Genomic DNA, 60,948 nt, shown 5'->3' on the forward strand with positions numbered 1-60,948 from the left:
CTGCACGTTCTCCCCCAAAACAACAACAACAACAACAACAACACACATTATTTCTCTTTCACAACTGGACAGATTCTCACCCACACTAGTAGCACCTTAAACTTAAAGACAGATTGACAGGGCCAGGCGGACACCCAGGAAGGACGACAGATCAAGAGAAGGACACCCCTGGTGGTCACCTACAGCCCCCAATTGAAACCACTGCAACGGATCGTCAGTGAACTCCAACCCATCATCAGCACAGACACTTCTCCCTCGCAAGCCTTGGGAGGCAGAGCAGTCCTGGCCTACCGACAACAGCTCAACCAGCAATAGTACACAGGACAGAGACAGAAAGAAGGACCAGAACATGCAATAGACCCAAGTGCTGACTCTGCCCCCATATCTATTCAGGCAACACTGTCACAAGTCCCAACAACATCAGTCACACCATCACGGGCTCTTTCACCTGGGGGTAATCCGCACATCGTTCTGAGATCGCTTCTAAGTGACCCCAGAGCGGCGTGAAAGCGAGCGTGTAACTTGCCTTTTGAAGAGCCGACGAAGAGACGTCCTTCGCACCGCCGCCACCACCACCCAACTCCCTCCTCTCCGGCTGGGACGGAAAGCTCGGGGGAAGAAGGTGGGGTGGAGAGCTTCTTCCGCTCTCAACCCTGCCTTCTTTAGCCGAGCTCTCCTTGCTGCTCGGCGAGGAGGTCTGCGGGGGGCGGGGGTGGGAAGGACGTCTCTTCGTCGGCTCTTCCAAAGGCAAGTTACACGCTCGCTTTCACGCTGCTCTGGGGTCGCTTAGAAGCGATCTCGGAACGACGTGCGGATTCCCCCCTGCATCCTTATATAATTTGTGTCACGTGCCATCCCTGGCTTTGTCTATTGATAAGTTCTTAATAAACACATACACATAACACATGTCTTATTTTTTTCACCACTTTTTTCAAGTGCACATTATCAGATTTCCAACTGCACACTTTGTGTCCAACTGCACACTAAAAAAAAAAAACCCTGGTCCTGGGAGTAGCTCCCACTGCGTTTGGACTGTGTATATTCGTGAGGCGGAGAGAGGATGGTGCGTGGTTCTGCCCTGTTGCAGGGATGGAGGTGAGCTGTGGAGGAGAAGGCCCCGTGGGCCGCCTGCAACCCGGAGCGGCGCTCCCTCACCATCTGCTGTGCCGAGTGCGAAGCGCTTCCCAAACAGATCGCTCCAGCGTGTGATTAAAAGCTCGCGGCCAGAAAGGCAGCTTGTGAGGCCGTGCTACACGGGGACGGTTTTAATGCAATTAAGACGCCGAAGAGCCCTCGCCCCAGGAAGAAGCGGAGGAGGAGGAGGAGGAGGCTGGAGGGAAGACGGGTCCTCCTTGAACGTCAGAGGGCGTTGTAAGGCTAAGGACGCCTTCCTTGCTCCAGCTGCGACCCAGAATTGAGCTGGTGTTTTGGACCTGGAACAAAGCTGACCGCGCCAATTCACGATTAGTCTGCTCCAGAGCAGTTGCGGCGCAACAGCGCCACGGGCTCAATCCGTGAAACCCTGAGGGTGGAGGGGGGGGGGCCGCCGCCGCGTCTTTTGCTCCCATCCTGCCAGCTTGTTAGCAAAACAGCCGTGCAGGCTGTGCGCAGCGGATTCAATCCAAAGAGAATCTGTCTGGGAAAACGTATGAAACATTTATGCAGGTATTAAAAAGGACGCAGAGGTGCGGGGGTGGAGAGAGAAGGGGGAAAGTTACAGTACTGCTGCTGGCACTTTCCCTTTTTGCAGACCGAGGTCCCGCTTCGGCGCAAATGAGAAAGACTCCAGAGTGCATTTGCACTTTGCTGGCTCTCGGGGCTACCGGAGCCGTCTCTGCAAGGATGCGTCATCGTGTTTGCATCAGTGGCTTCTGAAAAATACGTCGCCTCGTCAGTGTCTTCGGCACACGCCTCCCCCTCCTCCCCGCCACCAATCTGGTAGCTTTGCTTGCCTAGTAATCAAATTAATTAGCTACGGATGGCTTGGCCTAGCCCGGTGCATTTAGTTTAATAAGTATCCTCCGTTTTTCTATTAAAAAATAATCAAAGTGCCGTGTCTCCTGTGTAAGTGTGCAAGTGGCCATGTAATGACCACAGCAATGGTGCTGGGCCTCCGGGCAGAAAGAAGAGAGCCATGTCCCACCGCTTCCATGCCCCATTGCCTCTTCTGCTCAAACCGCTTGCACAAAACGTCCAAATCGGATGGCGAGCGTAGACCAGGCTGCAGTCAGAATGAACGAAGATGCGTGACGTTCCTACTTTTGCATCAAGGCATTGGTTCGCAGCTTGCAGAGTTCCCATTCTGGCAAGGGGGAAAAGGAACCATTTGGTGCAGAGATGGGATATGGAGTCTTTTTTGTTGCTTCTCCTTTGTGCCTGACTTCACACACACTCCTATAGTTTCCCTCCAGGTGTTAGTTTGTGGAGGTTTTTTTTTGAGTCAAGGCAGAGAAGTCACCTTGCTCTCTTTACCCAGGAACAGACTGTGGTACCCAGATGGTGGCGTATTCAGAATGCTGTTCTGGATCGCTTTGCTTGGGCCTCTTCGGACCACTGGGATCTTTCAAGTCAGCGTAGACGAGCTCTTTATCACCTGAGGTCTGAAATAAACACATTGTGAGCTCCTTGCGGGGTCATTAAAGCCCGGGTGGTGTGTGCTGTGCAAGAGTGCAGAAAAGCTTCTTTAGGGGGGGAAAGATCAAGTTTCTAACCCTTATGAATGCAGAAATCTGCTTGAAAGTGATGGGCCATTGCCTGAAATCTCAGAAGCCAGGGTGGGGATGAAACTCAGGCCTTAGCTAGATCTACCATAAAGACCGGGGGAGAGGAGGGGAGACCTCACGTTGTGAATAACACGAGATCTCGCCCCTGTTTGTTTATTTATTTATTTATTTAGAATATTTATGTACCGCTCCCCATTGAAAAATTTCGGAGCGGTGTACAAGGTAAAATGAAAATAAAAACAGAATAAAACAGCTAAAGCTTTAAAGGAGGGCTTTCTCCGCTGTGGCACCCCAGTTGTGGAATGAGCTCCCCAGAGAGGTCCGCCTGGCGCCTACACTGTACTGCTTTCGTCGCCAGCTGAAGACCTTTTTATTCTCTCAGGATTTTAACACTTAATTTTAACTTAAATTTAAATTTTATTGTTCTAACTCTGTATTTTAATCTTATATCAATTTCTGCTGCGTGGTTTTATCCTGGTGGTGCTTTTGATACTGTATTTTGTAATTGTGCTTTTAACCTGTCGGTTGTTTTATTGTGGTTTTCATTTTTGTGAACCGCTCAGAGAGCTTCGGCTATTGGGCGGTATAAAAATGTAATAAAGAAATAAATAAAACAAAATTTAAAAAGAAGCAAAAACAGAAATCCAACGCAGCATGTTAAAGAAAGGCTTCTTGGAATAAAGATGTTTTCAGGAGGCGCCGAAAGGAGTACAAGGTTGGTGCCTGCCTGACCTCCAGAGGCAGGGAGTTCCACAGGAGGGAAGCCACCACGCTGAAGGCTCTTCCCCTGGTGGACTCCAATCGGAGGATGGATCTAGGTGGAACCACCAGGAGCAGGCCCTCGGATGACCTCAGTGACCGGGCAGATTGGTAAGGGAGAAGGCGCTCTCTCAGGTATCCTGGTCCCAAGTTGTTTACACGTAAGGTGTGAAGACCTCAGGAAGAGAGGCGTCGCGCCCGCCTTTTTAAAAAAATTAAACGAAGAGGAGTGCACGAACGCTCGTGCGCAAAGGTAGGTGGTTATTTTTTTTTAAGAAAAGAGTCATTTCCCCGCTCCCCGCACCCTACCCCCGATGGCGCAGTGCTCCCTGCTCTGCAGGAGTAATCGCGCAGAGATGGCTCAAGCCACGGCAACGGGCCACATATTCTGCAGTCCCGGACTCAGCCCAGGACCGCGGAAAAAGAAGGCCCAAAGTGTAGGGCTGTATCCCTGGGCCAGGGAGGGATGATCCCTCCCTGATCCCAGGATCCCCTGTGCGCCATGTGGACGCACAGGACGATCCCGGGGTTCGCTCCCGGGATAAAGGCTTGTCTAGCTAAGGCCGTAGATACCTTACCTGCCACCCCGCTGCAGGGCTTCTTCAGGCCAGGTGGGGAAGACGCACATAGAATACACCCACCCCCAAGTCAAAGACTATCAGAACAAAGATTGTGCAAAATATGAAAATGGCAGAATAAATGATGCAGCATAAGAGAAAATGTGGGTAATTATACACACAGCCAAGCTGAGTTTTTGTTGCTGCAGAATGTCGTTGTTTTTCATGTGGAACGTTCAGCCCTCATTACACCAAGGCCCATGCACATGAAGCTTTAATGGTGCAAGAGCCAGGCCCTTCCTGTTTGCAATCCCATAGTACTCTAGGAAAATGTTGATGAAGCGTGCACGGGGAAGCCATCCGCATGGACCTTTCTCACCTGATCGCTGCCCAACTGGGAGGAAACCGTCGGGCAGTTAGACTGAAAATGCAAGCCTTTAAAGCAGTTATCAGTTCCCCGCAACGCAAACAGCATGTCCTTAGAAACTCGTAAGGCTTCTTCAAAAATAGATTTGAGAGTTGAAAGTGCTGTGCGCTTAGCGGTCTGTGATGGCTTGTGGAAGCCACTGGGATTGGTGTCATGCCTCACCTGCTCAACCGTTTGGAAGCTGAACTCACCCCAAGGGTGGGCTGGGGGATGATGATGAGGTCTTGCAACTTATAAGCAAGATGCCCTGGGGGACCGCGAGGGCATTCTGTGTGTGCTTAGAGACACATCGACGTTTCTTTACTGTTCCCTCCTGCTGAACTTGTAGGTTTGCAAACACACCGACATTAGAAAATCACGCCAATGGCTGCAGTTGCTCTTTCTGCACATGTCAGTGATGTTGCGCAAGGCTGCCCCTGTGAGGGAAGGGGAGAGCATCTCCCAGCGGAGGCTGGTGGCTCCGATGTCAGTGGGGCGGTGACATCAGAGGGTGACACAGAGGAGGGTCAGGATCTCTTCTCGATCCTCCCAGAGTGCAGGACAAGGAATAATGGGCTCAAGTTAAAGGAAGCCAGATTCCAGCTGGACGTCAGGAAAAACTACCTGACTGTTAGAGCAGTACGACAATGGAATCAGTTACCTAGGGAGGTTGTGGGCTCTCCCACACTAGAGGCAGCTGGACACCCATCTGTCAGGGATGCTTTAGGGTGGATTCCTGCCTTGAGCAGGGGGTTGGACTCGATGGCCTTGTAGGCCTCTTCCAACTCTGCTATTCTATGATTCTATGATTCTATGAATCCGCTCTGGGTTTCAACAGAACCAGTCAGAACCCTAAAGGAGCTATCCAAGGTGTGAAGCACCAGCATATTTTGCAAATATTTTTAGAGTTCTGACTGAAACCCGGAGCGGATTCACCGTCCCACTGACATCGGAGCCACCAACCTCCACTGGCATCTCCCAGTATTGCTACTCATACCTGATTAGGAGTTCTTGTGTTCACTGGAAGGGACTCTGCAGACCTGGTGGGGAGGAAGCACAGAGAATGCAAATGGAGAAACCCACTGGTGGATACTTGTCTTCTGTCGCCTCTCCAAGTGTTAACAATATTCAGGGTTGTTTATAGGCATCTTGCCCCCACCTCTGCTCTCATCACCACCCCATACCAAAGCCCTATAGGGAGAGACTGAAAGAACTGGGCATGTTTAGCCTTGAGAAGAAAAGGCTGAGGGGAGACATGAGAGCACTCTTCAAATACTTGAAAGGTTGTCACACAGAGGAGGGCCAGGATCTCTTCTCGATCCTCCCAGAGTGCAGGACACGGAATAACGGGCTCAAGTTAAAGGAAGCCAGATTCCAGCTGGACATCAGGAAAAACTTCCTGACTGTTAGAGCAGTACGACAATGGAATCAGTTACCTAGGGAGGTTGTGGGCTCTCCCACCCTAGAGGCCTTCAAGAGGCAGCTGGACAACCCTCTGTCAGGGATGCTTTTGGGTGGATTCCTGCATTGAGTAGGGGGTTGGACTCGATGGCCTTGTAGGCCCCTTCCAACTCTGCTATTCTATGATTCTGTGATGGAGGGGAATGTTGCAAAAAAACAACTAGGCCAGCCTTCCTGATACTGGCTGGGGCTGATGGGAGTCACAGTCCCCATACCTGGTGGCAGAAGGCTGAGCTCAATAAAGAGCAGAATGTATAGAGAAGGAGCCATGGGGTAAATAAAGAATTGGAGGGCATCCATCAAGGGCATAAGATGGGGCAGGCAACGTTGTATAGACCAAAGTGCACCTCTTCCTCAGTGCTGGGGCCCTCTGAGGACGCTGCCCCCAGGTACCTTCACATCTGCATGGTCATGAAACTTCCTTTCTAAACTTAAATCAAGGGTTTCTTAGAACCCAGGTTCCGCATCTGCTACCAGGATCCCTGCACAGGGAACGACGCAAAACACACAGCTTCTGTTCTTGCACATGGCTAAGTCTGCGTCAATACAGTTGCAGGATTCAGCATTTCTTGGCAGGGCAAGCAGCTGCATGGGTCGGCACAGGGGGGAGCACCCACGTAGGGCCCACAGCCCAGCAGGGGCACACCGACAAAAGCCCCCTGGAGTTACTCTTCCTCCTCATCACAGTTACAACTTGCTTCTTCACCCTTGCTGTGGCCCAGGCAGCGGAGGTAGCTAGAAGGAGGAGGCAGTAGCTGCCACTGCTGGGAAAGCCAGCAGGAGGCAGCACTGGTGAGGAGGAGGAGGAGGAGGAGGAGGAGGAGGAGGAGGAGGAGGAGGAGACATTTCTCATAGGAAGGCAAGCCCACCGAGGGAGAGTGTCTTGGATCAAGGCCCTCCACAAGCTGGAGCCGGCACGGTTCCATGGCACGGCAGGCTCCCTCTGCCGAGAACTCTGGTTTTTATTATTATTATTATTTTGCACATGGAGTCTGGGGTCCAAAGAGAAACTTCAGGCTTGGACGTGCCCAGAGGGGGTGTTTGGCTACCCCTCATCTCATCCAAATTCACAGCCGGCTCCAATGCCATGCCACAAATGGGTGGTTCACAAAATGGGTTTGTGAACCGCCCAGAGAGCTTCGGCTATTGGGTGGTATAAAAATGTAATAAATTAAATAAATAAATAAATAATAAACTCCCCCCCAGATTCAAAAGCGATGTGGCACACGGCACGGGCAGCGGCTGATAGAAAAGCTCAAGTGTGTGTGCGTGCGTGCGTGCGTGTGTAACCGGCTTGGTGTGATGTCATTCATTCAATCCAGTCTGGTGTGTGTTTACAGCTCTGATGTTGGCCAAATCTCGGTGCCTCCCCCAAACACCATCTCCCCAGACATGACATGAGAGCTAAGGCTGATATACTAGCTGCACCCTTATCTGGACAGAGATAGCCTAGCTACAGTGATCCATGCTCTGATAACCTCTCGGTTGGATTACTGCAATGCGTTATACGTGGGGCTGCCTTTGAAAACGGTCCGGAAACTTCAACTGGTACAAAACAGGGCAGCCCGTTTACTAACAGGGACTGGCCGACAAGACCACATCACGCCAGTCCTTTTCCAGCTTCATTGGCTGCCAGTCCAGGCCCGGCCCGATTCAAAGTGCTGGTATTAACATTTAAAGCCCTAAACAGCTTGGGGCCAGGCTATCTGAAGGAACGCCTCCTCCCATATGTACCTGCCCAGACCCTAAGGTCATCCTCAGGGGTCCTTCTCTGCGAGCCCCTGCCAAAGGAAGTGAGACAGGTGGCTACCAGGAGGAGGGCCTTCTCTGCTGTGGCACCCCGGCTGTGGAATGAGCTCCCTAGGGAGGTTCGCTTGGCACCTACATTATATGCTTTTAGACGCCAGGTGAAGACCTTTTTATTCTCCCAACATTTTAACAGTCTATAAATAAATTTTAACTTGGCTGTTTTAAATTTGTAATTTTGCATCGCTGCTGTTTTTATCTGGTTGAGCTTTTATATTGTATTTTATATTATGGTTTTATACTGTTGTTTTATACTTTGAATGGTTTTAATTTTTGTGAACCGCCCAGAGAGCTCCGGCTATTGGGCGGTATAGAAATGTAATAAATAAATAAATAAAAATAAGGCAGACTAACCTGGATCTGTGGCACCTTCGACCTAGACACACAGACCAACACAGGAGAAGAGGGGGCGGGATTAATAACGTGGCTTCCCGGATTTAATTTTAATTCATTTATTACATTTGTATCCCTCTTTTCCTCTAAGGAGATCAGGGTGGCGTACATGTTCCTTCTCCTCCCGTGGGGATAAAACAACCCAGGGAGGTAGTTTTGGCCAGAGGCTTCATGACCAAGTGAGGATTCAAACCTGTTTCTCCCAAGGCCGAACCTGATCCTGTGAGGTAGATCAGGCCGAGAAAGTGTGGCCCTTCCTACACTTAACGGCCTTCGGGAAGGGAGGGGGGGACGATCCCAGAATTTCCTGCTTCCGGAATCATCCCTGGGTGTCAAAACGGAAGTGTGATGTCCCGGAAGGGAAGAGGGACGTTGTGCCTGTCATTATTTTTTTTAAAAGAAAGACAGGAGCCAGAGCGCACTTGCGCTCTAGTGAAAAAGTAAGTAAAGAAAAAGCCCAGACCCCCCTCACCTCCCCCTCAATGTCCCTGGAATCCCCCTGGCCTGGCTCCTTCCCTCTGCTGACTCCCGCTACTTGTGGGGAGGAGGGAAGAAGCCAGGACGGGCGCCCATACATCCTGCGGTCCTCGGGATTGTCCCAAGACCGTGGGTAAAACTGGGATAACCGAGGTCTCGTTTATCCTGGGGAAATGGAGGGATTGTTTTTGCCTGCTCCTGGGATCCCCTGTGCGTCATTTGGATGCACAGGGATGATCCCCGGGGGTGGGGGGAGACAGGTGTAGAAACAGCCCTGTAAGCTTCATAGGTGTGAGTGAGGATTTGAACCCAGGGTCTCCTCTGTCCTAGGGCAGCTTTCGAACTCAGCTTTCCCCCAACCTGGTGCCCTCCAGATGTGTGGCACTGCAATCCCCATCATGCCTAGCCACATGGCTGCTGTAACTATTCACCCCGAGCCTTGTGACATGGGGGGGGGGTGTAAGCGTAGGCTCCAGGCCCCACGGTCACTCACCTCTTTTCTTCTTGGCATAGAAGTAAATGGCTATGGAGACGAAGGCAGCAAGGAGGACGCAGGCAGCCCCGGCAGCCGCGGGAATGAGGTACTTGTTTTGGTCACCTGAGGGGGGACCTGACAGTGTAAGCCTTAGAGTTGGTGACTTCTGAAATCCAAAATTCGGGAACCTTCATAAGGCCTTGGAGCCAGAGCCCAGAGCAGGCCGGGGGTGGGAATTCATAGAATCATAGAATAACAGAGTTGGAAGGGTCCTACAAGGCCATCAAGTCCAACCCCCTGCTCAATGCAGGAATCCACCCTAAAGCATCCCCGACAGATGCTTGTCCAGCTGCTTCTTGAAGGACTCTAGTGTGGGAGAGCCCACCACCTCCCTAGGTAATCCCCAAAAATGACGACTCCAAAAACAATAATTTCAAAACCTCAATTTTCAAAAAACTCCCAAAAAATCAATGGATGAACGGATCTGCCCCAAATTCAGTGTGGCCAAAGCTCTACCCAAATCCTATCATGGTACAAAGCTTCAATTGGCGGGGTGTGGGAGGGAAAGCCCAGTGGCTATTGTTGATTTGGGGGAGGGGGGGCAAAGGCCAACAAAAAAAAACCAATTATCTAAGCAGACATGTCATAGGAATGTCAAAGAAGTTTGCAACGGAAACAACTGAGTTCAGATTTTTACAACTCTAACCCATGGATTACACAACAGATCTTGCTTTTCTACTGTGTGTCGCATTCTGTAGACTTGCAGATCATTTTCTAACTTTGGGGAATTTTGCGCAAATTTTGCCAGCAGAAAAGCAATTTATCGAAGAAGACATGTCATAGAGATGTCGAAGAAATCCGCAATGGAACCAAATGAGCTTGGGTTTTTAGGAATCCAACTCACGGATCCTGCAGACCTTGCAGCTCAGTCTGCTACCCAGGTACTAGGGTGACCATATGAAAAGGAGGACCGGGCTCCTGTATCTTTAACAGCTGTATTGAAAAGGGAATTTCAGCAGGTGTCATTTGTATATATGGAGAACCTGGTGAAATTTCCTCTTCACCACACTATTTAAAGCTGCAGGTGCCCTGCCCTCTTTTAAATCTGGTCACTCTAGTATAGCTCCTGCAGCTTTAACTGCTGTGATGAAGAGGGAATTTCACCAGGTTCTCCATATATACAAATTACACCTGCTGAAATTCCCTTTTCCATGCAACTGTTAAAGATACAGGAGCTCTGTCCTCCTTTCCATATGGTCACCCTACCAGGTACCAAATTACGGACGGGCAAGTTCAAGGCCTTGGCCACCCTCCGTTCTTAGGGTCTTTAAAGCAGACTTGGACTGTGCAGCCCTTCAAAAAGAGAGGATACCTTCAAACAGAGGACTGTCCTCTGTAAAAGAGGATACATGGGCACCCAAGGGAAGGGGAGACTAGCAGCGTGGCGCTGTGGGGCCCAAGTGGTGTTAGGTGCTGGGGGTATTGCAGGTACTGGGGGCACAGTCCTACCAGGGGCAGCCTGCCCAGAGCCCCCCAAGAGTTGGGCCTGGTTACAGCACTAACCCAAGGGGTGCCTGAGCCAGTGGAACCAACAAGCAGCTGCAGAGAAATGACACTTCCCCCAGTTTCCACCACTCACCTTCTGTCACAAGCACCTTAGTTCCAGGCCCACATTCCACATCGGTGTCACCATTATGTCCTGCCTTCTGCTTCACGCAGTAATAAGTCCCAGTATCCTCAAGAGAAACGTTACGGATGAGGATGGTGAAATCCGTGCTGGAGCCTTGGTATTCCTTCATCACTCTCTCAAACTTTCCAACACCTGCATAGATGAGCTTCCGACTGGGACCTTCCCCCAAGAACCACTTCACAGGTCCTGGGCGACCTCCAACGGTCACCGTACACTTCAGTCTAAGGGTCCCTCCTGCTGTTACTGAGACATCATCCTCTGGCTGGACCACTTTTACCTCCTGGGGCTCAGCACCTGAAAAGACAAATGCCAACCTGCCGTTACAGCTCCTCCAAGCATCTTCTGTTGCGTTTGATCTCAACAGTGGTCAAAAAACAGCGGTGCATGGTGTGGGCGCAACGCAGCTAGCGTCAAAAGGAAAAGAAAGGGGCAATCGATAGAGGGAGGACCTCTAAGCTTCCTAGGCCATAGTTAGACGGGGCGATATCCCGGGGCGATCCCTGGGATCGTCCCTGTGCATCCACATGACACACAGGGGATCCCGGGAGCAGGGAGGGATGATCCCTCTCTTGCCCCGGGATCTCGCCCTACACTTTAGGCCTGCTTTTTCTGCAGTCTCGGGATGATCCTGAGACCGCAAAACGTGTGGGCAGGCGTTGCGTTTTGTCCTGGCTCCTCGTGGTTACTTGCGAGGAGCCAGGACAAGCACACGGGGCGCAGAGCTCCTGAGCTCTGCATCCATTGGAGGTGGGGTGGGGGGAGCAGAGAAAATTGTAAAAAAAAACCAACAACTTACCTTTTGCGCACGAGCACTCGTGCGCTCCTTCCTCTTTTTAAAACAAAATGGCGGGCGCAACATCCTCTTCCTTCGAGGTCGTCATGCGCCACATAGAAACAGAGGGGGAGATCCCACAATAAAAGTATCGCGAGACCTTCACCCCTCCGTCACGCTGGTCCAGGTAGGTCTAGCTGAGGCCCTAGACTGTCCTCTCATCTGTGCTGCCCTTCCTTCTCTTGCTGACCTCGCTTCCTATTCCCTCCTTCTTCATGTTCTTGAAGACGTCCCTTTGGGTCTGGCTCCATCTTGAGATGGGGGCCCTGTGATCCAACATGTATTTCCTGCAATATTCCTTTGGCCCAGAGTCTCCGGTGGGATTTCCCCAGGGTAAAGCGTGCTCCTTCAGCCAGGATTTCACACAGCTCGGGCTCGTCAGGTTCTTGCTATCCTGCTAACACATTCCTCCCTGAATGAGGCCATGTTGAAAATAATCACGTAAAAGGCTGAAGGCCATTTCCAGAGGAGTGACAAATGTGAAATTAAAGCACCGCTTTCTGCACCTCAATGCACCTGTACTACAGACCCTGAATAATAATGGCTTGATTCAGGAATTCAATAATGTCTTGGTTATATGGGGGATGCCCAAATCTAGCATTGCACACCAGAGTTTAGAAGGAGCTGAGCTTTATTCAGTCCAAATCCGGGCCCGATTCAAAGTGCTAGTATTAACATTCAAAGCCCTAAACGGCTTGGGGCCACGTTATCTGAAGGAACGCCTCCTCCCGTAGGTACCTGCCCGGACCCTAAGGTCATCCTCAGGGGTCCTTCTCCACAAGCCCCTGCCAAAGGGAGTGAGGCAGGTAGCTACCAGGAGCAGGGCCTTCTCTGCTGTGGCACCCTGGCTGTGGAATGAGCTCCCTAAGGAGGTTCGCATGGCACCTACATTATATGCTTTTAGATGCCAGGTGAAGACCTTTTTATTCTCCCAGTATTTTAACAGTCTATAAATACATTTTAACTTGGTGTTTTAAATTTGTAATTTTGCATTGCTGCTGTTTTTATCTGGTTGAGCTTTTATTTTGTATTTTATATGATGGTTTTATACTGTTGTTTTATACTTTGAATGTTTTTAATTTTTGTGAACCGCCCAGAGAGCTCCGGCTATTGGGCGGTATAGAAATGTAATAAATAAAAATAAATAAATAAATAAATTATTCAGAAGCCCTTTTAGTTAGGGTGACTATATATAAAGGAGGACAGGGCTCCTGTATCTTTAACAGTTGCATAGAAAAGGGAATTCCAGCAAGTATCATTGTTATGCATGCAGCACCTGCTGAAATCCCCTCTTCATCACAACTGCTAAAGCTGCAGGAGCCCTGCCTTCTTTTGTATCTGGTCAAGATGAAGAGGGAATTCCACCAGGTGCTGCATGCATACAAATGACACCTGCTGAAATTCCCTTCTCTTTGCAACTGTTAAAGATACAGGAACCCTGTCCTCCTTTCCATAGGGCCACCCTATTTTAGTGGTTTCCCAATTCATGGGGCTTGGGATGTAAGGACACATTTAAGAGTTACTGTGTTGAGTTATGTCTGAACGCTTGCCCCTCCTGCCACAGTCTACAACATTTCCATTTGTCCCTGGTTCTCTCCCTTGGTTCTTATTCCGTAGATATGCACGACAACTCATAATATGTTATGCTCCCACTTTCATTCAGAAATGGCTGTGCCCTCTCCCCTCCTATAGTCTGGTTCAGACTCAACAACAACCCGGGGCCTTGCTAGACCTTAGTGAGAATCCGGGGGAGAGGAGGGGAGACCTCGCGTTATGAATAATGCGAGATCTCACCCTTATTCAGACACGAGCCACGACGAGTTCTGGAGGAGACCTGTCACGGCCACCACTTTTAAAAAAAATTTTAAAGCGGCAGGACGCAGGAAAGTTAATTTTTAATTCTCCTTCCCCCACATGCCCCCTGGCCCTGTTCTCCTTCCCCCACGCCCCCCCCCATCCGCAATCTCTGATCCCCCACCCACCCTCCCAGCCCTGTTCTCCTACCCCTGCCCGCCCCCGCCCACGATCTCCGATCCCCCGCCCAATGTCCCCCCTGCCCACAATTCCCCCTCCCGATGTCCCCTGGACCGCGATTCCCCCCGATCTCCCCGGCCTCCATTTCCTGCCCCCCCCCCATGTCCAAACCATAGCCCTGAGCGCTGCGGCCCGTCTGCCGCTTTTCCTGGCTACTGTCCGGTAGCCAGGAAAAGTGGCGGGCCTGGCTACACGCCCGTGGTCCCGGCTTCAGCCCAACCTGAGGCCGGGACCGCGGGAAGAACCACGCTACAAGCAGTTCCCGTTAGCGCAGTGCCAGGGCGGCTCGAGTCATTTGGACGCACAGGGACGAGCACGGGCCTCGCACCGCACTAACCCCTGGTCTAGCAAGGCCCCCAGTGTTGTTGTTTTAAACCTGGTTTCTTGTGAACAAACGGGAGCAAAGGAGCAACCATGCTGGCTACCTTTGCCCAGCTTTAGCTAAGCAACCCACAGACAGTCTGTCCTTGGGTTGATTAGTGTTGTGTGTGAACCAGGAACTCTGGGTTGTTGGCGGAAAGACAACTGAGCATTGGAAGCTGGGGTTTAATAATGGCTTCCAAGTCTGGCTTGTCCATCCACCAAAGCCTTGAGTTCCCAGTTCACATGTGATGCTGAACAGTCCGGGGTCAAAGCATCCCTGGGTTGTTTAGCTCCTCCCACTTGCCACAGAAGTGATCAGGTGGTGGGAGCCAGCATGCTTGGACACTCCCATTTGTTCATAACAACCCAAATTTTTAATTTTTTATAAAACTAATTGAAATATTTCAGTGGGTTAAAAGATCAAAACGCAGACTACTCCGTTTCGTACAAGCATAGACCCTGTTTGCCTGTCACAACAACCCAGGGCTTTTTCAAACTGCCAGGTGTGTATCTCTCTGGGCATCCTCAGGAACTCATTAGATGTGGGGACAATCCTATAGCGGAGACTCTCCCCACAAGCAGCCCTAGAGCAGAAGATGGAATACTGCAAAACTAAAGTTTGGATGCAAGGTGGAACCTGTCCGTTTCCTAGAGCTGTTCTTTGGCTGTTCTGACAGTTCATAATGATGGATTTTTAAAAATACTTATTTATTTATTTATTTATTACATTTCTATACTGCCCAATAGCCGGGCGGTTCACAAAAATTAAAAACATTCAAAGTATAAAACAATAGTATAAAACCATAGTATAAAATACAATATAAAAGCTCAACCAGATAAAAACAGCGGCAATTACAAATTTAAAACACCAAGTTAAAATTTATTTATAGACTGTTAAAATGCTGGGAGAATAAAAAGGACTTCACCTGGCGTCTAAAAGCATACGATGTAGGTGCCAAGCGAACCTCCTTAGGGAGCTCATTCCACAGCCGGGGTGCCACAGCAGAGAAGGCCCTCCTCCTGATAGCCACCTGCCTCACTTCCTTTGGCAGGGGCTCGTGGAGAAGGACCCCTGAGGATGACCTTAGGGTCCGGGCAGGTACATACAGGAGGAGGCGTTCCTTCAGATAACGTTCAGAATATCTTCCAGAACACGCTTACAATATCTGAGTCTGTCAAGCTCTCGGAGGGTAGAGGCTGCCTTTTTCTTCCCATGGTGCTGCTTTCTTCTTGTTCTTACCAGTAAACAAGGATCCAAAAATGTTGCCCGTCGTGGGTCCCCGTTCCTAGTTTTGCAACATCTCTAAAAAGGAAAGCCCAGCTGCTTGCTCCCTGGGCCACAGAGAAAAGTGCCCCATGCTCAGGCCAGGAGCTTCATGGGGGAGAGGTGGTCTCTGTACAGCACCATGTACATTGATGGTGTTATATAAATAAATAAATAAATAATAATAATAATAATAATAATAATAATAATAATAATAATAATAATACAATGGGTGGGTGTGCATGTGGGTGTTTTAGTGTGTTTGCAAGAACAGATAACCAACAGCAGATACCAGTGACCGTCCTCAGCACCTGGAAGTAACGACACCAAGCTAGCAGTGCAACTCCTTCAAGGGGGCAGTGATGCTTCAACTGTGGTCAATGAAGCCACAACTCTCAATGGTGCACTTTCGCATGAATGTGACCATGTGGAAAATAATCAACAGAAAATGCTCTTCTCCTTCTTTCTTTCTTTCTTTCTTTCTTTCTTTCTTTATTACATTTTTATACCGCCCAATAGCCGAAGCTCCTCTTCTTCTTCTTCTTCTTCTTCTTCTTCTTCTTCTTCTTCTTCTTCTTCTTCTTCTTCTTCGAATCATAGAATCATAGAATAGCAGAGTTGGAAGGGGCCTACAAGGCCATCGAGTCCAACCCCCTGCTCAATGCAGGAATCTACCCTAAAGCATCCCTGACAGATGGCTGTTCAGCTGCCTCTTGAAGGCCTCTAGTGTGGAAGAACCCACAACCTCCCTAGGTAACTGGTTCCATTGTCGTACTGCTCTAACAGTGAGTAAGTTTTTCCTGATGTCCATCTGGAATCTGGCTTCCTTTAACTTGAGCCCGTTATTCCATGTCCTGCACTCTGGAAGGATCGAGAAGAGATCCTGGGCCTCCTCTGTGTGACAACCTTTTAAGTATTTGAAGAGTGCTCTCATGTCTCCTCTCAATCTTCTCTTCTCCAGGCTAAACATGCCCAGCTCTTTCAGTCTCTCTTCATAGGGCTTTGTTTCCAGACCCCTGATCAACCTGGGGGGGGGGGTCTACACTACTGCTTTTAAAGCACTTTGAAAACGTTTTGAAACCTGTATATGCTGTATGTCCTGGGCCCCAACAGTTGTCAAAACTTTTATAAAGCGCTTTAAAGCAGTAGTGTAGATCCGGCCCCTAGTTGCCCTCCTCTGAACACTCTTCTTCTTCTTCTTCTTCTTCTTCTTCTTCTTCTTCTTCTTCTTCTTCTTCTTCTTCTTCTTCTTCTTCTTCTTCTTCTTCTCCTCCTCCTCCTCCTCCTCCTCCTCCTCCTCCTCCTCCTCCTCCTCCTCCGGATTGCCATATTCTGAATCCACAAAACCAGGACAATTTTTTTGAGGGGGGGGTAGGGTTTTCTTTAAAAAAACTGGGCAATATGTAAATGTCTAGGGAAAACAAGCAAGCTATCTAAGCTTTAGTTATCTAACACTGCAATCCTATGTGTGTCTACTCAGAAACAAATCCTATTAAGTTAAATAGGACTTATTCCCAGTTAAGTACGCATAGGATTGCAGCCTAAAGCACTTAAGCACCTGCAAATAAATAATAGGCAAAGAACAGTTTAAGCAAACAAACAGAAAAAAAAAATGACACTAAATTACATTTCTCCACTAGTTCTCAAAAGCTAGAGGAGACTTCACTATGGAGACTTGCACTCCTTTTTTTTTTTATTAAATTTTTATTCATTTTCAACACTATATAAACATAGATAAACATTACCAAAATATAACTGAAACAAAACACAATAAGAAAAAAAAAACATCAAATATCTGCTGCATACATATTGAATGATTGTTGAGTACAAATATCAAAAACTATTACATATACCTTATCATACTACAACATCTTCGTTCTTAACATAAAAGTGCACCCCCCACCTCGGGATCATTCTTGAGTCCAAAATCTAATCGTTTCTTCTGCTGGTGGTTTCCCACTTCCCTTAGTAAACACAAACACTAGGAACTGTTTCCAAATTCCTTCGAACTCATTTATTTTAGTTACGCCTTTTCTCCACTTAATATTACATGTCAGTTTATCATTAATGGCTATGTCCCAGACTTCTTTATACCATTCCTCAATAGAGTATTCCCCTTGGATCTTCCAGTTCCTAGCTACCATCAGTCGTGCTGCAACCAACAAATTCGATATCAGCTCTATAGTTCCTTTTCCACACTTTATATCTTCAAATAGTGACAGCAATGCTATTTTTGGTGTTTGTTCTATTTTCATTCCCACTATTTCTTCAATTTCTGAGAACACCATCTTCCATAATCTTTGTACATATTTGCATTGCCACCACATATGTAAATACGTTCCTTTTTCCCCACAACCTCTCCAACAATTTGCTGAATGTTGATCACTTATCTTATTCAATCTAACCGGGGTTAGGTACCACCTCCATAGAATTTTAAAATAATTCTCCTTTATTCTTACTGATAAACTTCTCAACACTCTTTGTTTCCATAGTCCCTCCCAGCTCTGTCGCCCTATTTGTATCTTCAAATCTGATTCCCAAACCATTTTCTCTGTATTCTCTCTAAACTCCTTCTCTAACAATATTTTATATATTTCACTCATTAATCCTTTTGAAACTATACTACCTCCTTTCCCTTCCTCCTTACTTACTACTAATTCTTCAAACCTCGTCATCTTTCTGCACATTCTATTATCTTTAATCCACTTTTTATTCCATTGCTCTAATTGACCATATTCTAGCCAAGATAGCTTCTTCTCCTTTAACAAATTTTCCATATCCTCTCTTGTTTTAATATCTCTTACCCAATCCTTTAATCTTATTTTATTTTTCTCTTTTAATATTTTACATAATCTACCCTTTAGATCCTCTGGGAAATTCTTTAACATTATTATCGGTGCTAAGGGAGAGTTGCTCGGAAGCAGCTTCCCTTTAAATTTACTCCAAATTTCCCATTGAGTCCTCAGGAGTGGATTATCTATACTTCCAACCCACTTTCTTCCTCCGTCTTTAAAAAAAACATTCTCCAAATTCATCTCTACCTTATTTATGGTTTTTTCTTCCATCCAATATAATTCTCCTACTCCCATAATTGCTTCTACAACATGTCTTAATCTATTTGCTACGTAGTATAATTTTATGTTTGGGAGACCCATTCCCCCCTTTTTTTGGCTTAGGTACCAATTATTTTTATTCACTCTTGCTCTCTTTTCTCCATTACAATATTTATTAATAATATTTTGCCAACTTTTTATCTCGGTTTCTGATATTTTTATAGGTAACATTCTAAATACAAAATTAATTTTAGCTAATATCTTCATTTTTATTAAAGCTATTCTTCCGAACCAAGATAAATTTAATCTTTTATATTTCTCCAATTTCTCTAATACCTCTTTCTTTAACCTCGTTAAATTTTCCTTTTCAAGATTCTCTAAATTTTTTGTAATTTTAATTCCCAAATATTTAATCTCATTCTTAACTTTCAATTCCATTCCCTTAAATTCCCAATCCTTTTCTTCCTTCTTGGTATAGTTAAACAACATCATCTCTGATTTAGACCAATTTATTTTTAACCCTGTAATTTCCTCAAATTCCCTCAACTGATATTTAATTCTTTCTAATTTTCTTAATGGATTCTTAATGGTCAATAAAGTGTCATCCGCAAACATGTTTAACTTTATTTCCCTTACCTCTCCAATTCCTTCTAACTCTTCATCCTCCCTTAGTGCCTTCGCCAAAACTTCCATAACCATTACAAACAGGACCGGCGAGAGCGGACATCCTTGTCTTGTTCCTCTGGCTAGTCGTATCTTTTCAGTAAGTCCGTCATTTACCACCACTACCACCGTATTTTGGGAATATAGCTGTTCTATTACATTTTTAAATTTATTTCCAAATCCCAATTTATCTATAATACTCTTTAGTGCCTGCCAGCTCACACAATCAAAAGCTTTAAAAATATCTAATGCCATAATACCTGCCTTAATATTTGCTTTTTTTATTACATTTATTACATTTAAAACTCTACCCACTAAATTATGCATATGCCTTCCTACCACAAACCCACATTGATCTGCTCCTATATATTCTGCCAAAAATTTATTTAGCCGTTTGGCCATAATAGATGTAAAAATTTTAGCATCCTGATTTATTAAAGAAATAGGTCTATAAGAATCGGGATTAGTCAAATCTTTATCTGGTTTTGGGATCAGAATTATCACTGAATGTTCCCATGATTCAGGTATCTTCTCTCCTGATAATATCCTATTATAAAGTTCCATTAATTTTGGAACTAAACAGTCTTTGAAGACCTTATAATATTCTGGACCCAAACCATCTGCTCCCGGTGATTTACCAACTTTTAACTTATCAATAACCTCTTCAACTTCTCTTTGAGTTATTACTGACTCCATTAACTCCTTATATTCTAATTTTATTCCCTTCTTTATAAACCTTCCAATATACTCCTCCACCTTTTCTTGTTGAATTTCTTTACCCTTATACAATTCCTGATAAAATTCCTGAAAAATTTTTATTTTAGCTTTCATTGCATGACAATAATTCCCTCGGCTATCTTTCAACGTTTCTATCCCATTCCTCCCTTTTTCTTTTTGTGTGAGCTTGGCAAGCAACCTCGAGTTCTTATCACTGTTTTCAAAATATTCCCTTTTCATATACATTAAATTCTTTTGAATCTCTTCTATATTTAAATTTTCTAATTGTTTCTTCTTAGCTTGTATTTCCACTAATTTATATTTATCTTTACTTCGCCAATATCTTTCCTCCAAGTTTTTAATTTCTATCTCTAACTTTTCCTGTTCTGCACGTTGTTGTCTTTTTAAACTACATGTTTCTCTAATACAGATTCCTCTTGCTACAGCCTTCATGGTGTCCCAAATGACTGACCCAGCTGTTCCTCCTTTTTCATTAATTTCCCATGACTCCGACAGTTCCTTCCGAATTTTATCTACTATTTTATTATATTTCAATATCTTTGTATTCAGCTTCCATCTATATGCCTCTTTATAATCTTTCTTAACTGTAAAGTCTAGACTTAACAAGGCATGATCAGTTACTTTTATTACCCCCATTTCCATTTTACAAATCCTCGTTGCAAAATCTTTTGAAACAAATATATAATCTATCCTGGAGTATGTATGATGAACTGGGGAAAAGTATGAAAATCCAGGCCTATTCCCGTTAAGTAAACGCCACGAATCTAAATAATCATTTTCTTTTACTAATTTATTCAATATAGTCATATTGTTCCTCTTTTCAGCATTAGTGGGATTTGACCTGTCCCGTTTATTATCCATAACCATATTAAAATCCCCAGCTAATATAGCATACCCCTCCTTAAATTCTTCTATTTCTTTAAACAACTTTATAAAAAACTCTCTATGCCTCTCATTTGGGGCATAAACATTAATCAAAGTATAGACCTTTCCCTCAATTTTACCTTTTAACATAAGATATCTGCCCTTATCATCCTTTTTTACTTCTTCTAATATAAACCCACTTTTTTTTGAAATCAAAGTGGCCACTCCATTTTTTTTCGATGTCCCTAATGACTTTTCATAATAGGCTAACCACTTTAATTTTATCATATTCGAATTCTCGGAGCCTTGGTGTGTCTCTTGGACCATTATAATATCTGATCCCTCTTTATTAAGCATTTGTTCTATTCTCTTCCTTTTCACGACTGCCCCCAAACCTTTAACATTGAGTGTTGATACCTTTATCTTTTTATCCATAATCACCCTTTTGAAATCTCTTCCGATCCCTTGTGCTCAGCAATTCAAACTTGCTTACATAAAAAAACAAACTCCATACATAAAACCCCCACCCTCCTACCCCAATCCCTCCTCTCCTACCTTCCCCCCCTCCCCACCCCCTCCCCACCCCAAAATGGTGCAGGCTCAAGGCACCATTTTGGAGGTTGGAATTTCTCCGGCTGGCTGGAACAGGAATCCGGGATTCTTGACTGGCTGGCCGGGACATTTTTGAAATGCTTGGAAACTGGGACATTCCCGGTTTTCCGGGACGTATAGCAACCCTCCTCGTCCTCCTCCTCCTCCTCCTCCTCCTCCTTCTCCTCCTCCTCCTCCTTCTTTGGAGCAGTGACAAATTCATCACTGGCATAAAAGGCATTCAATTTATTCTTATTATTCTTATTCTTATTCTTATTCTTATTATTATTATTATTATTATTATTACATTAGCATGCATTTACTAAAGCCGTTTTTGCCAACCTGGTGCCTTCCAGCTGTGATGGACTACAACTTCCATCATCCCCAGAAGAGTTGTAGTCCAACACATCCAGAGGCCACCAAATTTAGAAGGCTTTTCTAGAATCTTTGTTCATTTGCTGTCGGTGCCAATTCTCATTTTGGGCAGGAAGAGGGAGGCGGTTTGCAAACGAAATCGGGGTCCAAATTGAGTGGGTGGTACCACTTTTGCTAACCAATGGCACTGAATTAGAGGGAATGATTACTCCAGTTGCTAGAATTAAATGTATCATCATCACTGGCAATCAGGAAACAGATTACATGTGGTTCCCTGCCAACAGGTCTGTAGGTGTGCTAGAAGAACACTTGTCTCAAATTAAGAAGTTCGAGTACAGTTTAATTTTTTAAAATATTCATATCAATTCCCCCCTTTCCCAAGTCCTGGTGTTCAGGCCAGGAGGCCAGGATTGGTCTCTTTTGTGAAATCAAAGGGGAGGAGAAGGCAGGGGGTGCCATTGCAGGACTGAGTTGAGAGGGGCCAAGAGATTTCTGTGGAGAGGGATCATGATTTGCCACAAGTTCAAAGGACTGCTGCCGGATCTTTCCCAGATTAATAGCAATAAAATAAATTTAAAACGTTGCAGTTCATGGCTGCTCAAAATCCGGCACACAGTAGCAAAGTGGTGAGATCCAGTTTCTCAATTATCTTAAATTGCAATGTTTCCCCCTCTTCGGAGTAGGGTCGGGAAGAGACATGATCCAGGAAAGGAGGTTAATCTGGTGAGGGTGATGTAAAATCTAGAATCACCTGACACGCAGACACGCATTCAGACACGTGTGTACATATGCATGTACACATGCACCCGCAAGCACCCACTTGCACACACACGCACCCCAGGAACACGCATAGGGACACCTGGGAAGGGTAAAGGGGTGCACAAGGCAAGGAGGGGGGGAGTGGCCAGATGCCCCCAGTAAGAACTCCATTTACCCCCATGCAAGCAGCACATAGGCACACATCAAGCCCTTTAGCCTTGTCAGCTCCGGAGGACACTGATTAAGTTAATCCTGCCGAATCCACTCCACCAGTTAGCTGCCCAGACATCGCTTAGGTGCACTTTAACACCATAGGTCAGTTTCAAATGACACTGACCAGTTAAACTCAGCCTATTCCTTAGGCCTGCCCCCTAGCCATATCACCAATAGGGGATGGGCTATAGGCACAAAGCACACCTGGGAACAAGGAAGTAAAGCACATGGCAAATGGTGGCCGAGTGATCTCAGCTGCAATTCCCTTTCTGACCACTGCATGGAAGTATATAAGCTATTGTCTTGCCTGGGCACCGTGTGATCCTGTCTTTGCTGCGTGAGCGCCAGGTCACCACCTGTGGCGATACCACCTGTCTGTCCCTTAGGTATGTCTGGGGGGTTGTATGTCTAGTGAGTGCGGAATGTTTGACTGAGTGGGTGTGGCTGATGATGCTGTGAGAAAGGGGGGAGGGAGGAGTATAAATAGGTTGGCTGAGGGGATTGTAGTAGTTTTTGAGTTTTTGAGTGTTTGAGTTTTGGGTGAGTTAAGGGAGTTAGGGTTTGTTTAGTCAGGAGAGTGTCCAGTGGTGTGGAGAGTGAACGGAGATAAGATTACTGTATCTATTAGAGCTAGTAGATTAAGCAGGTTAACTGGCATTGAAAGAAACTAAGATCTGTTAAACAAAAATAAACGTTTTATTTTGTTTTGTTACCTCAAACCACGTGTCTGCTTGGCTTTATCACCTGCTCTACAGTTACTATCATAAACACCATATATATATATATATATATATATATATATATATATATATATATATATATCAGCTTATTTCATACACAGCAGAACCTTTCCAGATTCTAGCCTTTACCCTCTCATGTGAGAGGGAAAGGTTGTGTTTTACCCTACCCTCAGGTTGTTCAAGTGTTATTTATTTATTTATTTATTTATTTATTTATTACATTTTTATACTGCCCCAAAGCCGAAGCTCTCTGAGCAGTTCACAGTGTTAGTGCTTGGCTTGAGAAGGGTGTGCTAGGCAAGGCCTTCTGTATAAGGTTGGTGCCGTTGCACCACCCTATTCTCGAGAATAAACGTTTCGAGCCCAACGCCTTGCCTGTGATCTTTCGCAAGTGTTTCAATACTGGACTTGGATACACTCGGATTAGGCATATTTTATGCAACAGGGGTAATGACTGCTGGAGGTGGGTGGGTTGTGGCCAAATAAACAACAAGGAAAGAACTGGAGGAAAATATGGGAGAGAGAGATCGTGAGAGAGAGAACTGAAATGGAAGGAGTGATGTGAAAATCACAAACACATAAATAAACACACACACACATTCTTTTTGTGATATGGCTGCTGTCAAAAATGTCTTACACGTGGCTCCATGTGCTTTGAATGCATTAAAGTTCCCTTCTGACAGATTCTACGGGAGATACCTGTATCACTGCCTCCCTTTGCCTCACATAAGCACACCGGTTAGGTTTGTATCTTTCTCAAAAGTATCAAAATACACAGTAAGCGACATATCTGTTTCTCGCATCTAACATTTCTGTTTGGGCAAAGCCATTTCCTATTCAAACTTCTGCAATCTGTGCCTTGCTTCTTCCTCTTTTGAGGTTACACTTGTCTGACCTTCTATTGTATGCATAAAATAAGGAAGTTTGTCCTCTCTTTAAAAAAATTTAAAAAACGGAATAAAAATGATAATGGATTGCAAAATTGTTGGAGATTTCTCTGCCTGTAGGCCTCTAGTGTGGGAGAGCCCACAATCTCCTTAGGTAACTGGTTCCATTGTCATACTGCTCTAACAGTCAGGAAGCTTTTCCTGATGTCCAGCTGGAATCTGGTTTCCTTTAACTTGAGCCCGTTATTCCGTGTCCTGCACTCTGGGAGGATCGAGAAGAGATCCTGGCCCTCCTCTGTGTGACAACCTTTTAAGTATTTGAAGAGTGCTATCATGTCTCCCCTCAATCGTGGCCCTCCTTTCAAAGCCAGCCAAGGGAGAGAGTTGAGAGAGAGGCCACAGCTAGACCTAAGGCTTATCCTGGGATCATCCAGGGTTCGCCCCTGCCTGAACACTGGATCCCCTGTGTGTCACCTTGATGAACAGGTTTGACCCCTGGACGATCCAGGGATAAACCTTAGGTCTAGCTATGGCCAGAGTCTCATGCCTGGCGTTTTTCTCCCCCATCAGATCATTCCATTATCATTCACATTCCATCCTCTAAAGACCAAGGTACACAAAGGATCTACAAGACACTACAAGCAGGAGATCAAAAGGGGAGAAGTGCCCCCATTTGCACTGCCTGCTGTTTTTTTTTTTTTTTTTCTGCTCAAAATCTCCCCCAAACGTCTTTCTAACACCAGTGGGAAAGATTTTGCTGTTCTCTCAGGCCTGATCTGCACCAAGCAGGATGTGACACTTAGGCCATAGCTAGATCTAAGGTTTATCCCTGGATCGTCCAGGGGTCAAACCTGTTCATCTAGGTGACTCACAGGGGATCCAGTGCTCAGGCAGGGGTGAACCCTGGATGATCCCAGGATAAACCTTCGGTCTAGCTGTGGCCACAGGGGATCCAGTGCTCAGGCAGGGGCGAACCCTGGATGATCCCAGGATAAACCTTTGGTCTAGCTGTGGCCACAGGGGATCCAGTGCTCAGGCAGGGGCGAACCCTGGATGATCCCAGGATAAACCTTCGGTCTAGCTGTGGCCACAGGGGATCCAGTGCTCAGGCAGGGGCGAACCCTGGATGATCCCAGGATAAACCTTCGGTCTAGCTGTGGCCACAGGGGATCCAGTGCTCAGGCAGGGGCGAACCCTGGATGATCCCAGGATAAACCTTCGGTCTAGCTGTGGCCACAGGGGATCCAGTGCTCAGGCAGGGGCGAACCCTGGATGATCCCAGGATAAACCTTTGGTCTAGCTGTGGCCACAGGGGATCCAGTGCTCAGGCAGGGGCGAACCCTGGATGATCCCAGGATAAACCTTCGGTCTAGCTGTGGCCACAGGGGATCCAGTGCTCAGGCAGGGGCGAACCCTGGATGATCCCAGGATAAACCTTCGGTCTAGCTGTGGCCACAGGGGATCCAGTGCTCAGGCAGGGGCGAACCCCGGATGATCCCAGGATAAACCTTCGGTCTAGCTGGGGCCACAGGGGATCCAGTGCTCAGGCAGGGGCGAACCCCGGATGATCCCAGGATAAACCTTCGGTCTAGCTGTGGCCACAGGGGATCCAGTGCTCAGGCAAGGGCGAACCCTGGATGATCCCAGGATAAACCTTCGGTCTACCTGGGGCCACAGGGGATCCAGTGCTCAGGCAGGGGTGGACCCTGGATGATCCCAGGATAAACCTTAGGTCTAGCTGTGGCCTTAGAAAACAGTCTAAAATCTGTGGGGCGTGTTCTGGGCCGCAACAGTTGTCACTACTGTTATAAACCGTTTCAAAGTGGTAGTGTGGATTTTTATTTTTATTTATTTCTTTATTACATTTTTATACCGCCCAATAGCCGAAGCTCTCTGGGCGGTTCACAAAAATGAAAACCACAATAAAACTACCAACAGGTTAAAAGCACAAATACAAAATACAGTGTAAAAAGCTCAACCAGGATAAAACCACGCAGCAAAATTGATCTAAGATTAAAATACAGAGTTAGAACAGTAAAATTTAAATTTAAGTTAAAACTAAGTGTTAAAATACTAAGAGAATAAAAAGGTCTTCAGCTGGTGATGAAAAGAGTACAGTGTAGGCGCCAGGCGGACCTCTCTAGTTCCTGCCCCAGATGCAGCCCAACTGCTTTTTATTGTTTAAATGGGTTGGGAAATGGCTCCATGTAACTGTGGGTAACATCACTCGCTCCAGCAGCAAACTCAGCTGATGAGTGCTGATTCTAATGTAGCCAAAATAAAGCTACTGAGAAACCAGAGGAAGGAATTACCAAGCACAGGGGGAAACCCAAACTTTGCAGGAGCAAAAAAAAAAAAAATGTAGGGAAAAAAATCCTAAGGAGGCAAAAAAATACTCCCAAAACAACCAAGGTAGATTTAATATATTCAATGGCACAGAATACTGACCGTCTGGGGGAGAGGGAGAAAAACCTGTGGGGTGGAATGGAATGGAGTATCCTAGAATGTTCTGGCTGGCTGAAATCCTGAGCACTACAGGTCCCACATATTTTATTTAATTTTACTGAATTTTATTTAATTTTACTGAAATTAAATGCCATCGCCTTGTGGCTTGTACTTACCGTTTGAAGATGCGCTCATCAGCACACCGAAATACAGACCCCAAAGGTAACTGTGGAAAGCCATTTGTGACCCTAATGTCGTTCCAACGACACACCCTGTGGTGCCTTAAAATCCGACTACTTGATTGTGGCGTGAGCTGGCATGGGCCAGAGCCCACAGTGATTCAGTTTAGGGCATTTCCTCAAGTCTGGGATCAGCCCACAAAGGACAAACGAGAAGTTACAGCAGGAAATTGAGGCAAGCTGGTTGTGTGCAACATTCAATGGCAGTTTGCCGTGCTACTTTTACATGGTGGGGGGAAATGCCCTTTCATGGAGGGGGCAGGTCAGTTAATATCGGCAGGCCCAGCATCAAAGGTAGGTACAGGGCCGGTACCAGGCTTTTTTGCGCCCTAGGCAAGGTGAGCTGCTTTCACCCCACCCCCACCCCAGGTAGGCGGAGACAGGTTACCTGTCCCTCGCCCGAAGTCCTCCTGGCTTGGCGGGATGCTGCGGTGGGGTGGGCGGGCAGCTCCAATTCCGTCCGTTCGCCACCTCTCCCCCCCCCCAGTGAGCCCCCAGCCAAAGCCAAGCTGGGAAGATGGGGGAGGGCGGTCAGACGGCCCCACATTCTGACTTTCGGCACGCGCCGGAAGTCAGAACGTGGAGCCGTTCCTTCCCCGCCCTCCCAGTGTCCCGGCTTGCGTTTGGCTGGAAGCCCCCAGCTGAAGCCAAGCCAGGGACGCTGGGGGGCGGGGCGGAAGGCTTCGGAACAGCGCGCCCGGAAGCTGCCCTCTCTCGGCCAGAGCGGCTCCGGGAGTGGGAGGGTGACTTCCGGGGGCGCCGTTCGGCACCCCCTTACCTTGGCGTTCTAGGCGGCCGCCTAACTAGCCTCTATGGAGGCGCCGGCCCTGGGTAGGTAGGCATAGTCAGGTGGATGGACACAATTTTGGATGGACCCTTCATCAGGCCCTGCTCATGGACACTCTGTCTTGTGGATGCAAGAAGGAAGACCCCTCGAGTAGGCAACTTCTAGTCCCTCTTCCAACTTACGGCTCTCTCGCTGATCTGTAAGGCTACAATGCCCTGCACACTTACCTGGGCATAAGCTCCAATGAACTCAATGGGGCATACTTCTAAACGGAGATTTATAAGATTGCCCTGCTGGATCAGACCGAGGGTCCATGTCATCCAACGCACTGTTCACACAGTGGCCAACCAGGCCCCCATCTTGACGGTGGTGCTTTGGCGCCACGAGGCGCCTGGCTCCCACACTTGCGTTCCTTCCCGGCATCTACAAGGGAAGGAACACAAGTGCATGGTGCTGAGTACCAGGAGGGATGGGGCAGGAATGAGGCAGCCAGAGGAGGATGAGGAGAGGGCTACTGGGTGCCCGAACCACCTCTCCTCCCTCTGACCACCCTGTGGCTGCCTGTCCCCCGTCCCCCATTTTGTATTATTATCTGTATCTGCGCAGCTGAGAATTTCTTTCCTGTTAGCAAATCATATTTATTTATTTATTTATTTATTACATTTTTATACCACCCAATAGCCAAAGCCCTCTGGGCGGTTCACAAAAATTAAAACCATAATAAAACAACCAGCAGGTTAAAAGCACAAATACAAAATACAGTATAAAAAGCACCACCAGGATAAAACCACGCAGCAAAATTGATATAAGATTAAAATACAGAGTTAGAACAGTAAAATTTAAATTTAAGTTAAAATTAAGTGTTAAAATACTGAGAGAATAAAAAGGTCTTCAGCTGGCGACGAAAGGAGTACAGTGTAGGCGCCAGGCGGACCTCTCTGGGGAGCTCGTTCCACAACCGGGGTGCCACAGCGGAGAAAGCCCTCCTCCTAGTAGCCACCTGCCTCACTTCCTTTGGCAAGGGCTCATGGAGAAGGGCCCCTGTAGATGAACTTAAGGTCCGGGCAGGTACATATGGGAGGAGGCATTCCTTCAAATAACCTGGCCCCAAACCGTTTAGGGCTTTGAATGTCAATACCAGCACTTTGAATCGGGCCCGGACCTGGACTGGCAGCCAATTAAGTTGTAAAAGGACTGGCGTAATGTGATCTCATACGAACGTGTCCCATTCACAACCCAGAACATAAACACAAGCTGGGACACAGTTCTCAGGGATTTGTCCCAACTTCCCAAACTTCTATTCCTGTTCAAAAGTGCACATTTGTGCAAATGTCCACGTCCAAAAATGCAAAGATAAGAACGTAAGAAGAGCCATGTTGGATGAGACCAAGGGTCCAAATAGTCTAGCATGCTGTTCACTTAGTGGCCAACCAGTTGACCTTGGGAAACCCATAAGCAGGATGTGAGTGTAATAGCATCCTCCCACCCATGTTCCCCAGCAACTGGTGTATATAGGCTTACTGCCTCTGATACTAGAGGTGGCACTTATCCATCAGGGCTAGTAGCCATTGATAGCCTTCTCCTCCAGGAATTGATCCAACCCCCTTTTAAAGCCATCCAAATTGGTGGCCATCACCACATCCTGTGGCAGTGAGTTCCATAGCTGAACTATGCACTTTGTAAAGAAGCCTTTCATTTCTTCTGTTCAGAATCTGCCACCAATCAGCTTCATGGGATGGCCCCATTTGGATCTAGGATTATCATGCTTTAGCCAATGGGGAAAATGTGCATTTTTTCCCAACTGAAAAAAAGACCCCTCTGTTTGGGAACGCCAACAAGATGAAATGAGTTTGAAGGAAGATTTCAGAGAACCTCCACAGACTTGAACATTGCATGTTTGCCCATTCCTACTCTAGAGTAGCTGAGGGAATGGGGGACATATAGAGATTGCCGTGACAGTCATCCCAGCAGACATATTGCTGAGGTCGTTGAGTCGGCAGGATTGGATTTCCCTATTGTTTATTTGACTCCAGTTATTTATACATTGGCCCCTGTCTATACGGCAACGGGATTGCTCCCCATTAAATATAAACCTGAATTTTCATTGATTCGAATGTAGGTAAAGAACATCACACTGCAGCAGCAAACAGTGATTTATTTCCTGATTTTTTATATATTGCAGTCATAAATGCGCGCCTGCGCATATACGGTGAGACGATGCTACAGAGTAGAGACGATGGAAGCTATAAATTTTATATGCGGAGCTCTGCAGATTCATATAACAGACAAACCGGGAGGGGGGGAGGAACGAGGCAGCAGAGGAGGGTGCCCGTTCCCCCCTCTTTGTTTTAATAAGCTCTCTCCGTGGAACTCCGCAGAATCAGAGAATTCAAACTAAAAATGGCTCGAAGGAACGAGGCAGCCGATAGGCGGGAAATCGGGAAATCGGCCAATCATGTTGTCCTGCCCTCAAAGCTCCGCCCACATGTCAAAATGTGATTTTACTCCCCTAAAGACACATAACCATAACATGGTGCAAACTCGGACGTGATCCAGAAAATAACCACTACGAATATGTGCATTATCGTGTTAAAAACCCGGTGCTACAGCGAATGGATGGCTGCGTCGTGTGTCCTGAAACGCAAATGTGCGCATTTAGGTCTGGGCAAACAAACTGTATAGACAACTCCCTGCTTTTAAAACGAATTGTCCGAAGTCTGTTACATTCAAAGAAGTGTGGCTTGTTTAGGAGAATGTGTTCTTCACCCTGCCACTGTGATCACATACCCAGGGCAGCCTGCGACAGGTTGCAATGAAAACCAAGATGGCCACAGCACGACAGGTAGAAAGAAACTTTTAAAAAAACAAGAGATCTGGCTGCAACTCTGCCAACTGTGAGAACAACGGGAAAATAAAATCGAATGAAGTGCAAAACATACACAGCAGTAAATGCAGTACAACCAGGACACCTAAAGGATGTATATTTTCAGTGTCTGAGAATCAACACAAGAGGGCTCCCAAGTACCTTTTTCTCCCTGAAAACGGGAAGGAAAAAGAAACCCTGGTCTTTTTTCTCCCAAATGTGGTCCATTCAAGGTGCGGACCATGGCCGGATCTACACTAGTCTTATAACGTTGCTAGTGTCCCTTTCTAACGTGGTTCTTTGTATCGGTTCTCTGTATCATGGGGCACCCTAGCGTGACTTACGTTTAGCTGCAACGGTACTTCAGGGCACGCTGTTCAATCCTTTCTGTTCTTCCTCTTCTCTGAAAGTAAGCAGAGCTGCTCGGTTTGCTCTGCCCACAGGGCAATAGTCCTAAGCACACACAAACTCCCTCCCAAAACCTTTTCACACAAGTCCCAGGGAATAGCCTGAATGCATAGGAGCCAGCCACTTTGCTGAAGCTAAGAAGGTCTGGGGCCATAGCTAGACCGAAGGTTTATCCCTGGATCGTCTAGGGGTCAAACCTGTTCACCTAGGTGACACACAGGGGATCCAGTGCTCAGGCAGGGGCGAACCCTGGATGATCCCAGGATAAACCTTAGGTCTAGCTGGGGGGGGGGGAATCACCGGGGGGGGGGAGATAGGGCCCAGGGAAAGGCCGGACCCAGCAGGAGAGAGGGGGGGAAGAAGGACGGGCATGGGCATCGGGGAGGGGGGGAAAGAAGGATGGGGGACAGGGCATCTGGGTGCGGGGGAGAACGAGCAAGCGAGTGGGCAGGGGGCATCAGGCATTGTGGGGGGGAATCAGGGGCAGGGGGAGCGGGGACCCTTAATTTTTTTAAAAAAAGTACTTACCTTTTTGGCGGTGCGCTCCTGGGCACATGGCCCTATAGGAGGGGAAAACACGGAGTGCACGACAGGGCTTTCCCTTGCCCCGTTGCGTGCTGACGTCTGGAAAAGGGTGACGGTGCGCGCTAGCTGTAGCGCGCCGTCGCCCCGCCTCCCAGACAGATTATCAGGTAGGTCTAGCAAGGCCCTAAGCTTTAGTTATCTAACACTGCAATCCTATGTGTGTCTACTCAGAAACAAATCCTATTAAGTTAAATTGGACTTATTCCCAGGTAAATATGCATAGGATTGCAGCCTAAAATACTTAAGCACCTGCAAATAAATAATAGGCAAAGAACAGTTTAAGCAAACAAACAGAAAAAAAAATGACACTAAATTACATTTCTCCACTAGTTCTCAAAAGCTAGAGGAGACTTCAATATGGAGGCTTACGCTCCACTGAGCAGGCTCAAGGCACCATTTCAGGGGTTGGAATTTCTCCGGCCGGCTGGGACAGGAATCCGGGATTCTTGACTGACTGGCCGGGACATTTTGGGAATGCTTGGAAACCGTGACATTCCCGGTTTTCCGGGACGTATGGCAACCCTAGCTTGATCCCATCAGGAGAACCCTCCGTCCAGGACAGGACGTCCGGTGGTGAGGCTTCCAGGCGGGGGCAGGGCTTCTGGAGGTGGGATTTCAGGGCTGAGGCGGGACTTTTAGCAGGAGGAGCTAAACCCCTAAAGGGGGCGGGGCTTAAGAGTTTGATGGGAGGTAGCCTTTTTCACTGCTTCCACTGTAATATCTGCATAGGCTTTACCATAGCATTTATGGATGTTGTTGCACAGACAATATCTGCTTGCTCCCATATGAAAACTAGCAGCAAATATTACAAAATCATCTCCTTATATATACCTGCACTCCTTATATATGCCTGCTCGAGACCTTAGATCTGTTGAAGGAGCCCTTCTCTGCATCCCACCAATGCAACATATACGTTATGATGGGACAAGGGAGAGGGCCTTCTCTGTGGTGACACCCCGGCTGTGGAATGCCCTCCCCTTGGAGGCCCGATTGGCACCAACATTGATTGCATTTCGGCGCCAAGTAAAAACATGGCTTTTTAACAAAGCCTTTGATGGTTAAACTCACTGGCACATTGTTTTAACTCTTTTAACTGCTTTTATTGCTTTTAAACTATATATTGTTTTAACTGGGATCATGGTTTAATTTGTTTTGAACTGTGTATAACTGTTAGTTATACTGTTATACTGTTAGCTTTACCCTACCCTACCCTGTGCCTGTTTACCCTACCCAGTGCCTGTTTCCATTCTCTTCCCCTCCTTATTGTTTTATTATGATTTTATTAGAATGTAAGCCTATGCGGCAGGGTCTTGCTATTTACTGTTTTACTCTGTACAGCACCATGTACATTGATGGTGCTATATAAATAAATAAATAATAATAATAATAATAATAATAATAATAATAATAATAATAATTGTTTTATACTGTATGTTTTTATCTGTACGCCGCCCTGAGAACTTAGTGATATAGGGCGGGATATAAATATTTTAAATAAATAAATAAATACAATTACAGCTCTTCAGACATTTCCTGTTTTTCTTTTCTTTTACAGACACTGATCTCCCTTAAGCAATCCTGGAATATCCTACGGCTCACACATGTGGGGAGCGTGTCCTGATTAAGAAGGAGGAAGTCCCCGTTTCCTCTTCCTTTTGCAAGTGAGAAGATACGTTCAAGTAAAAGATGAAGTGAGAAAGAGCTCAGAAGGATCTCCTGCCTGCCACCGCCATGGCTGCCTCAAGCCCCTTCTCCGGATTGCCGCGTCCATTTCAGCTGCTGCTCCTTCTCCTGCGACTTCTTGGTGAGTGCTCATTGTAGAAATTGGACTTGCCACTGCGCTCAGATTTCCAGCTGCAGAGAGGTCCCGTTCAAGGAGAACATTACGGCAAGACCTAATTGGTGTCTCTGGGTGGTGGGGTGGACCGGTGTTCCAGCCAGGGCCAGGTTTTGGCAGCATGGCCTCAGTGGGGCCCCTCCTGCTTCTGTCCTGCTGCCCATCCACATGCCTTCTCACTCTGGACCCAGTGGGTACAAATGGACCGAGGGAGAATACAAGGCAAGGGACAGGTGCTGCTGTGTCTTCTCATTCTTGGACGCTCAGAGAGGGCAGGTGAAGAAGCCGTGGCAGCAAGGAGGAGCAGGTGCAGCAAGGCCCTGGGGGTCTGCAATGCACCCTGTCATGGCATGTGTCCATCCAGAGGTTTACACTAGGGGTGTGCACGGACCCCCCACTCTGCTTCACTTCCAGATCCGCCATTTTCGGATCAGGCCCATGCGGCGACGGCGGCAGAGCCCGGTAAGGGACCAAGGGAGAGCCCGCGGTTCTCAATTGAGCCCGCGGTTCCACCAGGAAGTCTGGGTCACAAGTGGCCCAGACTTCCTGCTGGAACCACAGGCTCAATTGAAGACGGCGACGGACTGCGGACGGAGGCAGGTAAGGGAGAGGAGGATGGGGGGGGTTACCGGGCCCTGCCGCCATCGCCGCCCATGCGGCGACGGCGGCAGAGCCCGGTAAGGGACCAAGGGAGAGGGGGACCTTACCTGCCTCCATCCGCGGTCCGTCAGCTTCTTCAATTGAGCCCGCAGTTCCACCAAGAAGTCTGGGCCGCAAGTGCGGCCTAGACTTCCTGGTTGAACCGCGGGCTCAATTGAAGAAGTCGAGGGACCGTGGACGGAGGCAGGTAAGGGAGAGGAGGGGGGGGTTACCGGGCCCTGCCGCTGTCGCCGCATGGGCGACAGCGACAGCGGCAGGGCCCGGTAAACCCCACTTACCTTTCCAGCGGAGCTCCGGATCGAGGCGAAGGATCCGCCTTCACCTCGATCCTCTTCGCCATGCTCCACCGGCCCCCCAATCCTCTTCGCCTCCGCCTTAAGGGGAGGCGAAGCACCCTGCTCCGCTTCTAATTCGCCGGTCCGATTAGAAGCAGAGCACATCCCTAGTTTACACAGAAAAAAATGGTGGGTCACTTAAACTTAGGTACATAACATAAGAAGAGCCCTGCTGGATCAGACCAAGGGCCCATCTAGTCCAGCACTCTGTTCACACAGTGGCCAACCAGCCATCGGCCAGGGATGAAGAAGCAGGACATGGTGCAACAGCACCCTCCTGCCCATGTTCCCCAGCAACTGGTGCACACAGGCTTACTGCCTCGAATACTGGAGATAGCACACAACCATTCATAGCCTTTGCCTCTGGGAATTTATCCAACCCCCTTTTAGAGCCATCCAGATTGGTAGCCATCACTACATCTTCAGGCTGACATCTTGCTTTGGTTCAGTTCTGAAGCAGAGCCTTTCTTTGGTTCATTTCCCAAAGGTTTGGATGTTTTCCCCACTGACTGCAATGGAGAAAGCAACATAGGGCTACAGCATTTTTCTGTGTCTTGACAGGATTGAATAGTAGCCCCAACATGAAATAAAACATAGAGGTGCCCAGAGGTAAATTTCCTGCAAAGTTTCAGAAGGACAGGTTCAGGGCTAAGTCACAGGCAACAGTATAATCACAAAACTGTATCCTTTCCCCCTCTCCATTCCCCAGACTTCTCGTATGGAGAGATTTGCCTGTAAGAGGTTCAAACTTACATCAATTTTGGACACAACTAAATTGAAACTAGCCACCCTCAAAGGTGGTCAAGAGAAGTGTTAAGAACATAGTAGGTCACATTAATTTTTACAATATCAGATGATATTTCAATATGATCCACACTGTGTGATAGCTGACATGTAATGGGAGATAGGAGGCATGCAGCAGCATTTAGTATTTGACAATATTTGACAGCTAAGAGCAAGTGCCAACAAATACACTCTCCACTGTTGGTTTGATTACGTTATAAATGTAACTGGGATTACAGGATGAGGTACAGACTGAGGCCATAGCTAGACCTAAGGTTTATCCCTGGATCATCCAGGGGTCAAACCTGTTCATCTAGGTGACACACAGGGGATCCAGTGCTCAGGCAGGGGCGAACCCTGGATGATCCCAGGATAGACCTTAGGTCTAGCTGTGGCCTGAGATTCAAGACTTAAATGCAATTTCTCGAATACCTTTATTTAATAGAATGCAGTTAAATTCCATCCATTCAACTTCTCATATTCACTCAGACGGTTACCAATGTTGGAGCAACTGAATTTGGGCCATAGCTAGACCTAAGGTTTATCCCTGGATCGTCCAGGGGTCAAACCTGTTCATCTAGGTGACACACAGGGGATCCAGTGCTCAGGCAGGGGCGAACCCTGGATGATCCCAGGATAGACCTTTGGTCTAGCTGTGGCCTTGATGGCCAGCCAGGTCGTATGATGAGAAGCAGCAGGTGTGCTGTGTACAACTGCTTCTTCTGATGCTCTGGTCTTCTTCAGAGTTCTCTTGACTTTGGGGTATCTGAAATCCTCTGCTTTCCCAAGCCTTTGCACGATATTGAAAAATACATCCGTTGACTACATGTCCTGGTTGTACCTTAATTGGATTTATCTTATCAATGCTAAAGGACATCACTTTTCCCCAGAGGACTTGACCTCCACTTAAGAACATCAGAAGTGCCCTGCTGGATCAGACCAAGGGTCCATCTAGTCCAGCACTCTGTTCACACAGTGGCCAACCAGCTGTCGGCCAGGGACCAACAAAGCAGGACACAGTGCAACAGCACCCTCCCACCCATATTCCCCAGCAACTGGTGCACCCAGGCTTACTGCCTCGGATACTGAAGATAGCACACAACCATCAGAGCTAGTAGCCATTGATAGCCTTCTCCTCCAGGAATTGATCCACCCCCTTTTAAAGCCATCCAAATTGGTGGCCATCACTACACCTTGTGGTAATGAGTTCCACTTTACCTGCTGGACCTCATCTGACCTTTGCCTCAAGCTCAAGGCATATCTTGGAAGTTTTTTTGTCCATTGTTTTCTTCTTCTAAACGCCAGCGATCAACTGCATCTTGTTGTTCGTGTTCCAACTTTCCATGTACACACACTGAAAGAACTGGGCATGTTTAGCCTGGGGAAGAGAAGGTTGAGGGGAGACATGATAGCACTCTTCAAAAGGTTGTCACACAGAGGAGGGCCAGGATCTCTTCTCGATCCTCCCAGAGTGCAGGACACGGAATAACGGGCTCAAGTTAAAGGAAGCCAGATTCCAGCTGGACATCAGGAAAAACTTCCTGACTGTTAGAGCAGTACGACAATGGAATCAGTTACCTAGGGAGGTGGTGGCCTCTCCCACACTGGAGGCCTTCAAGAGGCAGCTGGACAACCCTCTGTCAGGGATGCTTTAGGGTGGATTCCTGCATTGAGCAGGGGGTTGGACTCGATGGCCTTGTAGGCCCCTTCCAACTCTGCTATTCTATGATTCTATGACCTTGTTTGTTCCAATTCTTCAGGCTTTGCACTTTTTTTTTCTTTTTTGGATAACTTTCCTTCATTAAGACCTATTCACCCATAAAGGAGGGGCATTATATGGTTTTACATACCATGCCACTCTCCTGCTGCCCTTCCCTGTTTTGGGAACAGGAAAGGTGGGCGAGGGAAATCATTGAGTGCTGATGCCCAAAGATGCATGGAGTGTCTTTCGTTAGTAGTACCCAACACCACATGCTCCTGCTCAGTCTTTCTCTCAGGAAAGACCAGGTGGGTTGGAGAGTTGGGCCCCACTGTCCAAAGGTGCATCATGTGCTTTTGCGAAGTGAGGCTCTGGAAAGAGCGGGTGGAGGGGAGTGTTGTATAACACCAAGCAGGAGGGTGCAAAATGTGGGACCAGAAGATCTGAACGTATACGACCAATTCTGGCCCGCTTGCATTGGCTGCCGGTATATTTCTGAGCCCGACTCCTACAAACGAGAAGGATCTTGGAATTGTTGTAGATCACAAGCTGAATAGGAGCCAACAGCTGCAAGAAAGGCAAATGCTATTTTGGGCTGCATTAATAGAAGAATAGCTTCCAAATCACGTGAGGTACTGGTTCCTCTCTATTCAGCCCTGGTTAGGCCTCATCTAGAGCATTGTGTCCAGTTCTGGTCACCACACTTCAAGAAGGACGCAGACAAGCCGGAGCATGTTCAGAGGAGGGCAACCAGGATGATCAGGGGTCTGGAAACAGAGCCCTATGAAGAGAGACTGATGCACAGTTACAAGATGGGGGATACTGGGCTCAGCAATACTACAAGCGAGAAGGATCTTGAAATTGTTGTAGATCACAGGCTGAATATGAGCCAACAGTGCGATATGGCTGCAAGAAAGGCAAATGCTATTTTGGGCTGCATTAAGAGAAGGATAGCTTCCAAATCACGTGAGGTCCTGGTTCCTCTCTATTCAGCCCTGGTTAGGCCTCATCTACAGTATTCAAGAAGGATGCAGACAAGTTAGAGGGCAACCAGGATGATCAGGTTCTCCTGAGACTTGGCTCAGCACACCGAGCACTCCGCAGCCGTCCACCCTCGCTGCCGAAATTGAGCGCTGCCTCCCGCTGCGTCAATGGCTCCATTCGCGCCTTTACTCTTGCTTGAATAGGGCCTTTGCAGCCTCCATTAACGCAAAGGGGGAAAGTGTGCAATTTCTGGAGCCTCCATTGTGCGACTGAGTCTGGTCCTCCGGGGGGGGGAGAGGGAAGGCTGACGTGTGGAGAGGCCATCAGACGCCCGCACTCAGTCAGGAACTCACAACATCCCAAGCTATGGGTAGAGTTAGGGGTGTGTTTGTGACACACAGGTGGGGAGGAGTGGATCTACTGGCCAAGTAAAAAACTGTATATCCCTGGTTAACAGGGATGGGGGTGGAATAATCAAAAGAACAGTCAAGATGCTTTTTTAAAGAACAAAGTCAGTCTAAATTAAGTGGGGAAGGGGGGGCAAAATGGAGGCCGAATAGACCCCCCTGCCCCATTACCTGGCTCCGCTGCTGTCACTGCACGGACTGCGGTGGTGACAGAGCCAGGTAAGCCCCCCTCCCCCCACTTACCTGCCTCCATCGTGATCCGGCGAAGCCTGCGCTGGACCGCAACGGACACAGGTAAGCCCCCCTGCCCCCTTACCTGGCTCTGCTGCCATATGGGCACCGCCATCAGGTGACACCTCCCCCCCACTTGCCTGCATTCACAGCTCCGGATGGAGGCGAACCGCTTCACCTCGATCTGCAGCTCCCCTGACCCGATTCGGATCCGCCTTTGGCAGAGGTGGATCGTGTCACTCCACTCCGGATTCGCGATCCAAATTGGAGTGGAGCACAGCCCTAATAAATACTTGCAAGCTAGGCGTGCAGAGAGATCAGGGATGCACCTCTCTCGATCCTGGAAGGGCTGCTGCAGCTTCTTCACTTTCCCTCCCAGAGGTCTGGAAACTCACAGTCTGGAGTAAAGAGGAAATTATAGGATTCCTTTCATTGCAGGTGCCAGAAGCCTGTGGGTGAGGGTGCTGCAGTCTCCTGGACCCTTGTTTGTGTCGGCAGGAGAGACCCTCACTCTGAATTGCACCGTGAGGCTTTGGTTTGCAGCCGCCATTAACGGAGGCGTGAAATGGCACAAGGGCTCGGACAGACAGCAGCCGCCCATTTATAGTCAGGAGGAAGACGTTTCCTCCCGGGTGATCAGAGCTGTCCCTGGATCAAAAACAGACTTCGCTATCAGCATCACAGACATCCAGCCAGAGGATGCCGGGACCTATTACTGCGTGAAGTACAGAGCAGAAGGCATCGGGGTGACGGAAGAAGCCTCTGGGAAGGGCACGGTGGTCTCTGTGATTGGTAAGTGCAGGAACAGCTCATGTGGGAAGAGACACGGCCCACCTTGACCCAGTTGCTAACTGGACAAAGTGTTCACGGACAGGGCCGGCGCCAGACTATATTGCGCCCTAGGCAGGCGCGTTCTGAAGCCTCTGCCCTGCTCTGCCCCCGCTCGCTCACTCACCCTCTCACCGATGCCCACTCGCCCCCCGCCCCCCCCCGCTCGCTCACTCACTTACCGCCCGCCCGCCCCCACCCGCTGCCCCATCGCCACCCCTGCCCGCCCGCTCGCTCGCTCACTCACTGCTCCGGCTCCTCCCTCGCTCGCCCACTCGCCCCTGCCTGCGTCCGCTCGCTCACTCACCGCTCTGGCTCCGGCTCCCCCCTCGCTCGCCTGCTCACCGCCCGCTCCCAGCTTTGAAGCCAGGATGCTGGGGTTAGGGGGCGGGGCGGAGGCTTTGAAGCGGCGCGCCCAGAAGTGGCTTCCCGGCGCGCCATACTGAAGCCTCCACCTCCAACCCCAGCATCCTGTACTTGCCTTTCTACAAGAAAGTACCACTCAAGGTAGACTAAACAAATGATTAAAACAATAATGAGACAAATAATTAAAACACAGTTAAAAACACAACAATAACAAAATAGAAACCGCACCCAAACCAACCAAAGACCTGCTTGAATAAAACAGGCTTTGCCTGCCAGTGGAAGGTGAGCAGTGTCGTGATGGCCTTATAGGCCTCTTCCAACTCTACTATTCTATGATTCCAAGCCCTTCTGTCAAGATGTAGTGATGGCCACCAATTTGGATGGCTTCAAAAGGGGGTTGGATAAATTCCTGGAGGCGAAGGCTATCAATGGCTACTAGCCCTGATGGTTGGATGCCATCTCCAGTATTCAAGGCAGTAAGCCTGTGGGCACCAGTTGCTGGGGAACATGGGTGGGAGGGTGCTGTCCTCTAAGGACCTATCCTCTAAGCTTAATTAGCCTAACAAAGTAAGGCAGTTGCCTATCACGCCCGAGAAGCTTTTACAGACCCCTCCTTCAAGAAGAGTCTTCAAGCTATAACCTCTGGCAAGTGGCTAGCCTAGCAGACCACCTCCTACCTCCTCTCAACTCCACCCACTTAACCCTGCAGCATACTCTGCGATCTGTCAATTCTGATGCTCCCTCCCCCTCTGGCAAAGACAGAGGCCATAGCTAGATGAGGCCCAGGATCTCTTCTCGATCCTCCCAGAGTGCAGGACACGGAATAGCGGGCTCAAGTTAAAGGAAGCCAGATTCCAGCTGGACATCAAGAAAAACTTCCTGACTGTTAGAGCAGTACGACAATGGAACCAGTTAGCTAGGGAGGTTGTGGGCTCTCCCACACTAGATGCATTCAGGAGGCAGCTGGACAACCATCTGTCAAGTATGGGATTCCTGCATTGAGCAGGGGGTTGGACTCGATGGCCTTGTAGGCCCCTTCCAACTCTCCTATTCTATGATTCTATGAGGTCATTGAAAGCAGCATATAAACAGAAGGGAAGATCTCGCTATAAAAATATCGCGAGATCCTCACCCCTTCGTCACGCTAGACCCGGTAGGTCTAGCTGAGGCCTTGGTCTTGATCTTTGGAGATCTGGGTTCTAGGCTGCACTGGGCCATGCACTGGGCCATGGTAGATCACTGGGTGGCTTCTGGCCAGTCACAGACTCTCAGCCCAACCTACCTCACAGGGTGGTGTTTGTTGTGAGTATAAAATGGAGAAGAGGAGGAGGAGAAGGACCATGTAAGTTTTCTTAGGTACCCATAAGTGTGGGGGGGAAAGGGGGATATAAATGTAATAATAAACACTAAATTAAGAATATGAAGTACAAACTCAGGCCTAATCTACACCAAGCAGGATATTACACTGACAACTGTTGGGGCCCATTGACACATGCCATACACCGCTTTCATACCACTCTATCCTGCTTGGTGTGGCTCCTGCTTTTTATATACCGCTTTCATAGTGCAATATCCTGTTTGCTGTATATTAGGCCTCAATATACACCAGCAACATATATACAGAGTGAAAAATAATAAACGAACCCATTCGATATTGACAAATATATGAGATAAATATTTTTGAGAATATCAATCACAGGGTAGTCTGTGGATTACAGGTTTGGATTACTGCAATGCGTTATACGTGGGCTGCTTTTGAAAACGGTCCGGAAGCTTCAGCTGGTACAAAACAGGGCAGCCCGTTTACTAACAGGGACTGGCCGGCAAGATCACATCACGCCAGTCCTTTTACAACTTCATTGGCTGCCAATCCAGGTCCGGGCCCGATTCAAAGTGCTGGTATTGACATTTAAAGCCCTAAACGGTTTGGGGCCAGGTTATTTGAAGGAACGCCTCCTCCCATATGTACCTACCCGGACCTTAAGATCATCTACAGGGGCCCTTCTCCGTGAGCCCCTGCCAAAGGCAGTGAGGCAGGTGGCTACTAGGAGCAGGGCCTTCTCCGCTGTGGCACCCCAGCTGTGGAATGAGCTCCCCAGAGAGGTCCGCCTGGCGCCTACACTGTACTCCTTTCGTCGCCAGCTGAAGACCTTTTTATTCTTTCAGTATTTTAACACTTAATTTTAACTTAAATTTAAATCTTACTGTTTTAACTCTGTATTTTAATCTTATATCAATTTTACTGCTTGGTTTTTATCCTGGTTGTGCTTTTTATATCGTATTTTGTATTTGTGCTTTTAACCTGTTGGTTGTTTTATTATGGTTTTAATGTTTGTGAACCGCCCAGAGAGCTTCGGCTATTGGGCGGTATAAAAATGTAATAAATAAATAAATAAATAAATAGTCTGTTCAGGTCTTAGCTCCCGATTCCCTGGCTTTTTGGAAATCGAGCCTGTTAAGAATATTGCAACCTTGTCTGCAAGTTACCAGAAGGGGGCAGTGTTGCAGTTAGTTAATTCATGGGAATTTTGGCCACAACTATTCTAATGATCTCTACTGCTTACCATGTGGTTTCCTGTGATTTCTTCCTTTTGCTCTTCCCCTCCCCTCCATGACTACCACCATTGCTTAGAGCTATTGTATTTGCTCTCTTGTTCCTGCTGCTATAATGGAACACAAAACAGATTGAACAAACTCTTTTGAAACTCTACGCCGTACCTGCATTATATATGCAAGCGAGTAAAACAGTTTTCTTTTCTTCACTGAAGAATGGTGTGGGCTCCTTTATTGTGATAAGATAGCTTGTGTGCATGTGGGACTGATAAATGCTCATTCTGTTTTGCCTTTTTGTTGTTGTTGTTATTCTCTGCTAATTGCTTTCTAACAAGTGGTATCATTACTAAATAACAAGGCTGTGCACGGACACGGACACACCCAATCCGCTTCGTGGCCTGGTCAGTAACTTCCGTATTGGGCCCGATCCGCTTTGGGCCGATCTGTCCGTCCCCCGCTCCGCTCTGCGGAGCGAGATCCGGCTCCGCCGCCATCGCCACATGGACAGCAGTGCTGGCGGTGCCAGGTAAGCCAACCCCCCCAGCCCCTTACCTGTGTCCATTGTCGAGGGCTGGTTTGAGGCCCTGGCTTGAAGCCAGAAGAGGCCTCAGCCTTCACTTCTGGCTTCAACTGGGGCCTCAATTGAAGCCTGCGACTGACTGCGATGGACCGCAACGGACGCAGGTAAGCCTCCCTCCTCCCTGCCCCCTTACCTGGCTCCGTCGCTGCTGCCGCCATATGGACAGCAGAGCTGCCGGTGGCACCAGGTAGGCCAACCCCCCCACCCCTTTACCTGCGTCCGTTGCAGTCTGTTGCGTGCTTCAATTGAGGCCCCGGCTTGAAGCTGGAAGAGGCCTCAGCCTTCACTTCCAGTTTCAACCGGGGCCTCAATTGAAGCCCGTGACGGACCGCGACAGAAGCAGGTAAGCCTCCCTCCTCCCTGCCCCCTTATCTGTCTCCATCGCCATCGCTGTAGGGACTGCAGCAGCAGCAACAGCGCCAGGTGAGTCCCCCTCCCCCCCCCCCACTTATCTGCATTCAGAGCTCCGGATCAAGGCGATCCTCTTCGCCTCGATCCGCAGCCCCCCAACTTGCTTCTCCCCCGCCTTTTCCGCCTTTTCCAAAGCGAAGCAGAGCACAGCCCTACTAAATAATCCCAGCTGAGCCAATGTGAGACAGCTTTACTCTGGTCTTAAAACCAGAAGGTTTTTTTTATAACGGAATCTATCTACAGCCAGTTTCTTTTCAGTGGAACTATGACATCTTTGGGATGCTAGGAGCACTACTTAGGCTTTACTCAAAAGTATTCTTGTCTATCCGCTTGCTGCTTTTCTGATCCTGTGGTCCTATAGCTTTAATGTATCTGATCCTCATAGTTTCAATTCCTTTTCCAGGCCTCTCATCTAATAGTCTATGGTTTGTTTGGAGTTGGGATGAAACAAATTGATCAACTCTCCCTGCCATGACTGCTAGTTCATCTGTCAGAGTGGAACACTGTGGCTGAGCACCTTTCTTTTGCTGTTCAGAAGCCCTTTCTTTAAGGCCACAGTGAGCTATTTAAAAGCTGAGCGCATACTCTCCATAACACAGTCCCAGAAAATAATTGGATTAATTTTCAGATATTTTTGTCTATTAAATTATTCGTTTTAACAGAACATTTGAGAACTACAAGTTCAATCGCAGCTTTTAAAGCTCAACTGAAAACTTTTCTTTTTCCTAAAGCTTTTAAAACTTGATGTTGTGCAGACTCTATACTGTTAGTTTTACCCTACCCTGTGCCTGCTTACCCTACCCTGTGCCTGTTGGCATTCTCTTCCCCTCCTTATTGTTTTACTATGATTTTATTAGATTGTAAGCCTATGCGGCAGGGTCTTGCTATTTACTGTTTTACTCTGTACAGCACCATGTACATTGATGGTGCTAAATAAATAAATAAATAAATAAATAAATAAATAATAATAATAATAAAAAACCCTCTTAGCCATATTTTCCAGAAAACTTAAAGAAAACGGTGTGAGCAGGGTGACCACTTACATACCTTCACGAGAGAGGATGTGCATCTCCGAAAAGGAGGGCGAAAGAGGTTTCCATAAAATTTGCGTAGGCTTGTCAATATTTATAGGCACACATTTAGGAAGAATTACTCTATCTTAAATAGAAATACAATATATCTTACTGTAATAGGGAAAGACTGTGACCATGTGATGTGTCTTTTGTTCAGGGGTTAACTGTTGATGGACAACACAGAATCATAGAGGGCTTAGCTAGACCTAAGATTTATCCCGGGATCGTCCCGGCGGCATACCTGGCTGCTCCCGGGATATCCTGTGTGTCATTTACATGAACAGGGATGACCCTGGGACGATCCCGGGATAATCCTTAGGTCTAGCTAAGGCCAGAATCATAGAATAGTAGAGCTGGAAGGTGCCTCTAAGGCCATCAAGTCCAACCCCCTGCTCAATGCAGGAATCCACCCTAAAGCATCCCTTACAGACAGTTGTCCAGGTGCCTCTTGAAGGCCTCTAGTGTGGGAGAGCCCGCAACCTCCCTAGGTAACTGGTTCCATTGTCATACTGCTCTAACAGTCTGGATTCCTGTAACTTGAGCCCATGATTCCGTGTCCTGCACTCTGGGAGGATCAAGAAGAGATCCTGGCCCTCCTCTGTGTAACAACCTTTTAAGTCTTTGAAGAGTGATCTCTTGTCTCCCCTCAATCTTCTCTTCTCCAGGCTAAACATGCCCCGTTCTTTCAGTCTCTCTTCATAGGGCTTTGTTTCCAGACCCCTGATCATCCTGGTTGCCCTCCTCTGAACACGCAGACATGCAGCTTGTCTGCATCCTTTTCTTTAAATCTGACCTAGACCAGGCAACCTGTCAAACAGAGGATGCCGGGGACACTGTTAGTCCTGGGCCCAGGCCCCCTGATCCCAAAATCTATTTCCCAGGGCCTAGGATCTATTTCAGAATAGAGGTGTGCTCCGCTCTGAAAATTTGAAGATTCTACAGACCTCCATCGAAGATTTGTGGTTGCAGAGTGGAGACATGTAAAACCGGGATAACTGAGGTCTCAGTTATCCCGGGGAAATGGAGGGATCATCCCTCCCTGATCCCGGGATCCTCCGTGCGTCATTTGGACACACAGGGATGATCCCTCCAAAAAACAACGGTGTAGAAAGGCCCCAAGAGAGATTTCCCTTCATGAATATTAAGGCCTTGACACTGATTTCCTTGCCTTTGTTTGTCCAGTTTCACCTAAAGTGTTCCTGGAAACCAACCCATCCTCTCCTGTCGAGTTGAATACCAACGTGACTGTCACCTGCAACATGCAAGGATTTTATCCGAATGATGCAAACCTGTACCTCTTTGAGAATAACAGAATTAGCAAAACAGGAAAGGCTGACCCTGTGACTCAGAATCAGGATGGGACGTTCTCCCTCAAGAGTTCACTGGAGGTGACAGCAACGGAAGAGAGGAACCAGTCGGAATTTACCTGCCTGGTCAGGCATCATTCTCAGCGTCCAGTTAAGAGAACGGCAATGCTGATAATCAGAGCAGAGACTGAAGATAATGGCAGTTCCAGTAACCTTCGAGGTGAATATGGCTTTGCAAAAACAATATTCAGGGGTTTTGCCCCACGTAGGTTGACCTCCCCACACCTCCTTTTGTCAATGTCCGTTGGATATGTAGATATTATCTGCAATGGGTTCAAATGAGTTCAAAACTCTATGAATCCAACCTGCAGATTTTGCAGTGGACGGGTATTTTCCGAGTCCTGCAGCATCTGCGGACATGCAGACTGGGTTTTTTTAAAAAACTTGGGCTTCAGCTAGACCTACCTGGTCTAGCGTGATGGAGGGGTGAGGATCTCTTGCTATTTTTATCACAAGATCTCCCCCTCTATTTACACGTGGCGCATGACAACCTCGGAGGGAGAGGACGTCAGGCCCGCCATTTTCTTTTCTTTTTTTAAAAAAAGAAGCACATGAGCGCTCATGTGCTCAAAGGTAGGGTTTTTTGGTTTTTGGTTTTAAATAATTTCCTCGCTCTCCCCATCCCACCCCCAAGGGGCACAGAGCTCCTGAGGAGCACTGCGGCCCATACGTGGTTCCTGGCTCCTCATGAGTAACCGCAAGGAGCTGGGACAAACCACGACATCCAGCCACACGTTCCGCGGTCTTGGGATCAGCCCGGGACCGTGGAAAAACCGGGCTGCAGGGGTAGGGCAAAATCCCGGGGAAATGGAGGCATCATCCCTCCCTGCTCCCGGGATCCCCTGTGCATCATGTGGACGCACAGGAACAATCCCGGGGATCACCCTGGGATAAGCCCTCTTCTAGTTATGGCTTTGGTCAGCGGGGAGGGGGGATTTGTGCATTAACACTAATGTGAATTAGCACAAGTAGAATGAAATTCTGGTTGGGAAAAAGCCCAGTTCTGTCCATGAGCGGACAGTGGAATCAAAGCTGACTGACAATCCACAGAAAAAAATGGATTTATTGAATGCCTGGTGGGGAGGGGGCGCTTAACCCATTTTCTGCCTCCTACTTATCTTGCCACTGAACCAGGTTCCCCAGGTGTGTGTTTGCCATGGCTGGGGGGGGGGGGGGAGCATCCAAAGCAGCCTTCTTGGCCAGATGTTTTTGACTCCCATCAGCCTCATCTAAGTAGTCCAGAAATCTGGGAGTTGTAATCCAAGTTATCTGGAGGGCACCAGTTTGGGAAAAGCTGATCTAGGGGGAGTGACTAGAAAAGAACTAGCACGTAGGGATATAGGGATTTGGTTAAATGCATTTTGTCTGGGTTTTTTTGCAGATTGTCAGTTATTTTTTATTCCGTCATTCATGGAAACTGTTTTTTTTATATATATACCTGAATTTCATTCTACTTGCGCAAATTCGCATGAGTGCAAATTCGCATTAGTGATCATTCACATTGGTGCTTTAGCGAATTAGTACTGATGCACGTTTCCATCAGGTGCCAGGTGAAGACTTTTCAATTCCCTCATCATTTTAGCATTCTAGTTCTTTAGCTCCGCTGTTTTAACTCCGTATTTTCAATCTCTGGATTGCTGCTACGTCATGTTCCGGTTGTACTTTTAAATAGTAGTTTTATGCCTTTATATTTTATATGGTTTTAAGCTGTACCTTGAGATTTTAATTTTGTGAACTGCCCATAAGGCTTCAGCTACGGGGTGGTATAGAAATGTAATAAATAAATCATTGTGAATTCGCTTAAATAGGGATAAATGCTAAGTTCTACATCTAGGAAAAAGAAACCAAATGAACAGTTACAATCTGGGTGATACTTGGCTCAGCAATACTACAAATGAGAAGGATCTTGGAATTGTTGTAGATCACAAGCTGAATATGAGCCAACAGTGTGATGTGGCTGCAAAAAAAGGAAATGCTATTTTGGGCTGCATTAATAGAAGTATAGCTTCCAAATCACGTGAGGTACTGGTTCCTCTCTATTCGGCCCTGGTTAGGCCTCATCTAGAGTATTGCGTCCAGTTTTGGGCTCCACAATTCAAGAAGGACGCAGACAAGCTGGAGCAGGTTCAGAGGAGGGCAACCAGGATGATCAGGGGTCTGGAAACAAAGCCCTATGAAGAGAGACTGAAAGAACTGGGCATGTTGAGCCTGGAGAAGAGAAGACTGAGGGGAGACATGAGAGCACTCTTCAAATACTTGAAAGGTTGTCACACAGAGGAGGGCCAGAATATTTTCTCGATCATCCCAGAATGCAGGACACGGAATAAGGGTCTCAAGTTACAGGAAGCCAGATTCCGGCTGGACATCAGGAAAAACTTCCTGACTGTTAGAGCAGTATGACAATGGAACCAGTTACCTAGGGAGGTTGTGGGTTCTCCCACACAAGAGGCCTTCAAAAGGCAGCTGGACAACCATCTGTTGGGGATGCTTTAAGGTGGATTCCTGCTTTGAGCAGGGGGTTGGACTCGATGGCCTCATAGGTCCCTTCCAACTCTACTATTCTATGATTCCATAAAAATACGAATGAGCACACATACATGTTGTGGTTAGTTTTTTACCCACAGAAGGAAAAGGACTCTAAAGAGTTAAAAAGATGTCCTTGGCCAGATTGTCTCTGCCAGGAGAAGTCCAGTATGAAGCAGATTCTTCCCTGGCCTACGTGCGGTACGAGATGTACAAGATGAAGAGACTATTGGTTAATTGGGCCAAGGAGAAAAGTGTATTTAAGAAGTCCATGTTGTATGGCTACTTACTGCTGGAACTTACTGCTGGAACTTACTGCTGGAACTTACTGCTGATGTTATACTGCTACGTTGTTGCTGTACTGTTGGTGAAAGGACTGTATATATGACCATTTATTCTGTAAGTAATTTATTTAGTGTCAGTAAAGCTTCTTACTGACCAAAGACCGTGAGTGCTTCTTTTTGTTCCTAAATTCAAGCTGAAACCATTTCCAGACTCTACGCTGCTGCTATTTCGCACTCTGCTATATTTTTGGGTAAGAAATTACCCCGATAGGTTATGCGCCCAGAGAAAGTCTGGAAGGCATAATTTTTGGTTGCTGGAAAGCTTGAGAGCAAAGGAACGCTGGAGGGAAAGACGGAGTCTAGCTCAGGCAGTTCATCGAGCTCAGACGGGTCTGTATCCAGTGTGAGTCGCGCTCCAGCCCAGCCGGTGAGGATGGCCCAGGTTCAGATGGCATCCAGTATTCCGGTGGAACGGCTGAATGAGAGAAATTACTTAACGTGGTCATTCAAGATGGAAATGTTTTTGAAGCGGGACAGATGTTGGAACGTCGTGAGTGTCCCGAGGCCGGTTGGTCAGACTGCTCAAGAAGCACAAGTGTGGGAAGAGCAGAATGAAAGGGCCAAAGCAAACATTGTCTTGAGTATGGAGGACTCGCAAATTGTCCATATCACCAGAGATGAGACGGCAAGAGACAGCTGGAATGCGCTGAGACAGATTTATGTGCGTGCGTCGGCAAGCACACGGCTGAGCCTCACCAGAGAGCTGTATCGGTTAAAGTTGGAGGAGGCTGGAAGTTTGGCAAATCATCTCCAACAGGTGAGATCTCTATTTGTCCAGTTGCAGGAGGTCGGAATCGTTTTTACGGAAGAGCATAAGTGCTACCTGATTTTGGGGTCGTTGCCTCAAAGCTGGGACGTTCTGACAACCAGTCTGGAAAGTATGAAGACTGATGAACTCACTCTTCATTATTTGACGGGTCGTTTGCTCCAAGAAGAGAAACGGCGTCTTTCCAGGAAGGAGGAAAACTGCCAGGAAAGGGTTAAGCAGTCAGCCCTTGGCAGCGAAGAAAGAATGCAGAAAGATAAGTGTTTCCAAGGCAACAGTGTGGAGAGAGCCGCAGTTGCAATAAGAAAGTGTTATTTTTGCAAACAGCCGGGTCATATCAAACGCTTCTGTAAAATAAGGAAGAAGAGAGTTACACAGGCTGGAGAGGAGAAGGAATGCTCGAATGCATTTGTTTCAGCCACAGTGAGGTGTAACGAGGCCCAAGAGGTTTGGCTGATTGATTCTGCGTCGTCCAGAACAATTTCTAATAATCCAGAGGCGTTTCGGAAGTTGGAACCAAGCAAGGTGAAGTCAATCACGCTTGCAGATGGACGAACGTCGAGGGTGGAAGGAATTGGCTGTTGCTACGTTCCATGTCTGCAAAAGGAGTGTGAACAGGTTCTGTATGTTCCAGATTTAGATTTTTGTCTCCTTTCTGTTAGTGCTCTAACGTCTGAAGGATACGTTGTTACGTTTCAGAAGGATGAGTGCCAAGTGATTAAGGATGGACAAAATGTGGCACTGGGACATGTTAAAAATGGACTGTTTTACATGGGTGCAGGTAAAGAAAGGGTGGCACAAACTGGTAACGTGCCAGACCATAAAAATTGTGTTCATGAGTTGCACAGGCGTTTAGGTCATGCAAGTTTTAAAGTGTTAAGTCACATGCCTCAAGTGTGTACAGGGTTAAGCTTGCGAAACTGTAAAAATTTCTTGGATTGTTCAATCTGTCATCAGACCAAATCCCGGGTGCAGAACATCTGCAGGAAAAGTGACAGGGTGTCACAAAAGCCTTTTGAACTGGTGTTTATTGACTTGGTAGGGCCATTCACGCCTACACAAGGGGGATCCAGTTACGTGCTTGTAATTCTGGATGATTACACACGCTTTAGTTGGTGTTATTTACTGAAGCGAAAATCAGAAGCTTTTGAAACTTTTAGGGATTGGAAAACTTGGGCGGAAAAGTTCTTTAACAAGCCCATTATTTCTGTGCAGTCGGACCGTGGGGGTGAGTTTGTTTCTGGAAGGTTCTGTGAGTGGTTTAGGAAAACAGGAATCACACACAGGTTAATAGATCCCCAAACTCCTTTTCAAAATGGGTCAATTGAGAGAAGAATTGGAGTACTTCAAATGAAGAAAGATTCTCTAATGGCTGATGCAAACGCTGAGCAAGATTTGTGGGGAGAAGCATTTTTAACCGCAAACTATCTGTGTAATAGAACCTGGAGCAGGGTTACAGGCAGTTCGCCTTACTGTTTACTTTTTGGTTCAAAGCCAGATTTGTCTCACTTGAGAACATGGGGGTCTTGGGCATACGTGCATATCCCAAAGTCCAAAAGATCTAAAGGTGAAACCAAGTCTGTGAAATTACGTTTTGTGGGTTATTCTGGCATGCAATCCAAATCTTGGCGTTTTTCCCTAAGTCATGGGAAGGTGGTTGTTTCTAGGTCTGCTACTTTTCAGGAGGCAGGTTGGGACAGGATTCAAGGTTCCCAAGTTCTGTTAGAAACCGTGAACAACCAGGAGAAAACAGTAACTCAGGGGTTAACTTCTCAGAGCCTTCACATCTCTGAGAAGAGTGTTTCCACTCCCAAAAGTGGAAGGGAGGAGGGAAATGAAAGGGAGGAAGAAATTGCCAGTGTACCTCGTCGTTCACAAAGAAAAAACAAAGGAATTCCACCTTTAAAATATTCAGATGAATTCAGTGTGTGTTATGTGAAGTCTGAACCTGAGAGTTACAATGGTGTGTTGAAATTGTCTGAACAAGAGCAAGAAAAGTGTTTTCAGGCAGCGAAAACTGAAAGGGGGTGTTTTCAAACACACGTGTCTGTATGCAAAGGGGCAAGCAAAAGAGTACATGATTGTGGAGCTAGTGGTTCGTCTACTGGTGGCAGGGAGTTCCCAAGACCACATTCAAGAAAACTCAGCCCAAAGCTGCAGGAAGGGTTGAAACTGAAGTCTCTGGGGGAAGTTAGGTGTTACCTTGGTGTAGAGGTAGAAAAGTTTCCAAAGGAAATTACCTAAAAAAGCCAGAAGCAGAAAGTTTTAAAATTGCTGAAAGTTTGCAAATTGGAAGATTGCAAAGTAGTTCAACGCCCCAAAGCACCAAGTTTTTCAACAGTGCTTGGAAGAAGAAGAAAAGAAAAGCTTACATATAAATAAGTTTTTGGGAAATGTAACACACAGAGAAAGGTTACAATGTTGGGATTGTTGTAAACATGTAAAGTTGATTTCTTACAGGTGAAATGTAATGAAATGTAAATTGTATTTTTTCTGTAGTTAAAAATGAAAGGGTGTTGTGGTTAGTTTTTTACCCACAGAAGGAAAAGGACTCTAAAGAGTTAAAAAGATGTCCTTGGCCAGATTGTCTCTGCCAGGAGAAGTCCAGTATGAAGCAGATTCTTCCCTGGCCTACGTGCGGTACGAGATGTACAAGATGAAGAGACTATTGGTTAATTGGGCCAAGGAGAAAAGTGTATTTAAGAAGTCCATGTTGTATGGCTACTTACTGCTGGAACTTACTGCTGGAACTTACTGCTGGAACTTACTGCTGATGTTATACTGCTACGTTGTTGCTGTACTGTTGGTGAAAGGACTGTATATATGACCATTTATTCTGTAAGTAATTTATTTAGTGTCAGTAAAGCTTCTTACTGACCAAAGACCGTGAGTGCTTCTTTTTGTTCCTAAATTCAAGCTGAAACCATTTCCAGACTCTACGCTGCTGCTATTTCGCACTCTGCTATATTTTGGGTAAGCAATTACCCCGATAATACACTCCCCAAATGAAAAACCAGTCTGCAAATCCACAGGATCCACATAATTCAGAAAACCCTGGTCTGCTGCAGAACATGCAGGTCAGATTGATAGAAATCTGGACTTATTTGAATCCATTGTAGATTTCTCCAACATCCCCAGTAGTATGTAGGAAAGCATTTCCTGCTTCTCTTCCCCAAATCACACCTTCTCAGCTCTTTGGTATCAACCCGCTTCTCCAGACCTCTGGCAGCTGCAGCTGTACAATCTAGCTTGCTCTTCAAATACCAAAAAGCAAAGTCAGCATTTCCTGTCCTCAGGAGCCAACACCTAAAAGATAAGAGTCCTAATAATAGTAGTAGTAGTAGTAATAATAATAATAATAATAATAATAATAATAATAATAATAATAATTTTCTTACCCGCCTCCCCTTCTGGATCAAGGCAGGGAACAACATTAAAAGAATACAATACAATACATAAAACTTGTTAAAAGAGCATATAAAACCCATACAATATTAAAATAACAATCACAACATCTTAAAGTTTTTAGGATTAAAATTCATCTGGGTAGGCCTGCCGAAAGAGACTAGTCTTTACGGCTGTCTTAAACTCAGAGAGAGTATTATGTTGACGAATCTCTTCCGGCAGGCCATTCCACAGTCTGGGAGAGGCAGAAGAAAAGGTCCTCTGGGTAACAGTTGACAGCCTAATTTTGGCAAACTGGAGTAGATTCTCCCCAGAGGACCTGAGTGTGTGGGGCGGACTGTTTGGGAGAAGACAATCCCACAAGTAATCTGTACCCGAAGCACGTAGGGCTTTAAAGGTAATAACCAACACTTTATACTTCGCCCAGAAACTAATTGGCAGCCAGGGAAGTGATTTAACCACTAATTATCAGGAGATGTCGTTTATGGTTCACGAATGATTAACTCTTGACTTCCAAGTTTTATTTAGAAATGTACAAAACATACAAATGTGGAATGTAACAATTATTAGACGAACACAAATTACTTGCAACGTGGAAAAACCTTTCTACCTATTAATGTCCAAATTGTATTCATCCTTCATGAAACCAGTAGAGTGGGACTAATTACATCTTTACTGATTTGTTCCCAATCTGTTCAGCAGATTTAGGCCTTAGCTAGACCTAGCTGAAAGTCCGGGGGAGAAGAGGGGAGACCTCGCATTTTGAATAACGCGAGATCTCGCCCTCGTTTACACGTAAGGCGCAGCGACCTCAAGAACAGTGGCGTCGCGCCTGCCCTTTTTTTTAGTTTTAAAGGGCCAGCTGCGCACGAGCACTCAAGTGACTGAAGGTAGGGTTGTTGTGTTTTTTTTAAAAAATGATTTCCCTGCTCCCCACCCCACCCTAGCCCCGATGGGTGCAGTACTCCTGAGGAGTGCTGCGCCCCATGCGCGGCTCCCGGATCCGTGCGAGTAATCGCATGGAGCTGGGTAAACCCACAGAAACGGGCCATACCTTCCGCAGTCCCAGCCTCAGCCTGATCCCGTGCATCATCTGGCCCTTTAAAACTGTGCATCATCTGGACGCACAGGGATGATCCCGAGTATCACCCCGGGATATAGCCTGGTCAAGCTAAGGCCATAGTCTGCTATGATGTAGTCTCTCCCCCATTCTGGGGGTGTGCCTTGGGAATAAGGAAGCTTTGGATCCAGTAGATCCAAAGACTCCCTCAATCCACCCATGAGACAGCTGAACATGTACCTACCCTCACTGGAGAGCAAAAGAGGTGAAGCTTCCTACCACTTCTGCACAGTTACAAGATGGGGGATACTTGGCTCAGCAATGCTACAAACGAGAAGGATCTTGGAATTGTTGTAGATCGCAAGCTGAATATGGGCCAACAGTGCGATATGGCTGCAAGAAAGGCAAATGTTATTTTGGGCTGCATTAATAGAAGTATAGCTTCCAAATCACGTGAGGTACTGGTTCCTCTCTATTCAGCCCTGGTTAGGCCTCATCTCGAGTATTGCGTCCAGTTCTGGGCTCCACAATTCAAGAAGGATGCAGACAAGCTGGAGCGTGTTCAGAGGAGGGCAACCAGGATGATCAGGAGTCTGGAAACAAAGCCCTATGAAGAGAGACTGAAAGAACTGGGCATGTTTAGCCTGGAGAAGATAAGATTAAGGGGAGATGTGATAGCACTCTTCAAATACTTAAAAGGTTGTCACACAGAGGAGGGCCAGGATCTCTTCTCGATCCTCCCAGAGTGCAGGACACAGAATAACGGGCTCAAGTTAAAGGAAGCCAGATTCCAGCTGGACATCAGGAAAAACTTCCTGACTGTTAGAGCTGTACGACAATGGAATCAGTTCCCTAGGGAGGTTGTGGGTGTAGGGTCTTTCCTTGTTAATTTGCCAGGGTCTCTCCTTGTTATGGAGCAGGGTCTCTACTTGTTATGGAGGAGGGTCTCGCCTTGTAATGGTGCAGGGTCTCTCCTTGTTATGGAGCAGGGTCTCTCCTTGTTATGGAGCAGGGTCCCTCCTTCTTAAGGAGCAGGGCCTCTCCTTGTTATGGAGCAGGGTCTCTCCTTGTAATGGTGCAGGGTCTCTACTTGTTAAGGAGCAGGGCCTCTCCTTGTTATGGAGCAGGGTCTCTCCTTGTTATGGTGCAGGGTCTCTCCTTGTTAAGGAGCAGGGCCTCTCCTTGTTATGGAGCAGGGCCTCTCCTTGTAATGGTGCAGGGTCTCTCCTTGTTATGGTGCAGGGTCTCTCCTTGTTATGGAGCAGGGCCTCTCCTTGTTATGGTGCAGGGTCCCTCCTTGTTATGGAGCAGGGTCCTTCCTTGTTATGGAGCAGGGTCCCTCCTTGTTAAGGAGCAGGGTCCCTCCATGTTAAGGAGCAGGGTCTCTCCTTGTTAAGGAGCAGGGTCTCTCCTTGTTATGGTGCAGGGACTCTCCTTGTGATGGTGCAGGGTCTCTCCTTGTTATGGTGCAGGGCCTCTCCTTGTTATGGAGCAGGGCCTCTCCTTGTTATGGAGCAGGGTCTCTCCTTGTAATGGTGCAGGGTCTCTCCTTGTTATAGAGCAGGGTCTCTCCTTGTTATGGAGCAGGATCTCTCCTTGTTATGGGGCAGGGTCCCTCCTTGTTATGGAGCAGGGTCCCTCCTTGTTATGGAGCAGGGCCTCTCCTTGTTATGGAGCAGGGCCTCTCCTTGTTATGGAGCAGGGTCTCTCCTTGTTATGGAGCAGGGTCTCTCCTTGTTATAGAGCAGGGTCTCTCCTTGTTATGGTGCAGGGTCTCTCCTTGTTATGGAGCAGGGTCCCTCCTTGTTATGGAGCAGGGTCTCTCCTTGTAATGGTGCAGGGTCTCTCCTTGTAATGGTGCAGGGTCTCTCCTTGTTATAGAGCAGGGCCTCTCCTTGTTATGGAGCAGGGTGTCTCCTTGTTATGGTGCAGGGTCCCTCCTTGTTATGGAGCATGGCCTCTCCTTGTTATGGTGCAGGGTCCCTCCTTGTTATGGAGCAGGGCCTCTCCTTGTTATGGAGCAGGGTCTCTCCTTGTAATGGTGCAGGGTCTCTCCTTGTTATAGAGCAGGGCCTCTCCTTGTTATGGAGCAGGGTGTCTCCTTGTTATGGTGCAGGGTCCCTCCTTGTTATGGAGCATGGCCTCTCCTTGTTATGGTGCAGGGTCCCTCCTTGTTATGGAGCAGGGCCTCTCCTTGTTATGGAGCAGGGTCTCTCCTTGTAATGGTGCAGGGTCTCTCCTTGTTATGGAGCAGGGCCTCTCCTTGTTATGGAGCAGGGTCCCTCCTTGTTATGGAGCAGGGCCTCTCCTTGTTATGGTGCGGGGTCCCTCCTTGTTATGGAGCAGGGTCTCTCCTTGTTATGGAGCAGGGTCCCTCCTTGTTATTTTGCCAGGGTCTCTCCTTTTTATGGAGCAGGGTCTCTCCTTGTTATGGTGCAGGGTCTCTCCTTGTTATGGAGCAGGGCCTCTCCTTGTTAAGGAGCAGGGCCTCTCCTTGTTATGGAGCAGGGCCTCCCCTTGTTATGGAGCAGGGCCTCTCCTTGTTACGGAGCAGGGTCTCTCCTTGTTATGGAGCAGGGTCTCTCCTTGTAATGGTGCAGGGCCTCTCCTTGTTATGGAGCAGGGTCTCTCCTTGTAATGGTGCAGGGCCTCTCCTTGTTATGGAGCAGGGTCTCTCCTTGTTATGGAGCAGGGCCTCTCCTTGTTATGGAGCAGGGCCTCTCCTTGTTATGGTGCAGGGCCTCTCCTTGTTATGGGGCAGGGTCTCTCCTTGTTATGGAGCAGGGCCTCTCCTTGTTATGGACCAGGGCCTCTCCTTGTTATGGAGCAGGGCCTCTCCTTGTTATGGAGCAGGGTCTCTCCTTGTTATGGAGCAGGGTCTCTCCTTGTAATGGTGCAGGGCCTCTCCTTGTTATGGAGCAGGGCCTCTCCTTGTAATGGTGCAGGGTCTCTCCTTGTTATGGAGCAGGGTCTCTCCTTGTAATGGTGCAGGGCCTCTCCTTGTTATGGAGCAGGGCCTCTCCTTGTTATGGAGCAGGGTCTCTCCTTGTAATGGTGCAGGGCCTCTCCTTGTTATGGAGCGGGGTCTCTCCTTGTTATGGAGCAGGGCCTCTCCTTGTTATGGAGCAGGGCCTCTCCTTGTTATGGTGCAGGGCCTCTCCTTGTTATGGAGCAGGGTCTCTCCTTGTTATGGAGCAGGGTCTCTCCTTGTTATGGAGCAGGGTCTCTCCTTGTTATGGAGCAGGGCCTCTCCTTGTTATGGACCAGGGCCTCTCCTTGTTATGGTGCAGGGTCTCTCCTTGTTATGGTGCAGGGTCCCTCCTTGTTATGGAGCAGGGCCTCTCCTTGTTATGGAGCAGGGCCTCTCCTTGTTACGGAGCAGGGTCTCTCCTTGTTATGGAGCAGGGCCTCTCCTTGTTATGGAGCAGGGTCTCTCCTTGTTATGGTGCAGGGTCCCTCCTTGTTATGGAGCAGGGCCTCTCCTTGTTATGGAGCAGGGCCTCTCCTTGTTATGGAGCAGGGCCTCTCCTTGTTACGGAGCAGGGTCTCTCCTTGTTATGGAGCAGGGTCTCTCCTTGTAATGGTGCAGGGTCTCTCCTTGTTATGGAGCAGGGCCTCTCCTTGTTATGGAGCAGGGCCTCTCCTTGTTATGGAGCAGGGCCTCTCCTTGTTATGGTGCAGGGCCTCTCTTTGTTATGGAGCGGGGCCTCTCCTTGTTATGGAGCAGGGTCTCTCCTTGTAATGGTGCAGGGCCTCTCCTTGTTATGGAGCAGGGTCCCTCCTTGTTATGGAGCAGGGCCTCTCCTTGTTATGGAGCGGGGCCTCTCCTTGTTACGGAGCGGGGTCTCTCCTTGTTATGCAGCGGGGTCTCTCCTTGTAATGGTGCAGGGTCTCTCCTTGTTATGGAGCAGAGCTTCTCCTTGTTATGGAGCAGGGCCTCTCCTTGTTATGGAGCAGGGTCTCTCCTTGTAATGGTGCAGGGTCTCTCCTTGTTATGGAGCAGGGTCTCTCCTTGTTATGGTGCAGGGCCTCTCCTTGTTATGGTGCAGGGCCTCTCCTTGTTATGGTGCAGGGCCTCTCCTTGTTATGGAGCAGGGCCTCTCCTTGTTATGGTGCAGGGCCTCTCCTTGTTATGGTGCAGGGCCTCTCCTTGTTATGGTGCAGGGTCCCTCCTTGTTATGGAGCAGGGTCCCTCCTTGTTATGGAGCAGGGCCTCTCCTTGTTATGGAGCAGGGTCCCTCCTTGTTATGGTGCAGGGCCTCTCCTTGTTATGGTGCGGGGTCCCTCCTTGTTATGGAGCGGGGTGCCTCCTTGTTATGGAGCAGGGCCTCTCCTTGTTACGGAGCAGGGTCTCTCCTTGTTATGGAGCAGGGTCTCTCCTTGTAATGGTGCAGGGTCTCTCCTTGTTATGGAGCAGGGCCTCTCCTTGTTATGGTGCAGGGTCTCTCCTTGTTATGGAGCAGGGTCTCTCCTTGTTAAGGAGCAGGGCCTCTCCTTGTTATGGAGCAGGGCCTCTCCTTGTTATGGAGCAGGGCCTCTCCTTGTTATGGAGCAGGGTCTCTCCTTGTTATTTTGCCAGGGTCTCTCCTTGTTATGGTGCAGGGTCTCTCCTTGTTGGTACTCGTTTATCAGCTGATCTTCTCTTGTTTCCTTCCAGATCAGTGGCCGTTGTCCACCCTTGGTCTCTGGATTGGACTCGTCTTGAGCAAGATTGTAGCTGTTCTTGTTCTCTTATACCTTCTATTTAAAAAAGAACCTATGAAGGTGAACCTGAGAAACACAACTGCGAACTTCCAGGAACAGGGGCCAGCGAAGAGCGCTACCTAGTCGTAGTCTATGACCTTCATCCCACATACCCGTTTCCCTCGGATTCTTCCCATAGCGTAAAGCGACGGCGCTCCTAAGATCCTTTGCATACCAGGAAAAGTATTTAAGGGGGAGAAAAGTGAAAAAAAATCATTAAAAAATCAACGGATGACCCAATCCGAATCAAATTTAATATGCTGAATGCCCTCCTTAATATCTATTACTGTGCCAATTATGATGTCTTTATCTTTAAAATTTACGCAGATGTATGCATTTGTTTAATCTGTAGTTTAAGTCATGGTCAGTAACATAGTTTTGAAATTGTTTTGGAATACAGCTCATTCTCTTTTCTTTATTTTGCATTTTGATCTGCCATAATTTTATGGAAATTTCCCTCCTGATCTCTGATTTCTTGCAATTTATCTATCAGAGAATTAACAAGGGCAGATGCTTGAGCCACATCACAATCGGATTGTGATACCACTTTCTGATACCACTTTCAGTTCAAGAAGCACTTCATTAAAAAGATTCAGGCAAAATACAAAGCCAAAATTTGTTTGATTTAGAATAATACAAGGCTCTACACTTCTTTCAGAATTTGATTCATTGCTGATTATAGTCAGAAGCAACAGAATTACAGGAAGTGTTGACTTAACAGCTAGACACGATGCAATCTGACACACCCAGTGAGAGTCTGACAATCTTTTTAATTCAATAATTCTATTCCTTGTTTGTCTTTGCAATTCAATGAAATGTGGATGTACATAAGAAGAGGATACAAATATGTACAATTAGAATCATAGAAAAGCAGAGTTGGAAGGGGCCTACAAGGCCATCGAGTCCAACCCCCTGCTCAATGCAGGAATCCACCCTAAAGCATCCCTGACAAATGGTTGCCCAGCTGCCTCTTGAAGGTCTCTAGTGTGGGAGAGCCCACAACCTTCCTAGGTAACTGATTCCATTGTCATACTGCTCTAACAGTCAGGAAGTTTTTCCTGATGTCCAGCTGGAACCTGGCTTCCTTTAACTTGAGCCCCTTATTCCGTGTCCTGCACTCTGGGAGGATCGAGAAGAGATCCTGGCCCTCCTCTGTGTGACAACCTTTTAAGTATTTGAAGAGTGCTATCATGTCTCCCCTCAATCTTCTCTTCTCCAGGCTAAACATGCCCAGTTCTTTCAGTCTCTCTTCATAGGGCTTTGTTTCCAGACCCCTGACCATCATAGTTGCCCTCCTCTGAACACGCTCCAGCTTGTCTGCGTCCCTCTTGAATTGTGGAGCCCAGAACTGGACGCAATACTCAAGATGAGGCCTAACCAGGGCCGAACAGAGAGGAACCAGTACCTCAAGTGATTTGGAAGCTATACTTCTATTAATGCAGCCCAAAGTAGCATTTGTTTTTTTTTCAAGTTGTTGAAGAAGATCAATGAAGTTTGCAACAACATCAATGCTCTTAATATAATCAACAATAATTAAGTTCAGCCTGTGGTTGGAACAATGAGCATAGATGGCTTGTGACACCTCTTTAAGGAGCAGTGCCTTCACCCTATTTAGTTTCCCACTTATGACACTGGCACCATCATATGTTTGTGCTATGCAACTCTTGATATCTATGCCACAACATGCTAAGATTTATGTAACTCAGTACTGAAGGAGTGGATGGAAACCAACAAAACACTCATATATATTGCCAATGTTGCAATAACAGAGAACTAGTGACATTTGTTCCTGTTTATGTATGTCCTTAGTTTCATCATCAATTAATGCAAAGAAGCCAACTTTCTTCACTTCATGAGAAATTGACTCCAGAACCATTCTGCTCGTAATGCCTAACAATTCATCTTGAATGGAACGATGGCTGCACTTTGCATTGCGAGGAAGAGTAACTATTTTAGACTGGATTCTGGGATCGTGTTGGGAGATATACCGGGAGCAGGCAAGAACGACCCCGGGACGATCCCAGGATAAACCTTAGGTCTAGCTAAGGCCTAAATGCAAGAGTTCAAGAACATTTCCCCAGTTATGACTTGTCTCACTTTCCCAATGTCCACGCTGAGCAATTTTTTTGTACAGCACTGAGCAAAAGAATTTCTGTCAGAGTGGTTATATAATGCCTATTTTCTTTGATAAGTTCTTTATGAGCATTATTTAATTGCACTAAAATTGAGCCTCCTTTAGATTTCTGTGTTTGTTTGTAACTCTCCCATGCCACCTTACAGGCTTTGTGGACTGCACTTCTGTTATGCAGCTTCAATCCTGAATCACCAGTAGTAGTTTTTTCCAGTTGTTGTACACTTTATGAGAAAATGGATTTTCACCAGTATTATTATTATTATTATTTATTTATTTATATAGCACCATCAATGTACATGGTGCTGTACAGAGTAAAACAGTAAATAGCAAGACTCTGCCGCATAGGCTTAAAATCTAATAAAATCATAGTAAAACAATAAGGAGGGGAAGAGAATGCAAACAGGCACGG

The 60,948-nt window shown here is 47.3% G+C and overlaps 2 protein-coding genes across 2 annotated transcripts; one reads left to right on the plus strand and one right to left on the minus strand.

Moving 5' to 3' along the window:
- Nucleotides 1-9,067: 9,067 nt before the first annotated feature.
- On the minus strand, nt 9,068-11,830 carry LOC134410105 (tyrosine-protein phosphatase non-receptor type substrate 1-like). The gene is made up of 3 exons (XM_063143240.1): nt 11,770-11,830; nt 10,697-11,041; nt 9,068-9,180 (listed from the first exon to the last, which is right to left on the minus strand). The coding sequence occupies exons 1-3, from the start codon at nt 11,828-11,830 to the stop codon at nt 9,068-9,070; spliced, it is 519 nt and encodes a 172-aa protein (XP_062999310.1).
- Nucleotides 11,831-32,948: 21,118 nt separating this feature from the next.
- On the plus strand, nt 32,949-58,577 carry LOC134413273 (tyrosine-protein phosphatase non-receptor type substrate 1-like). The gene is made up of 4 exons (XM_063147424.1): nt 32,949-33,254; nt 38,825-39,178; nt 45,380-45,724; nt 58,320-58,577. Exons 1-4 carry the CDS (start codon nt 33,182-33,184, stop codon nt 58,487-58,489), a joined length of 942 nt encoding a protein of 313 aa, XP_063003494.1. The 5' UTR covers nt 32,949-33,181; the 3' UTR covers nt 58,490-58,577.
- The last annotated feature ends 2,371 nt before the right edge of the window (nt 58,578-60,948 follow it).

The sequence above is a fragment of the Elgaria multicarinata genome, chromosome 1 (assembly GCF_023053635.1).
Source record: "Elgaria multicarinata webbii isolate HBS135686 ecotype San Diego chromosome 1, rElgMul1.1.pri, whole genome shotgun sequence".
Lineage (NCBI taxonomy): Eukaryota > Metazoa > Chordata > Lepidosauria > Squamata > Anguidae > Elgaria > Elgaria multicarinata.

Bases quoted from the DNA above. Each gene is read 5' to 3' on its own strand.
- LOC134410105 (XM_063143240.1), bottom strand. From the start codon at position 11,830: ATGGAGCCAGACCCAAAGGGACGTCTTCAAGAACATGAAGAAGGAGGG. The intron at 11,042-11,769 runs GTCAGCAAGAGA...TTGTCTTTTCAG, and splicing joins AGGAGGGAATAGGAAGCGAG to GTGCTGAGCCCCAGGAGGTA. The intron at 9,181-10,696 runs GTGAGTGGTGGA...GTCCCCCCTCAG, and splicing joins TAAGGTGCTTGTGACAGAAG to GTGACCAAAACAAGTACCTC.
- LOC134413273 (XM_063147424.1), top strand. From the start codon at position 33,182: ATGGCTGCCTCAAGCCCCTTCTCCGGATTGCCGCGTCCATTTCAGCTG. The intron at 33,255-38,824 runs GTGAGTGCTCAT...CTTTCATTGCAG, and splicing joins CCTTCTCCTGCGACTTCTTG to GTGCCAGAAGCCTGTGGGTG. The intron at 39,179-45,379 runs GTAAGTGCAGGA...TTGTTTGTCCAG, and splicing joins CACGGTGGTCTCTGTGATTG to TTTCACCTAAAGTGTTCCTG.